The sequence below is a fragment of the Rhinopithecus roxellana genome, chromosome 21, assembly GCF_007565055.1.
Source record: "Rhinopithecus roxellana isolate Shanxi Qingling chromosome 21, ASM756505v1, whole genome shotgun sequence".
NCBI classification, from domain to species: domain Eukaryota; kingdom Metazoa; phylum Chordata; class Mammalia; order Primates; family Cercopithecidae; genus Rhinopithecus; species Rhinopithecus roxellana.
In genome coordinates, this window is record NC_044569.1 from 78,768,898 (window position 1) to 78,840,986 (window position 72,089).

At 39.7% G+C, this 72,089-nt stretch overlaps 1 protein-coding gene across 2 annotated transcripts; it reads left to right on the plus strand.

The window, feature by feature from the left end:
- The first annotated feature begins 20,471 nt into the window (after positions 1–20,471).
- MEP1B (meprin A subunit beta) lies at positions 20,472–53,861 on the plus strand. 2 transcript variants are annotated; one of them, XM_030926034.1, is made up of 15 exons: positions 20,472–20,581; positions 22,251–22,269; positions 23,080–23,124; positions 23,208–23,251; positions 25,836–25,914; positions 33,443–33,560; positions 34,720–34,898; positions 40,708–40,926; positions 41,571–41,723; positions 44,257–44,472; positions 46,887–47,330; positions 48,855–49,034; positions 50,428–50,554; positions 51,200–51,404; positions 53,690–53,861. In XM_030926034.1, exons 1-15 carry the CDS (start codon positions 20,519–20,521, stop codon positions 53,702–53,704), a joined length of 2,106 nt encoding a protein of 701 aa, XP_030781894.1. In that variant the 5' UTR covers positions 20,472–20,518; the 3' UTR covers positions 53,705–53,861. The 2 variants fall into 2 exon arrangements, with proteins under 2 accessions (XP_030781894.1, XP_030781895.1); XM_030926035.1 differs by having other exon boundaries at positions 20,473–20,581; positions 53,693–53,861.
- Positions 53,862–72,089: the final 18,228 nt, after the last annotated feature.

Below are 72,089 nucleotides of genomic sequence, written 5' to 3' on the forward strand. Positions count from 1 at the left end.
GATTAAGAGATTGAGAAGTATCTTCTTTACAGAGCAATCGGAAAAGTTACAGCGGATTTTCTCCGAGACACTACTTTCTCTGATGTTATATTCTCCAATACTTCGACCATGTTCTGTTATAACCATCTGATGTAATTAATTTTCCAACAGCCATCCCTTTTGGCTTTTTGGCAGTGGGATCTTTTTTTTTTGTGGTGGTGGTTGTTTTTGTTTTGTTTTTGAGACGGAGTCTCACTCTGTCACCCAGGCTAGAGTGCAGTGCTACGATCTCGGCTCACTGCAACCTTCGCCTCCAGGGTTCCAGCAATTCTCCTGCCTCAGCCCCCGGAGTAGCTGGGATTCCAGCTAATTTTTGTATTTTAGTGGAGATGGGGTTTCACCATGTTGGCCAGGCTAAGCTTGAACTCCTGACCTCAAGTGACCCGCCTGCCTTGGCCTCCCAAAGTGCTGGGATTACAGAAGTGAGTCTCGCCCCCAGCCTGGCAGTGGGATCTTAGAGAACAGGGCTGATAAAAACTTGTGCCCTCGGTGCCCAGGTCAGTGCTCGGCACTTGAAGACACACAGCACCATGTTTGATCAACAATTAAATTACAAAGAGATTTAAAACATTTTAGACATCCCAGCTATTTGTTTCAGGCTTTTCTCAGTTTTTCCCCATTGTTTTCCACAGAAACTTACCAGAAATTGAAGTATTATAATACCAACCATATCCTTCAGTTCTCCAAAATTCTGATTTTGGAACCAGAAATAAACATTAAGTCGCAGTTTATAATGAGACAAATCACATTCGGGATTAAGGGAAGGTTGATTTGAGGCCCAAATAAATCTTTAGTTGGGAAATGCCACTGTGTAATTGATAACTAGCCTAGATTTCTTTTACTTATTTTCTTAGAAGGTTGTGTTTTACAGGATCTCTAATCCTGAAAGGTCCTTTCCACCCCCCACCCCCACTCAGAAAGAAACATGTAATAGTGACTTAAGAATAGAAGTCATAGAAGTCATGTCTTGGGTAGACGTGAGGCTAATCCTGGAACTTTGATGACTATGCCCACCATTCACTAAATTATGCTCTTCCGGTCTAAGAAAAATTTCATCTGACTGGAGATTCCTCCGCTGACCACATCGTATAAAATAGCTCCCCTCCTCAGCCTTGCTGCCTCCTTTCTCCAGTTCTATTTCTTTCCCGCACTTACGTATCCCTGACATTGTGTTCCGTGGTAACTAATTGGTAATTGTCTTCTCTCCCACGGGAATGTAAGCTCCACAAGGGCAGGGTCTTTATCTGTTTCGTTTACTGCCTCATCCCCAGGACTGAGAACAACACCGGCAGAAAACAGTTACAGGAAATACGTTAAATGGATGATTATGAGCTTTCTAGAGCAATAAGTTGGTTTGTCCTTTTTATTAGGCATATTACCCTTTTCGAATCAGTTTTCAAAAACTGGTAAAGACAAGAACATGAGGGCTGAGTATGAGGCCTGCCTAGTTCATGGCACTAGCCCATTCCCCAAGTTAGCCCCTTTCTCTTTTTCGTAAATAGACGGGTCTTCAGCTGTGTCCCAACCCTTCCCTGCCCCACTCCTCCCCACTCTCCCCAGGCCTCCGTCTCATCTTCTCCTCTCCCCTGTCTCCACTGGCTCCTGCTTTGCTGCCAGCATGCCAAGGCTAGGTCTAAGCTTTGTTAGAACCTGCTGCTCCCTTCGTTACTACCCTGCCTTTCTCCTTTCTCTCACCACCCAAATCCAAAATCGTGAGGATAGTGCTGACAACTCTTTCTTTCCATCAATTCCTCCCTGAAACTTTTACAATCTGGCTCCTATTCCTAGATATTTCTGGAACCTCCTTCTTATGTAACTATCCTAAATGGTCTCTCTGCATCCTATCTGTATTAGTCCGTTCTTATGCTGCTATAAAGAACTGTCCGAGACTGCGCAATTTATAAAGGAAAGAAGTTGAGTTGACTCACAGTTCCAGAGGGCTGGGGAGGCCTCAGGAAGCTTACAATCATAGCAGAAAGGGAAGCAAACACGTCCTTTTTCACGTGGCAGCAGGAGAGAGAAACGAGTACCTAGTGAAAGGGGAAGCCCCTTATAAAACCATCGGATCTCGTGAGAACTCACTGACTATTATGAGAACAGGATTGGGGAAACTGCCCCCATGATTCAATTATCTCCACCTGGTCCCTCCCACAACACGTGGGGATTATGGGGACTACAATTCAAGATGAGATATGGGTGGGGGCACAGCCAAACCATATCACTATCTTAACCTTTTGGAACCCATTTGCTAAACAGGCAGCAGAGTAATCAACCTAAAAGGAACACCTGATCATGAGAGTTTCCTGCTTAAAAACTGCAGAGGCTTCCCAACTTTTTTAGGATCAAGTTCAAGCCTCTTTCGAATGGCATCCTCAGCTGACATGGCTGGCTCCTGACTGCTCTGCCCACTTCATCGCTCAACATTTCTCTGCTGGGAATTGATTGGGTTCTCTGTCTGAATCCATTGTTTCATTCACGCACGCAGCAACTCTTTCTTTGCTGTAATTCCTTTGCTGTGGGTGCCCTCTGTCTAAAATGTCTGAATTTCTTCTCTCATCTCCATCCAGCTTACTCCAGTTGATGTTTTAATACCCTGGTCTTTTAAATGTTTTGAAATAATGAAGTATCTATCTGTCCCAATGTCATCTGTTGACAACCCATCATTTCTCCACTGATTTGCAGTGTCTCCTCCAGCATGTGGTAGATTCTTACGTTTAGGTCTGGTTTGGGGCCTTATATTATTTAATCTATTAATACATCCATTCCTGTGTTGTTACTATTTTTATTATTATAAATTTCAAATGACTTTTAATATCTGATGTGAGGGAAGGCACGCCTCTCCACCTTTTTCCTACATAGTTACTAATATCCACCACCCCATCTGTCAATCTTTTTCTTTTTTTTTGAGACTTTTTTTTCCATTTTTTTCTTTTTTTTTTTCTGAGTCTGACTCTGATGCCCAGGCTGGAGTGCAGTGGCATGATCTCAGTTCACTGCAACCTCCGCTTCCCAGGTTCAAGTGATTCTTGAACCTCAGCCTCTCAAGTAGCTGCGATTACAGTCAGGCACCACCCTGCCAGGCTAATTTTTATATTTTTAGTAGAGACAAGGTTTCACCATATTGACCAAGCTGCTCTCGAACTCCCGGCCTCAAGTGATCCACCTGCCTTGGCCTCCCAGAGTGCTGGGATTACAGATGTGAGCCACCGTGCCTAGCCGTATCAGTCAATTTTTTGTCAAATTTTCTTGACTATTTTCAGATGCTTACTTTTCCAAGTGAGTGCTAGAATCTCTTTTTTCACATTTCTCCTTCTTCAAAACAAAAAAGGGATTTAGATGGAAACTACTATAATTATAAATAATTTTAGAAAGTATCATTTTATTCTTACAAAGTCAGAAAGAGGAAAACGGAAGAGCTAGCAATTGTTCAACTATAATTTGTGTAGTCCTTACCATTAATTTGTTCTGTGCGTTCATTTTTGATAAGGTAAAATTGTTGATAAAATGATGTATTATCAAGAAAAATAATCCGAGATATAAAAATTGGCTAAACAGAATGCCAATTTCAGTGGAGTTCTGTGCACTGTCCAGAGAATGTTATCTGATTTTATAGGAATGTGTACCTTTGATTGTCTCCTAATGACTAGGGCAGAATTGAACTTGCAGGAAACTGGTAGTCATGGCAAACAGTTCTTGTCAACAGAAATGCAAATGCTTTTGTCCAGTAGAGATATAATTGATTTCTGACCTGTAGAAAGATTATCCCAAATGCTGCATTTCATTTTCTTACATAATATTAATAAGTTTTACAACCATTAGCATATTTATTTCAGCATTCCTAATTGCCTCTGTGTATATATGACTGTTCAAATTTTCTCTTAAACTGGTTCTTACATCTTACTGGTTTCTTTCTTGATTAATTGAATACAATCTTTGACATACATACATTTTATATTTGCATGAGGGTCATAATATGAGCTTCTAAATATTATATTGTAGTTGTATTGTGCCTTAACAAAACTATGTGAGAAATGTGATTAAAGCAAATTCCTTTGCTTACACTCTTTAAAGGAATTCTTCTAGAAATGTAATATATGCTTATAAAGTAATTCAACTGTACAGAAGCCACCGTGCTTAGACTTAAATTTCAAAGAACATATTGCCCAACCCCTTATTTGAAAACAAGAACAATAGACATGCTAAACTTCTCAGATAATTTAATCATAAACAGATAAAGTTTATGACAATGTTGCATAAATAGGGAGAGGCCTTTGGGAGGCAAACTGAAAGATTTATGCTCAGTAGGACTATTTTATAGAAAAAGAGAATATTTATATAATCCTTGTTAGATTAAATACAGAAATTTTACAAGTTGGTCAAAAGCAGCTAACAGTAAAACAGGGGGCAGGGAACTAGATTCCCAGAACAAATCTTAGTCCTATTAAACTTCCTCAGGGCTGGGTGTGGTGGCTCACAACCCGCAATCCCAGCACTTTGGGAGGCCGAGGCGGGTGGATCACCTGTCAGAAGTTCAAGACCAGCCTGGCCAACATGGTGAAACCCTGTCTCTACTAAAAACACACAGACACAGACACAAAAAATAGCTGAGCGTGGTGGCAGGTGCCTGTAATCCCAGCTACTCGGGACGCTGAGGCAGGAGAATCACTTGAATCTGGGAGGTGGAGGTTGCAGTGAGCCGAGATCACACCACTGTACTCCATCCAGCCTAGGCAAAAAAGTGAGACTTGGTCTCAAACAAAACAACAAGCAAGCAAACAAAAAAACCTCCTTAGAAAATGGCTTATTAGTTTTATCAGGAATGCTAATTTCTTCCCACGAGAAGTTCTTTCCAAGTCTAGGCTTTGGGACAATGTTGTTTGCACAAATCTTACATTTTAGTGTAAGTGTGAGGAAGAACATTAATGTTTTGATTTTTCCCTGTCTTTGATGCCTTTAAATAAATGTATCAAATTTCAAATACTTTTCAAATTTTTTTCTTCTTTTCTTTTAATTTTTAGTTTTTGATATGTAGAGACGGGATCTCGCTATGTTCCTCAGACTGGTCTTGAACCCCTGGGCTCAAGCTGTCTTCCCACCTCGGCCTACCGAAGTGTTGGGATTACAGGAGTGAGCCACCAGGCCTGGCTTTTTTCACTAAACTGGGGCTTCTTTACTTTTCTTAGAGAGTGAAGTGCCCAGGAGAGGGCAGTGAGGTTGAAAATGAGGGCTTGGAGAGGGCAGTGGGAGGACTGGGAAGCCCACAGGAGGAAGGGGAAAGGGATGTCAATGCTGGAAATCTTCCCAAGTCCTAAACTCTGAGCCGAGAGGACAAGTCACAACTTACAGTTGGCATGGTTTTGCAACCTAGGAAGACTTAACCCCTTTCCCATCTTGTTTTGGAGCCTACCTCATACCTTGTCAAACAGATTAAAATGCAGACATTCCACATCACATAAATAGATTCTTCTTCCCATAAAATATTGGGCATATTTTTATAATTCTGCCTTTGAAAATATTTGGCTATGAGTAACTTTTAATCTTTTATTCCTTTCTTCATAACCATGTTTCCTTGAGGCTTCTTGCAAAGTGAGAAAATTTGATATGTCATTTTTTAATGCAAAAATATTTATGAATATTAAATTTAACGACAGATGAGTTTGACATATTATTTGGTAGAATGTTTAATTAGACATTTATTGATTCACATCTGTAGCTTTATTTTTAGTTAGGAGCAAATAATTTTTCCCCCTAGGTCTGTCTCAGGCATGTTTGTAGACAGCATTGTTCAAGCTCATTGGCCCTGGGCCCTGTTTCTATGGTTCCTAATGGATAAAACAGCTTGCTGACAGTCCTCTGACTTGATGGTTTGGGCTGCTTCCTGGAAATGCCATGAAAAAACTGCCTATCCCTTCATGAGAATTCAGGGCAATGTCTATGCAGGGACAGTGGGGACAATTGAAAGAGGCAGCTTCCATTCTAACATTTTTGAGCCATGGACTTGTTAGTCTAATGAAGCTCATGGATTCCTCCTCAGAATAATGTTTTAGATGTGCAAAATAAAATACACATAGGATTAAAAAGGAAATCAATTCTTACTGAGATACTGTTAGGAAAAAGAATAAATTCATGATATAGTAATACACACGTTTCTTTTTTTAAGTTATTAAATGACAAGATCTAGCTCTGGGCCTAAGAACTATAGTAATTTCAAAGTAGCAATGAGTATAAACAATATTTTGAGATATAGGACCTTAATGTGATCTGATATGAAAATATTTGATGTGTCTATTGATGACAAAGTCACAGGTACTTATACTGTGACTATGACTTGTTGCCTATTTTCTTTTTAGAATTTCTATGTATGTATCTATCTATGTATCTATCTATGTATCTATGTATCTATCTATGTACCTATCTATCTATCTATCTATCTATTTTTGAAGCCTACAGCACCCAGTATTCCCAGGCTGGCTCTCATCCAAATACTATCTGGGATTGACCCTTTTTAGCTTTGGAAATCAAACAAGATTGGGTGGATTCAGGTAAGGATGTAGATGGTAAGGGTGTAGATGTCTATTTTCACAATGGAGAGAAATGCTACATTTTAATTACAAGCTAATAAAATTAAGGTGTAGTTATTTTTTTTTTCTGATTCTCAGAACCTGTGATTTCTATCCATGGCTGTGGGCCCCAAATTAAGATCAACGGAGGTGAAGAATGTCCCCACTTTGGTGAATTATTACGGCGAGAGGATTAGAGATACCATACGACTCTCAAGCTTGAGAGATTTTGAAACAGAGTCTATAGATCTCTCAGCCCCCAAAGACACTGTCTTGAATTCTTCTGATGTAGTATCAGTGGAACAGAAAGTAAATGGCTTTGCTGATACAGAGTCCTAGAAAATTTCACAGGATTTCTAATCTCCTGTTCCAGGCCAAGATTATGACTCTCAAGTCTGCTTTCTATTCTCTCACCAAATGGCCCCCAGAAAGCCCTCCTGAGCCTCCCTACCTTGGAAGCTTTTAATTTCATTCTAAAATTTATGTACTTTAAAGTTCATACTTCACACCAACCCACCCACTAACCCACCTTCCCAACCATCCATCCATCCACCCACCCATCTACCCATCCACCCATCCACCTATCCATCTACCCATCTACTCATCCACTCATCCATCCATCCATCCACCCATCCATCCATCTACCCATCCACTCATCTATCCATCCATCCATCCATCCATCCATCCATCCATCCATCCATCCACCCAGCCACCCACCCAGCCACCCACCCACCCATCCATCCACCCATCTACCCATCCACTCATCCATCCATCCACCCACCCATCTACCCATTCACTCATCCACTCATCCATCCATCTATCCATCCATCCACCCATCCATCCATCCATCCATCCATCCATCCATCCATCCATCCATCCATCCATCCATCCATTTAGTAATGAGCCCATGCCATAAAGGTATGAATGTGTAACTTACCTCCCTTTTCAAATTCTCCCCTTGTTCATAACCTCATAATGAGAAATATCTACATTAGTGTAAAAGATTGTGTATGATAAAGTCATCCTCAGATGTTTCTAGCATAATTGAAGCAAATCAAGTCATTGCACTATGCAGTTTTTGGGCCAATTTGTGAAAACTGGTGGTTATTCTTGACTTCTGGTCCTCAGATCTCAAATGTCTAATACTGATAGTAAAATTGCCTATCCCACATGTAAGTGTGGTCATGATTTCCAAGACTGTTCATTATTTCTGTTTTTTTTTTCTTTCCTCTCTCAGATGAAGACAGACCAGCAGCTTATACTTCCTTTCTTTTTTGTCATAAAAAAATGATAACCTAATATTCCGTGTCTGTATGGTGATATTCTTTTGTGTTCTGGGCCCTGGCATACCCCTTCAGAACTCTCATCTGGTAGCTGACTCCATGGAAACACTTACCTGTGACTTAAGCTAAGACATTTGAACTGGGAAGCAAATGTTTTTCTTTCCCTTTTACTGTAACCAAAACCTGCAATGAGTCACATCTCACCCACTCCATGCTCATCTGGCCCTTCTGGCCACACGGAGCAAAGTCAACAACTAAGGCCCAGCACATGCAGCAGCTGTCAAAGCAGAAGTCCTCAGTCATTGAACAGCTGAGTATTATCATAGATCCTAGGGTTCCCATAGTCCATATGTAGGGGAAGCAGCTTCTTCTCACCACCATGGTGGGGATCTAAAAACCCAGCACACATGACACTCTCGCCTTGACCCACTTCCCCATCCAAGGGCAGAGTTTGCAGTTCAGAATGGTGCAGCTCCCTCTCTCCCTCTCAGCCCATCAGGCCCTTTGGTGACTCAGTAAACCTTGCCAAAACTAGGCTCTCTGTTCTCTTCTCTACTTAGACTGACCCAAGAATCCATCCTCCCTTTTAAATTGGCTTCCGAGGTCCAGATATAGACTATGAGCAAGTATTTCACTGCTTGACCTTTATACTTGGTGGATACCTTTCTTATAACTGATCAGATGAAGCCCTGACAGTCTATTTAAATGCTTGTGCCCCCTGTAAACTATTTAAGAGCAGGGATCATGCCAATTATTTCTATGTCCCCAGTATCTAGCACAATGCCAGGATGTGGTTTTCCATAAATATTTTGAATGAATGCATGAATATGTCAATTAAAGAACACTTTAGTTTTCTCTAATAATTCCCTTGTGCATGAACTTCCTTACATACATGTCTGTGGTCCATATTGTAGTTTTTGTTCTAATTTCCAGGCACTTACTTTACATACATAATTTTTAATATGCTAATCCTGTCCTTTATTACTTTCATTTTATACATAAGAAAGTTGAGGCTGGACACAGTGGCTCAGGCCTGTAATCCCAGCACTTTGGGAGGCTGAGGTGGGAGGAGTGCTTGAGCACAGGAGTTCAAGACCATCTTGGGCAATATAGGGAGACCCTATCTGTACAGAAAAAAAAAGTTGAGGCTCAAGGAGTTTAACTTTCTTATGCTCAGGTGGCTAATACAAGGCTGAAATTCTCAGCTAAGGGTTCAAACCCCAGTCTTTTTTAGTGCAGCTCTATCTTCCCATTACCATGAGGCAACAGTGTCAAGGTGTGTTCCATAGAATCCTGAGGGTCCTTGAGACTCTCTCAGAGTCCACAGGTCAAAACTATTTTTACAATATTACTGACTTTTTTTTGTCTTAAAAAAAAAAACACAAAAAAACTATGAGAACTGTACCTTGGTACAAAAGCAGTGATAATGGTAGTCATTGTATTTTTCACCACTGTGCACTTTCTTTCTTTTTTTTTTTTTTTTTTTTGAGGCGGAGTCTGGCTCTGTCGCCCGGACTGGAGTGCAGTGGCTGGATCTCAGCTCACTGCAAGCTCCGCCTCCCGGGTTTACGCCATTCTCCTGCCTCAGCCTCCCGAGTAGCTGGGACTACAGGCGCCCGCCACTTCGCCCGGCTAGTTTTTGTATTTTTAGTAGAGACGGGGTTTCATTGTGTTAGCCAGGATGGTCTCGATCTCCTGACCTCGTGATCCGCCCGTCTCGGCCTCCCAAAGTGCTGGGATTACAGGCTTGAGCCACCGCGCCTGGCCTTACTGTGCACTTTCATTAAAAACAATAAATAACAAAACAGTCTCACTTTAAAATGTCCAGATGATGCTATAAAAATTAATTTTGTTATATCTAGACCCTTGAGTACACATCTTTTTAAAATTCTGCGTGACAAAATGTGAGCACACATTTGGAAGAAAAGCATTTGTGTGACTGAGTTGTAGAAAAGATGCCTTTTTCATGGTACATCATATTTACTTGAAGAACAACTGACATGCAAACTATGGTTATTAGGCATTTGGCAGACATGTACTTGAAAGTGAATGGAGACCGGGCGCCGTGGCTCACGCCTGTAATCCTAGCACTTTGGGAGGCTGAGGTGGGTGGATCACAAGGTCGGGAGTTTGAGACCAGCCCGACCAACATGGTGAAACCCTGTCTCTACTAAAAATACAAAGATTAGCTGGGCATGGTGGTGCACACCTGAAATCCCAGCTACTCAGGAGGCTGAGGTAGGAGAATTGCTTGAACCTGGGAGGGGGAGGTTGTAGTGAGCCGAGATCACACCACCGCACTCCAGCCTGGGCAACAGAGGGAGACTCCTTCTCAAAGGAAAAAAAAAAAAAAAAAAAGAAAGTGAATGGAGTGAGCCTAAAACATCAAGGAAATCAATTGATGGCATTTAGTGGCAATGAAAAAAATTAAGCTTTCAAGAGAAAGTTGGAATTTTGGAAAGCTTGTATCTGCTACTATGAACTTGACAGTTTCCCAGACACATCTAAAGTTTTCTGATGAGATTGGTGGTGATATTAACAAAGTGATTTATTTGATAAAGTATCACTAAATGTGTCAACATTTGGAAGATCTGCATAACTCAGTGAACCTAGATTTTTCTAAAAGATGAATGATGTTATGAAATGAAAATCATGCTTAGGTAAAGGATCCATTCAAATGTAAGGTAGACCAATAGATTTGAATATAACAGCATATGAAATGGACATAAAAACAACAGAATATGAAGTGGTTTCATATTCTTTTTTGATGTGGTTTAAGAAACTACAGCTTGTTGAGTTTGGGTGTAGTACTTAAGTAGAACAGCCACAATTATCTAAAAGGCTATTTCAACTTTTTCAACTACGTTGCTCTTTGAAGTCAACTTGAGCACAGGAGACGTGCTCATCCATCCACCCATCTACCCATGGGTGTGTGACAAGTTTTTTTTTTTTTTTTCTTTTGTGCAGGATATTTTCTACTGCGAGGTACAGCAAATGCTTAAACAATGCCATGGACCCCCTCCCACTTCAGGAACACGTTGTAGTGGAGTCTCCAAGGCAACAGCATAGTCTTGAACTAAGTGTATGACCCTGTTTATTTTTTGGCCTCTTTCTGTTGTTGACTGCAGGTAGTGTCATTTACCTTCTTTGGAAAATGTTTGTTATTCTAGTAGTTTTCTCAGAAGGCACACACCGTAAAACAAAACAAAAAGTCAATGCAGTAGAGCAGAAGCAAGATGATGCTCAGTGTTGGGTGCACAGAAGAAGCCACCTGCTAGTGGTTAAACTGGATTAATTGAATCTTGGTGATCCTGTGTCAGGGGCCTATAACATGTACACTTGATACACTCAGCTTACGTGTTTTTGTTAAAATATTGAATGGTTTTTATTTCTTAGACTACATTTTTTTCTTGGATTTTATTTTTTAGAGACTTTATTTATTTTAGGTTCATGGCAAAGTTGGGTGGAGGGTACAGAAATGTCTCATATATCCTTCGCCCCACACATGCATGGCTTCCCCACATCAACATCCCCAACAAGCGTGGTACATTTGTTACAACTGATGAACCTACATTGACACATCGTTCTCACCCAGAATTCATAATTTACATTAGGGTTCACTCTTGGTGCTGTATGTTTTATTTTGACAAATGTACACTGACCTGTATCCACAATTGTAATGTACAGAATAGCTTCACTCTTTTAAAAGTCATTTATGCTCTGCCTATTCATCCCTTCCTGTTCTCTAATCCTGGGCAATCGCTGAACTTGTCACTGTTTTCTTAATTTAGCCCTTTCCAGAATGCCATATAGTTGGAATCACACAGTGTATAAATCTTTTCAGATTGGCTTCTTTCACTTAGTAATATACACTTAGTTTCCTCCATGGCTTTTCATAGCCTGCTAGCTCATTACTTTTTAGTGCAGAATAACATTCCATTGTCTGGAGGTAACACAGTTTATTTATCCACTCACCTACTGAAGTGCATATTGGTCACTTCCATGTTTTGGCAATTAGAAATAAAGCTGCTCTAAACATTCATGTGCAGATTTTTGTGTGGCCGTAAGTTTCCAACTCCTTTGGGTAAATACCAAAGAACACAAATGCTGGATCATATGGTAAGGATATATTTAAGAGGTGAAAGATTTATATGCTCTGACGAGAAACCAGAGCATAATAAGACTATGTTTAGTTTTGTAAAAAGCTGCCAAACCATCTTCCAAAGTGGCTGCACCATTTTGCTTTCCCATTAGCAATAAATGAGAGTGTTTGTTGTTCCACATCCTCACCAGCATTTAGTGTTGTCAGTGTTTTGGATTTTGGCCATTCTCATTAGGTTTGTTATGGTATCTCATTATTGTTTTGATTTTAATTTCCTGGATGACATATGACGCAGAGCATCTTTTTATATGCTCCTTCACCATCTGTGTATCTTCTTTGGTGAGGTATCTGTTAAGGTCTTTGGCTCATATTTGAATTGGTTGTTGTTTTCTTATTGTTAAGTTTCAAGAGTTTTTTTAATGTTGAACCAGCCTTGCATATCTGGGAAGAATCCCACTTGTTTGTGGTATATAGTTCTTTTTCTACATAGTTGGGTTTGATATTCTTCATCCTTTTGCTTTTAATCTTTTTGTGTCTTTATATTTAAGGTGGGTTTCTTGGCCAGATGCAATATCTCATACCTCTAATCCCAGCACTTCGCAAGACTGAGGGTGGGGACTGCGTGAACCCAGGAGTTGGAGACCAGCCTAGGTAACATAGTGAGACCCAGTCTCTACAAAAAAAATTAAAAAAAATTAACTAGGTGTGGTGGCACATGCCTGTTATCCCAGCTACTTGGGAAGCTGAGGCAGGAGGATTGTTTGAGCCTGAAAGTTTGAGGCTGCAGTGAGCCGTGATAGTGCCACTGCACTTCAGACTGGGTGACAGAACAAGACCCTGTCTCAAAAAAAAAAAAAAGTGATTTCCTATAGACAAGGTATACGTGGATCTTGTTTTTTGATCTATTGTTACAAATTGTGTTTTTTAATTGGTGCATTTAGGCCATTGATGTTTTAAGTGATTATTTGTATATATGGATTAATATATACCATGTTTGTTGCTGTTTCCTGTTTGTTGCCCTTTTCTATGTTCCTATTTTTGTCTTTCACTCTTTTCTGCCTTTTGTGGTTTTTGTTGAGCATTTTATATTATTGGATGTTCTCTCATTTCTTAGCATATCAGTTATACTGCCTTTTAAACTTTTTTCAGTGGTGTCCTACAGTGTGTAATATACATTTACAACTAATCCAAGTCTGCTTTTAAATAAGACTATACAACTTCATGGGCAGTTGTGAGCACCTTATAATAACAAAATAATCCCAATTCCTCCTTCTGATCCTTATATCATTGCCATTATTCATTTCACTTATATATAAACAGACATGGGCATATATAATCAAATACATTGCTATACTATTTTTGAGCAAACTGTTGTCTGTTAGATCAATTAAGAATATGTATAATAAAAGGTTTTCTCTTACTTTCATTTATCCCTTCTCCCATGCTGTTCCTTTCTTTATGTAGATCTAAGTTTCTGATCTATATCATTTTCTTCCTCTCTGAATAACTTCTTTTAACATTTCTTGCAAGGCAGGTTTAGTGGCAAAAAATTTCACCAAGTTTTGTTTGTTCAAGAAAGACTTTATTTCTCCTTCACTTTTGAATGATAATTTCCTGAGGTAAAGAATTCTTGGGTAATATTTTTTCCCTCTCTGAACACTTTAAACATTTCTTCACTCTCTTTCTGCTTGCATAATTTCTGAGAATTCTAATGTAATTCTTATCTTTGTTTCTATATAGGTAAGATGTTCTTTTTCCTCTGTCTTCTTTCAGGATCTTTTTTTCATTATCTTTGATTTTCTGTTGTTTGAAAATGGTAAGTTTGGGTGTAGATTTTTGGCATTTATTCTGCTTGGTATTCTCTGAGCTTCCTGGATCTGTGTTACGGTGTTGGACACTAACTTGGGAGAAATTGAGTCATTGATTCACATATTTCTTCTGTTCATTTCTCTTTTTCTTCTTCTCTGGTATTCTCATTATGTGTACGTTACATCTTTTGTAGTTGGCCCACAGTTCTTGGATATTCTGTTTTGGATTTTTTCCCTCAGTCTTTTTTTTCTCTCTATTTTTCAGCTTTGGAGGTTTCTATTGAGAGTCCTCTAGTTGTGAGATTCCTTTCAGCTGTATCCAGTCTACTAATAAATCTATCAAAGGCATTCTTCATTTCTGTTACAGTGTTTTTTATTTCTTGCATTTCTTTTTGGTTATTTCTTAGAATTTCCATCTCTCTGCTTATATTACCCATGTCCCCTTGCATGCTGTCTACTTTATTTGTTAGAGCCCTTAGCATATTAATCATCGTTGTTTTAAATTTCTGGTCTGATAATTCCAACATATCTGCCATATCTGAGTCTTGTTCCATTGCTTGCTCTGTCTTTTCAAACTGTGTTTGTGCTTTTTAGTATGCCTTGCATTTTTTTCTTGATAGCTGGACAGTGTACCAGGTAAAAGGAATTGCTGTAACTAGATCTTTATTGATGTGTTGGTATGGTGTGGGGGGAGGGGAAGCATTCTATACTCTTATGATTAGATCTCAGTGTTTCAGTAAGCCTGTGCCTCTGGACTCCACGTGTGCTTCTCAGACCTCCCCACCTCACCCCCATAGGTGGGGCAGGATAGCTAGAGTGGACTGGAGTTGGGTAGTTCCTCCACATGGAAGGGTAGAGTCAGATGGAATTGGGTGTTTTCCTTCCCTCGGGTGAGTTAGGCGCTGGTAAAACCCCAGCAGGTTAGGCTGTGGTTAATTAGTTTCTCCTTGTTAAGAAGAACATAGTGCTTTTATGGTTTTCAGTATAGTTTCTTTCAGCTGCTCTTGATGTAATCATGAGGGAGTTTTTCTCTGATGTTCACTGTGAAGGCTTGATGAGGCTTCTGGAGGTAAAACTTGGAAAAGCATGCCCCCCACCCCTTCCCCATGACAGATCCCCCTGGAGTTTTTATCACTCAGATTTGTCCACATTGACCCTCCAGGAACTTGTCAGTTACAGTTCAGGTTTCCTTAACCCAGTGATAGTTCCTTACGGCAGATTCTGCCCTGTTGTGATTCTTTGTATTCACCTGTTGGTCTTTCCCACTTTAGCACCAGCAGTTTCTCCTCTAACCTAACTTCTTTTATAAATCTAAGAAGAATTGGTGATTTTTCAGTTTGTTCGTATTTTCACTTCTTGTTAGGGCAGAGTGGTGACTTCTCACAAGCCAGACTGGAAACTGGAAATCCCATGAATGGCTTTTAAAACCATGTTAGTGTTGGGTACACACAATCCCATCCTTGGGAAACACAAGAAAAGAAGCAAAAACAGTAACTGTGATGGTTAATTTTATGTGTCAACTAGGTTAGGTTATGCTACCCAGATGTTTGGTCAAACACCAGTCTAAATATAATTGCAAAGGCATTTTTTTTTCTAATGATGAAATTAACATATACATTACTCCATCCAGATATGGGTGGGGATCATCCAATCAGTTCAAAGCCTTAAGAGAGAAAAGAGTTTCCTTTTCTTCCTCTAGGTCTTTAGAGGAAGAAGAAGCACACTGCCATGGTACTCCAGCTGCAACATCAATTCCTGCCTGGGTCTTTAGCCTGCTGGCCTACCCTGCAGATTTTGGACTTGCCAGCCTCCACAATCATTTGAGCCAATCCAATCTATCTATATACACACCCTATTGGTTCTGTTCCTTTGGTAAACCTTGACTAATATAGTAACATACTATAATTTTGAAAAATGGGGTAAAAGATGGTAATTTGGGGGAGGGACTTGGAAGATCTGTGTGAAATATGTGATTTAGTCTGTCCAATACCAGGCAATACAGATGTCTTGGGAAGATGTCTTATGAACCCCTCCACCCCTTAGTTGGCCGAACTCCAATTGAATTTGTGCTCTCATAGCTTCCCAGGGACTTTTATAATTACTCTATCTTCATTTTTTTCTTTTTCCTAAATCCATTTAATTTAATTGAAATTCAAATATATATATAACTTTCTAATATGTTAGGGAAATGCTTGTAAGATTTCATAAAGAGCTAATATTGGGAAGTATGACATAACTTACAAAAACTTTTTAAGAATCACATTCCTAAGAGAAGTATGCTTTCCTGATGGTGCGAGGGGATCTCAGAGCAGTATATAAATCCTATCATCTCAGCATTGGGTTTCCTGTTGATGATATTGCCTGGGGAGAAATGAACACTAGAGGTGGACCAGTGACCAAAGGCAGAGACAGGTTTCTGGGATCAGATTCCTAATGCCATGATGAAGCTTGTAAAGGCTTCCTACAGGCAGAATACAAGTGATGGAAGCTGGAGGTATGTTAGACCAGCCAAGTGTAGCTTCTGCAGTAGAGCTTCATTGACAACCTCAGAAAAGAACAAACTGTAAAAGATATCTATTTATTGTTGGGAAAATACATTTCTTGGAAATTGGATTTCAGCCATGCCTCAGTGACTTCCATGAGATTCCTAGTGAGGCTCTGCCCATGTCCTGTAATTAGGGTTCAAAACAGACTCCAACATCCTGAGAATGATCGCTTCCTGTTCTTCCTGCTTCCACTTTTCCCAACTTCAAATATGAACGGCCTTTATCAACACAGAGAATTCACTCAGGTGTTTCAGTTACAAATCTTAGCTCACAAGCTCACAGAAACAACTGTGCTTAATAAATGTCTTTCTTTTCCTTTTTTCTTTTCTTTTCTTTTCTTTTCTTTTTTTTTTGTGACAGAGTTTCACTCTTTTTACCCATTCTGGAATACAATGGCATGATCTCAGCTCACTGCAACTTCCGCCTCCTCGGTTCAAGCAAGCCTCGTGCCTCAGCCTCCTGAGTAGCTGGGATTACAGGTGCCAACCACCACTCCCAGCTAATTTTTGTATTTTTAGTAGAGATGGGGTTTCATCATGTTGGCCAGGCTGGTCTTGAACTCCTGACCTCAGGTGATCTGCCCCACCTTGGCCTCCCAAAGTGCTGGGATTACAGACTTGAGCCATTGTACCCAGCCTGTCTTTATTTTTCTATAATCATACTTTTTTCTTTCGATTTTAAAATTTTTATTGATATGTAATATTTGGGGGTACATTTTATTGATATGTATATTTTGGGGGTACATATGATGATCTGATACCGGTATACAATGTATAATCATCAAATTAGGGTGATTAGGGTATCCATCAACCCAAACATTTATCTTTTCTTTGTGTTGGGAACATTTCAAGTAATCTTTTCTTGCTATTTAAAAATATATAATAAATTGTTAGCTATAATTTACCTACTTTACTATCAAATACTAAAATATTTCTTTTATCTAACTGTATTTTGTACCCCTTAACCAATTTCTTTTTGTCTTCTCCTCCTCCCTTTCCTTCCTTTCCTAGCCTCTGGTAACTACCAATCTACTTTCTATCTCCATGAGATAAATATTTTTTTTAGCTCCCAGATATGAGCAAGAACATTTGATATTTGTCTTTCTGTGCCTGGATTATTTCACTTATAATGACCTCCAGTTCCATTCATGTTGCTGAAAATGACAGATTTCTTTTTTATGGCTAATATTCCATTGTGTATATAGACCACATTTTCTTTATCCATTTGTATGTTGACAAATACTTAGGTCGATTCTATATCTTGGGTATTACAAATAGTGCTGCAATAAACATGGGAGTGCAGATATCTCTTCAATTTACTGATTTCCCTTCTTTTGGATATATCCTCAGCAATGGGATTGCTGGATCATACGGGAGTCCTATTTTTAGTTGTTTGAGGAACCTCTATACTGTTTGCCATAATAGCTCTACTGCTTTACATTTTCACAGTGTACAAGTCTTCCTGTTTCTCCACTACCTTTCCAGAATTTGTTATCTTTTATTCTTTTTGATAATAGCCATTCTAACTCAGGTAAGATGATATCTCATTGTGGTTTTGATTTGCATTTCCCTGATGATTAGTGGTGTTGAGCATTTCTTCATATACCTATTGGCAATTTGTATGTCTTTTTTGAGAAATGTCTGTTCAGGTCTTTTGGCCATTTAAAAATCAGATGATTTGTGTTTTTGGTATTGAGTTGTTGTAGTACTTTATATATCCTAGTTATTAATCCCTTGTCAAAAGGATAGTTTGCAAACATTTTCTCCCATTCCGTGAGTTGTTTCCTCACTTTGCTGAGTGTTTCCTTTGCTGTGCAGAAGCTTTTTAGCTTAATATAATCCCATTTGTCAGTTTTTGCTTTGGTTGCCTGTGTCTTTGAGGTCTTATCCCCCAAAAATCTTTCTACAATGTTTACTTTGAGTAGTTTTATAGTTTCATTTAAATCTTTGTTTGTTTGTTTGTTTGGAAACAGAGTCTCACTCTGCCACCCAGGCTGGAATGCAGTGGTGCGATCTCGGCTCATTACAACCTCTTCCTCCTGGATTCAAGCAATTCTCCAGGCTCAGCCTCCAGAGCAGCTGGTATTGAAGGTGTATGCCACCATGCCTGGCTTATTTTTGTATTTTTAGTAGAGATAGGGTTTCACCATGTTGGCCAGGCTGATCTCGAACTCCTGACCTTGTGATCCGCTCGCCTAGCCCTCCCAAAGTGCTGGGATTACAGGCGTGAGCCACCATGCCCGACCACATTTAAATCTTTAATCCATTTTGGGTTGATTTTTGTATATGATGAAAGACAGATCTAGTTTTATTCTTCCATATATGGATATCCAGTTTCTCAACACCATTTATTAAAGAGACTGTCCTTTCCCCAATGTAAGTTCTTGGCATCTGGTTTCTCTGGGTTCTTTACTCTGTTCCATTGGTCTGTTATAATAATTGATGTTTTAGGCTCCCATTCACATAGGTGTCAAAAATTTAATTGCAGCCAATTCAGGACTCACATTTTACCTTTAGGCTTGTGCCTAACCTTCATTAATAGTCCTAATACATTGGGAAGGTCCCTTATGATCCCTGATGTCATCTATCCTCACAGGCATCCTCTAAAATATCAGTCCCTCTGTCTGGTCCTTATTTGTGATTCTGTGCAGTCTGCTATGGTGACATCCTGATTCCTATCCACATGGCCCTTCAGGCATGACAGCTTTTTCTGATACTTCTGTGCTTCCCTTGGCCTCAGGAGTTATTCTCCTCTTCCCAAGATGTGCCTTCTTCTGTAGAGTCCCTTTGCTTCCTTGTAGCTCTAGCCAAGAAGTAGGCCCATTTGATTTTGGATCCTACAATATATCTGGGGGATCTCAGGGATCAAGTGAAGAACTGACTATAACTACAGTTTAAAATTTTCCCTTTTAATTCTCATCCTACCTCATAGGGTGGGAAGGGCTGGCTTGTACTCAAGAGCAACCTCTCAAACCTTTTGTCTATGCTACATGTCTCTTGATAGTCTTCTTATTAGCACAAAATGGGGTGAAGGCTAAGCTAGAGAGGGGAAGGGGAAACTAGAAAAATATTATTACTATTATTATTATTATTATTATTTTTTGAGGTGGAGTATCATTCTATCACCCAGGTTGGAGTGCAGTGGTATGATCTCAGCTCACTGCAACCTCCGCCTCCCAGGTTCAAGTGATTCTCCTGCCTCAGCCTCCTAAGTAGCTGGGATTACAGACATGCACCACCACACCTGGCTAATTTTTGTATTTTTAGTAGAGATGGGGTTTCACTGTGTTGGCCAGGTTGGTCTCGAACTCCTGACCTCAGGTGATCCACCCACCTTGACCTCCCAAAGTGCTGGGATTACATGCGTGAGCCACCATGGCCAAAATGAGTATTTGAAAAATATTATCCTGCATCATAAGTAAGTTGAATAACTGCATCATAAGTAAGTTGAAGCCATGGGAACTGAGAGAGCAGGTTGTTTCTAAAGAGAAATTATCCCAAGAAAAGAAGCAAAAAGTGAGAAAGAATTAAGAGATGAATGGGAACATTATTTTATTAGAAAATCAGTGCCCATTCCTACCTTTATGACCCATGTCCCACCAGTGTTTGCTTGATGGGAATTTTTAGGGATGAGGTACATTGCTGTCTTACTACTTTATATCTGAATAATGGGTGTGCCTGATTTCTAGCACATTAATGGATTTTATAACTCAATAAATTATAGGCAGTCAATAAATTTTTATTAAATGAGTGAATGATAAAAAGCAGTGGACATAACTGGAAGTATTAAAGCAGCATGGGGCTATATGAGCAGGAGGAGTTTCATAAGATCAAGATTAAAAATTAATTCGATATATATACTTTTTGCTCAAGTGGTGTTTACGAGTATTGGGGACCAGTACACATATATTAGAGAATGTATTCATTAAGACGTCTCAGCCAGCCACTAAACTGTTGACACAGAAAAAAAAAAAAAAAAAAAAAACCTACAAAACAACTTCGCAGAGCGGTGTTAAAAATACTGGACTTTCATCCCTTGACTGGAGGTATTACTATAGCGTCAAGCTGACCTGCAATATGGATCATTGAGATCAAAGGCTATAAATTATAATGTTTGCCTTTAAAAAAGCAAATTCAACCCTGAATGTCATAGTTAGCTACTTTCAACTGGAAGCTACAACATGGATTTATGGACTCTGTCTTGGTTTCTGTTCTTGGATGCTCTTCTCGTGATTTCTGGCTTGGTAAGTAAACAATATATAGAAAACAATTTAAAAATTTTGGGACAGTTGATATTGATTGTCAAAAAAACAACTGTTTGTTAATTTTTTGTTCTTTATACATCTTGAAATGTTGATCTCAAATGAGTGTTTCTTCTTGGAGAGTAGAGGTGGGCAGGGTGTAGGGAGTGACAAATAGCCACAGCAGAGTAGAGACGTTGACATAAAGTTATGTTTTCCTTTTAGTTTCATCATTGTGTAACAAGTTTTCTTTTGATGAGATTATAAATTTGAATTTTGAAAATCATTCCATTTTTACTGCTGAATGAAATGCAGATTGCTGGACAGTTAACTTGAGATATGAATGAGTGTCACAGGCACCGTCAGTGCTTACAAAGTTTTGTAACATGGTATTTATCTTCTACTTCTTCATCAATTCAGACTAATCCTTCTACAATTTGGACTAATCTTTTCTATCAGGTAGTTTGTATCACAAACCAACACAAGGTTTTAAATGAAGTTTCAAATGGCTGGTGGAAAACCTTCAGTTGTTATTTTAAAATAACAATTATTATATTGGGATGATATTCAATGAATAGGAACTAGAGCATTGCAAACAAAAGATACTGATGAATACATGTTAAACTGTAATTAGGAATAAATCCTTGATAATTTTATTCTGTAGGTGCCCTGGCATTCCTCTGTGAGTGTATGCCTGTGTGTGGTTATAGTGTGAAACATGCATTAATGTCAAAAATGATGGTAATCTTCCATCCAGTTCATTCCCACGTTTTGTTAAACACTCCAAATGATTCTAATATTTAGATACGTAAGCTGTATTTGAATAAAATTGTACTTTACACTGTTGCGACAATGTATTACAGCTCACAATGTGCTTTCTTTCACATTATATACTGTAACCCTCACAATACCTGGGCAAAGCAGGTACTGACCATATTTTATAGATAGTTTGAGTACTTGGAAGGTGAACTGAATTACCCTTAGTAGAACCAGTAACATAACCCAGGACAGTCCTATGAGCTTTTTTATTTAATTACACTAAGACATTTCTCAGATTTACTTAGTTTTTTTTTCCTTTGGACATGCAGTCTGAGTTTCATTGACCATTTGTGGAGAATCTATTTTCAGAAAAAAAATTAATCACAAAATGTACCCTTTTTTTTCCTTAAATATTTGTATTGTCTTGAAGGCAGAATTATTCTGGGAGAAACATGAACGTAAAATAACTTGATTAATGAGTCGTGAATAAAATTTCTTTTTAAAGAATTGTTATAAATTACAGTATTATTTCAACATTGAGAATAAATTATTAGCTTTTTCAAACATTGCTCCATGCATGCTTTAGAAAATCATGTGTAAAGTGAGCACTTATTTGAAAGCTAGAGTCTTATGTTCTGCCTTTTTCCCCCCATTTTTTGAAGTTGATTTCTTGTTTCCTTCACCTTCAAATTGATTTGAGAGGCAGTTTCATTTTCTATACGCAATGAGAAGTCCCTTTGGTCAAAAAGTCATCTTAGACTTCAATTTAGCCATCCTAAATACATGTCAGGAAATAATCCATAATATTAGTGACAAAACAAACAAACAACAAATGGTTAGATATAAACTGAATCCAAGAAGACCATTCATGGGCATTATAATAATATATTTTGTTTATGTGTTTATTTCCCAGTCAACTCCAGAAAACTTTGGTGAGTCTATTTTGAGTTTTGCTCTAGGCTATAGAGAACCTAGGACGTATTTAATGCTAAATATCATACATAATTACATATGCATAATTGATGCATAATTGCATTGAACTTTGATCTAACACTGGATTCTTTTGATTTATGGAGCGACATTTTATTGTCCATGTTCCAAGGTTCATATGCCCAGCAGAGAAATAGATGGTGGTATAGGAAAGGCCAAGCACAGTGATTGACACACAGACATCCCATAAATGCTTGCTGTTATGTTTTTGTTATTTTGTGTCAAATCAGATGGACCTAGTAATAACAGTCTACTCAGTATTCACTTGCATACTCAGAGATTTGGCCATATTATATACACCTTTGCAACTTAAAATAGTAATTCAAGTTTAACTTAAGAATTTTGCTTGAAGGTTCCAAGGTATACTACTAGCAAGTGATATACATGTATGAGTAGACTGGGCTAGTTTGACCAAATTTAATCATTTGTTTCCTATTTAATCTAGTCTTCTAGTCTTTCAAATTAAGCTTAATAACATATGGAGCGACCAATTTCTTATTCCTGAAGTCATTTGACATTCAAGGGAAAGTCGATAGGACAGAATACATACATAAAAGCTCTTTGGAGCCCAACCTGGCTCATAGGAGATTCTTAATCAATCAATCAATCAATCAATCAATGTATGTTGAGTCTGAATCTAGTAGTAATCACTTGAGGCCAAAAGAAACTCACTTAGTTCTGATTATATAAATGACAAAGGTTTTCTCCTTTTATAAACATAATGTTCAATTTTGTTGTTGTTTTAATCAAAGACGTAGATGGCGGAATGGACCAGGACATATTCGATATCAATGAAGGTTTGTGGATTTTTTTTACATAATCTCTTAAGTAGAGAGTTTGAATCCAATTTGCTAACATGAATTTTTATCTTTACTCTTAGGTTTGGGACTGGATCTTTTTGAGGGTGACATCAGACTTGATAGGGTGAGTTGAAACAGTATAAGGAAGAATCTTCCATTGACCACTGCAAGCCAAGTTCAGAGTAACTAAGAAAGATTAGACAGCACGAATTTTGTTAAGCCCAACTATCTCTAAGGGTGCAGAATCATGGCAACACATTTATTCAATGAATATGTTATACTCAAAGAAATGCATATAATTGTGTCTTCATCTCTCATTACTCAGATTTCTGTGTGGTTCAAGCCACCATAACTCATTACATATGTCTTAGTCTTACTGATTTGATTGATTTTCATCATTGGAGTAATATGACATTTTCATTTTAAAATAGGACCTCACAGATTCAATCTAGTGGAAGCAAAATTAAACTGAATTTGTAAACATCTTCAATGAATCAGGCTTTTTACCACAAAAAAATAGATTTTGTGACTTCTACCCTGGCCTTAGCTAAAAATTGCCAAGTTAAGACCCTCCCAAACCTATTCATAAAGAGTGCTGATTTCATCTAAGTTATCATGCCACACAGATAAACACAGGTACCTTGCATGTAGATTAGGGGGACTAAAAAGTTCATTATCATAAAAGCACTATTTTTTTCAGTGTTCTCTCACAGAATGGAAATAAGCACTATTTTTCAAAAGACAAGATATAGTTTATTGTCCACTAGATTGAAAAATATTAAGAAACTTACTACTTACTATCCCTTTTGGTGATGATAGAGAGAAACCAGGATGCTTGTTTAGGAATGTGTTTATAACATGTTATTATACTGGAGAGTATATAAACTTGAAAAAAAGAAAGAAGATTTGATTTGATAAAAGCTATCATAATTTAAAATATGTATACCATATGACCTAGAAATTATCCAGTAGATCTTTTCGTGTAGAATTCTGCTCTTCCTTCCAACACAGTCCTGAGTCACTCCCTTACTTCCTATGTCATAAGCATCAACATCCCTCACAGTCCTCCCACCCTCAGGAAACAGAGCTGCAGTGTCCCAGGCTTAGTCCTGCGCCTACTCTTCTATCTGTACTCTCTCTTGATCTCACCTTGGTCCAGGGATTTAAATGTCATCTCCATGCCAATTAATCCAAAGGCATATCTCTGGTCCTCTCCTTTCCCTGAGCTCCAGACTGGTCTATCCAAGCGCTAATTTGCCAGCTCCACTTGAATGTCTACAAGACATCTCAGACCTAAGGTGTCCTCTGATCATGTGAACCCTGACCTTCCCCGCAAACTGTTCCTCCCCACTCTCCTCTCTTCATAAAGTCATCCTCACAACCTGACTACTCAACTGAACACATAAAAACTTCAAGAGTCACCTTTGCTTCTCTTCTCTCCTTCACTCTCCATCCAGCCCATCAGCAAGTTCTGTCATTTCTAGCTCTAACACACACTGCAAGTTGTCTACTTTTCTCCATCACTCTAATTCAGGCCCCATCATCTCTTGCCTGGCTTTTTCCATTAGCCTCCTAATTTATCTTTCTATTTCAGATATTTTTCCCCTGTAATCTTTTCTACCCTGTTACTTGTCCTTATCTCTCACAGCAAAGTCATTTTTCAAACAGGCAGTGACTTCATTTCACCTCCTAGCTTGAAACTCTTCCATAGTTACCTATGGGTTTAGAATCATCTCCGGATTTAGCCCTAGCCTTCCAAGCCTAGCATGTCTTAGCTCCTGCTTCTCTCCTCCCCTCTCCCTTCCCCTCTCCTCTCTTTTCCTCTCCTCTTATCTCATCCATGTTTTCCCTTAACTCATTAGGCTACTGGTCTCAACACATATTCAAAACATACCAGGCATATTCCCACCTCAGAAGCAGAATAACTAATGTTCCCTCTGCCTGAAACCAACTTCCCAGGACCCCTTTCAACGCTGGTTCTTCTTGCTATCCTATTTCCTCTTAATGTCATCCCTTCAGAGTGGCCTGTCCTGATCACTCCATCTCATGTACTCCCTCATCCCTCTGCCCTTGTTCACATCGCTCTTTCTAATTTCCTCCCTATTGCATTCATCCTGCTTAAACATATATTTTTTTCATACTGTTTCTCTCCTCCACTAGATATAAGCTCCATGAAGCCAGGGACCTTTATTACCAAGGAATCTCTATTCTCTAGGACAATATTCAATTTGTTGACTGGGTAAATACATTAGTAAAATATTATTCATTTTCCATTTACACAGTTTAAAATCCTTTAAACATTTTTGAAAACTTTGGCCCAGCTCATGTGTGACTTTTTCTGATATTGTGATATCCAGATTATCAAGGTCTTGCTATCACTGTTTTCTTGCATATTTTTAATCTTTAAGTGTGGGAAAGTAAGCTATAAATCTACCAATATTTGTAGTTCAGTTTTCCAACAGTTATTTTTTGCATTATTTCTTCTTCAACTATATTAACAAAATTAATGATAGAAATTAGTAATTTCTTCCTAGAAACTTTGTTATATTATGATAAAAGTAGGGCTACACACACACACACACACACACACACAGTTTGTGCGAACTGGGAGAGCTTTAAAATTCATTTATTTCTAGATTAACTACTGATTGTTTCCTAAGTGTTTGCCTTATTAGTTTAACTAGCCCTTTTGCATTTATTTTTGACAGGCACAAATTAGAAATTCCATCATTGGAGAAAACTATAGATGGCCTCATACCATTCCATATGTTCTAGAAGATAGCTTGGGTTAGTATGCGCTTTGGAGTATTCACAACTAATGTATGTTTCTGATAAAATATGATTACAATGTTTCAAAGGGTGGGCTTATGTGGTCTTTAAGGTTTTGTTTGATTTGCTCCTTTGTGTGGCTATGTACATTTACTTTGAAAAAAATAAGCAAAATGAACAATGAATGTAACCTAAATGATTCTGTCTGAAATATTTAGTGTCTTGACCAATACAGCAATGCATTCAACCAACAGTTATGGAGAGCCTACTCTGTTATGCTAGGGACATAACGATTAGGGAGCCAGTCTTTTTTTTGTGGGGGAGGGGCTCTGCATCATATATTCATTGAACCAGTGCAAAAACATCTTTTGGGGAGCAGGCCAGGCCAGGGTCCCAGGAGGATACTGGGGGTGCGGTGGGGGTGAAACATGGAAGAAGAGGGCCTTGCTTCCTCTTCCCATGGCAGGTATGCCCCCTTCTCCTGGAGTCTGGATCCCTGGTGAGTGGGGCCACTGACTGACTGTCCGTCTGCTTGTCCCTCTCTATCCCTGCAAGTTCGGGGAAGAAGAGTCCTTGGCAGCCCGGGGCTGGGAGCCCAGGTCCTCTGGTGCCCCCACTGACTCGGGCTCCGTGGCCTTGGGGTCCTCGGCCTTATCCCTGTTTCTACTGGCCTCCTGGAGCTGGTGTCACTGCGTCACCTCGGCTTTCAGATTCTCCAAGTCTTTTTGACTGAGAGGAATGAAGAGGATGCCACTGATGCCTTTGAACTGCTCCAAGATGCTGGCCATGCCGGGGGCTGTGAAGTTGAGGGGCGGGATGTTGTTGCTGGAGCCATTGCGGTAGATCTCATTCATGGCGCTCCGCAGGACCACGGCTGGCTGGGTCAGGCATTTAAGGTACTCGGAGCTCTTCTTGGTCTTCTCCTGGTCCTCGACCAGCTGGGTATTAACGGAGGGTGTGCAGCTCTTCCTTCTGGTGCTGCAGGGCCCACTGGAACTCAGCTTTGCTCTCATAGACCTAGGCGATGAGGTGGTGGCCAAGGCCACCTTGAGGGCCTTGGGTCCGTGGTACTTGGTGCTGACGGCCAGCGCGTTGTCCAGGAAGCGTGGCGACAGGTCGTACTCCATTACCCTGTGCAGCACCCGCCCGATGTCCAGCACGCCACCTCGGGGTGTCTTCCCAAGGCACCAGCAGCGTGAGGTAGCCGGCGCCCCGCAGCAGGCTCAGGGCCGGAGACAGCTGCCTGCTGGTGAAGCAGCGCAGGGCCAGGTGCATGTTTTCCTGGATGGTGTTGGGGTGCTCGATGCCCGTCACCCGCACGCTCATCAGCACTGCCTCCTGCTGGCTTCTCAGGGCCTCTGCGTACTCGCCCATGATGCAGTGGAGGCGGGTGAGGAGGCGCAGGCAGGCGCAGATCTCCACGTGCACGGCTCCCTACACTTGGCTAAACAGGTGCAGGGCCTGATTGATGGGCTCACAGGGAGCCAGTCTTTATTTTAAAGCAGTGGTTTCCCCTGTGATCAATTATACATGTGACAAAACGCATAAAATAAACAACTAAACAGAACTTGAAGAACTGGCATTGTTTTATCAACATTTTATTTTGCCAGGTCAGGAACTTCAACAACAACTTAACATGATAAAAGCTTTTATCATCCTCTTTTCATACAATAAATAATGTTATTAGTTTAGTATTAAAATGTTAAAAATTCAGAAGAATCAAATCCAAACCTAAGGGCAGCTTTTCTATAGAAGAAACTTAAATGTGTTGGAAAACTCTAAACATGGTCTTCATTTTATCTATGGACTAGTGACAACGATGTCACTGACCAGCATTAGTGTAGAAATCGCTGTTTGGGAAAAGTTTGAGTAAAAACCCTGCTATCGTTTTTAAATTTTCTTTTTCTTTTTTTTTTTTTTTTTGAGACAGAGTCTTGCTCTGGAATGCAGTGGCACGATCTCAGGCTGGAGCGCAGTGGCATAATCTTGGCTCACTGTAACTTCTACCTCCCAGGTTTCAGCAATTCTCCTGCTTCAGCTTCCCGAGTAGCTGGGATTACAGGCATGTGCTAGCACACCTGGCTAATTTTTGTATTTTTAGTAGGGACGGGCTTTCACCATGTCAGCCAGGCTGGTCTCGAATTCCTGGCCTCAAGTGATTTGCCTGCCTCGGCTTCCCAAAGTGCTGGGATTAGAGGTATGAGCCACTGCACCCAGCCTATTACAGTTTTTTAAAATTTCAACTTTTATTTTAGATTCGGGGATAAGTGTGCAGGTTATTACATGGGTGTGTTGCATGATGCTGAGGTTAGGGGTACAAATGAACCCATGACCCAGGAGTTGCGAATAGCACCCAATGGGTGGCTTCTCCAACCCCTTCTCCCTTCCTTTCCCCTCTTGTAGTCCCCAGTGTCTTTTGTTCTCATCTTTACATTCATGTGTATGTAATATTTAGCTCCCACTTATGGGAAAACATATGGTATTTGAAAACCCTGCTATTTTCCTTAAAGATCATGCATTTCAGTGGAGATTCACATAAAAGTGAATTATGATAGAATGGAATAAACATGATGAGTGATATGTTCAAAGAGCTATGGGAGCACATTGGAGGGGCATTAAACTCAACCTGGATAGAAAAGCATATGCATTATAAGCAGAGGACACTATATAGCAGGACTGCCACAAAGGTTGTGTAACTTGTACACTATACAACTGACATGACCTCCTGGAGCTGGTGCCGCCATGCCACCTCAGCTTTCAGATTCTGCAAGACTTTTTGACTGAGAGGAATGAATGAAGAATGCCATTAATGATGTAGAGCTGCTTCAAGAGGCTGCTCTCAGGTGGCTGGGCCAGGAAACAAGTGGAGCCGATACCAGGTTTACGTTCTTGCTGTTCACCAGGAGGCATTTGTTTCTTTGTGTGAAAGTGCTGTTCACCCATCTGGCCGGCCAGCAACTGCAGCACCTGCTCAGATGTAGTGCCTCTTTCTAATCTGCACACAGGCACCATGCAGGCTAGTGTGGCCTCTGATAACAAGGGAAGGATGCTTTAGTCAGATGCACCACGATCTGCTAAGGCTTGAAGAAGGGAGAAAACCCTGAGCTGGAATTTAGATTGAGAGTGGGGAGATAGGAAGTTGAACAGGTAGGCAGAACCCAGGTGGGAAAGGACTTGGGTCTTTCCCGTGTTAAAGAACTTGTTGTGTATACTAATAACATGGAGCCACCAAAAGTATTATTGTGGCAGTGATTGTTAAAATTGCAGTTTAAAATAATCACTTGGGTTGAAGTATAGAAGATGTGTCGTTAGTGGGGTAAAAAGAAGGTAGGGAGACCAGTTAGAAGACCAGTGAGGAAATTCAGAGAAAGAATTAAGAGATTCCTAACCAAGACTTTCTCAATGGGGATAGACAAGAGTGGATAAATCTAAAAGCTATTTGGGAGGCATTTGTTAGACTTATTGATTAACTGTAAGAGGTCAAAAAGAAGGTGGGTATAGGTAATGAGATTCTAGTGCTCAGGATTGAGTCCTGGGTAGCTGAGTGGATGGTAATGTCTTTAACAAGAATGGAGAATTTAACCTTGAGGAGCATGAGACAGAGAAGTGTGGTGGAAATTAGTTTTTGGCATGCAGAATTTGAAATGTATCAGAGTCACTGTGGTGGAGATACCAAATAAAGTGTTGGTATATGACCCGGTCATTCAAGATCGAGAAATATTTGGGAGTTATGAGGATGTAAGATATGGTTGAAGCCATGAGTATGGATGAGCATTTCACACAGTGCCTTGCATTGAACAGGTGCTCCATAGATAACTGGATTTTATTGATTTATCCTGGAAGGTTGTGTTGAATAAGTAAGAAGATGGTCGAGAATGAAACTCAGTGCCATTTTTTTTGGAACTGGTATAGAAAGAAGATCTGGTGGAAGTTATTGAGAAGGGGGAATTGGCCAGAAACATAGATGAAAAACTAACAGTAGGGTAGGAAAAGCCAGGGCAGGAGTAGTTAGCAGGGTTGGAAGCCATAAAGAGCACAGGGAGCATGAGGAGAGAAAGAGGTTGATTGACTTTTGGAATCAGGAACCTGAAAGATTTTGAATATATATGTTTTTTGGTTTAGTCTTTTTGATTAAAAAATTTTTAAGTTCTTTTAATTCTCCTTCCTTCCTTCCTTCCTTCCTTCCTTCCTTCCTTCCTTCCTTCCTTCCTTCCTTCCTTCCTTCCTTCCTTCTTTCCTTCCTTCCCTCCCTTCCTCCCTCCCTCCTTCCTCTGTGTCTCTCTCTCTCTTTTTTGAGATGAGTTCTTACTCCATCACCCAGGCTTCAACCTCTGCCTCCCAGGCATAAGTGATCCTTCCACCTCAGCCTTCCAAGTATCTGGGACCACAGATGCATGCCACCATGCCTGGCTAATTTTTTGTATTTTTGGTAGAGATGGGGTTTCACCTGTTGCCCAGGCTGGTCTTGAATTCCTGAACTCAAGCAACCCACCTGCCTCGGCCTCCCAAAGTGTTGGGATTACAGGCATGAGCCACCACGTCCAGCTATATTTCTTTTTTTTTTTTTCTAATTATTCTCCTAAGTATGTTCCATGAAAGATTAGGGAGCTTTAATTTTATGTATCTCTTAGGCTATTTTTTTTTTTTGCCATGTATTTAACCAAAGCCATCTAACCTTATAAGCTTTATTTATTTTTTAAACAGCATTATAAACAACATAATGAATGCCTTGAGGACAAGAGCTATTTTTCATCTTGCAAATTGGAGGATTACCATAGTCTCTGGCATGTTATATGTAATAATATTTTTGAAATAAATTGATAAGCATATGTATATATATATAAATGAAAAATGTTAGGTAAAAATTCAGCCTAGATCCTACCATCCAAACTGTGCACATTTTTACATAGTTATAACTATGACGTCTTACATTTTTTATTCTAATTTTTTCACTTAATGTTATTGCATATTTTCGTATTATATAGTCTTTATAATAGAATCAAACTTCAAATTTTTATAGACTAATTTTTTAATTATGTGATTTTGATTATTTCTTATTTAGAAAATACCTTTGTTTAATATTGTAGAATTCAACTTATTTTCTATGTTCAAATTAAGAAAAGTATCCTTATGTTTCAGAAATGTATACCATCTTCAAATGACTCAGACTAAGAAAATTACTAAGCAAGGCCACTCTTACAGGTAGCAAAAGTAAATACCTATGAAGGGTTGATTTCTGGAAGCCCCTATTACTCAGATTCTAGTAGGTCAACCTGTGAAATTCTACCAGTAGGACTGTAGTCTTTGAGCTTGAACTTCAGATGTTACCTGGCTGGTAGATGCAACTTCCCTGAAAGAAGTAACACTCAAAGCAGCCATTTATACTTTCCAGGGCCTAAGTTATAATTCCTTGCCTTAGCACCAAGGGAGAAAAGGCAGTGGGGGAGGCTGAGGGTAAAGAGTTGGAGATAGAAATGAAGGGGAAGGTGCTAGAAACCTGAAGGGGCTGCTAAGGGGAAACAATCCTGAACAGCTGCTTACTGAACTCCTAGGACTGCCAGCAACTTGCCTCATTTTCCGAAGCCTGGGGATTTCTATGATATGGTTCCAAGTGGAGCTTTCTGCATCTATAACACAAGGTTAACTAAGGCTCTTGGTAAATAAAGGCATATGGAAAATAAAGATCTTATCTTGGTAAAGGGCTTCAGTGTTTATAAAGCTTTCACATGTTACTTTATTAATTCAAGAAACTGTCCTCATTAAGTTTTCATAAATGGCCTAAACTAGTATGCTCTTTTAAGTTCTGTTTAAAACAGTGATATGGTGGTCAGTATTATCATACCCTATTTGAAGGAAATATTACATTTGAAATAATGACCCAAATATGATACTTATAGGACAGAACATTTTGAATGTTACAGCCATACGTAGATACACACACACACACACACACACACACATGCACACACACTTTGCATACTATTTCAGGGCGTTCATAGACCTTCTCATCTGAATGTCCTCAGATTAAAAGCCCAGCTGTGAGGCTTTAAATACATATTATAGCTTCTCAGATTAAGTATGTGGTGACAATTTATTTTGATTGTCTGTGATCCAATGTCCAATGGATCCAATTTGTAATCTTCTATTCATTAAAATGATAAAAACAATACTCAACGATGAAAAAAGATTTTGATGATATAATATTTAGTGAAAAAATAGTTGGTAAAATGCTATGTAGATGACTTTATTTTTTATAGAAATATTAACATATATATGTTATATGTGTATTCAAAGGCAAAATGTATGGTAAGGGTGATTGATTATTCCTGGATGATAGGATTTTAAATTTCTTTTTATTCATATCAACGTTTTAACTTATTTATAATGATAGTGTATTACTTATGTGGTATTGTAAAAGTCTGAACTTAGTGCCTTTTACAACTTATGGATTTTAGGGTCTTCCCTATGTGAATCCTGTTCTTGATCTTCTTAGACCTGCCTCAACAGAGGCATATCAAGTAATCTTCCTTGAACGTCTATGCAATGGTTACTCAAGAAGGGAGAAAGGAAATGAACATTTGACAAATGCTAATTTTACTTGGAACTTCACGTTTACTTTCTCTTATTATCCTCACAATATCCTGCAAAGTTGATTTTATTTCCTCACTTAACTGATAATAACATCAAAGCTCCAAAGGTTGATTGAATTGGCAAAAGTTTTATGTCAAAATTAAGTGGTGAGGATAGAGAAGAACTTAGGTGTGTCTGGCTCCAAAGTCCAAGCACTTTCCCCTCTGCCATACTGTCTCCCACCTCCTGGCAGGCTCCGTTTTTTCACTTCACTAGGACCTGGCCCATATGATGCCTCTCCATGTGCATCTGATACAGCCCTTCCTCCTGGTCACTCACAAGTTTCTTTTCCTGTATGTTGTTTCTTCCATGCCTCTGCCTTCTTTGAGCTCCATATCCATATCACTCGTATATCCAAAGCATTGGCTCTTACCCCTATTTTGGGCCATGAATTCACTTGCAGACCTCATGAAAGCTCTCTCTAGGAAATGCACTTTGCATATGTAGATATGCACACACACACACACACACACACATACACGCTTTGCATACTATTTCAGGGTGTTCACAGACTCTCCCATCTCAAGATCCTCAGATTAAAAGCCCAGCTGTGCGGCTTTAAATACATATTATGTCTTCTCAGATGAAGTATGTAATGGTGATTATTTATTTTGATTGCCTGTGATCCAATGGATATGTTCTCTGAGGTACAGAAATGCATTTTTATTGTTTAGTAATGCACCATTAGTGAGTGCTAGAGAAATATGAGGCCAAATAAGAGATCTGAAGAATAAGCAGATACTGTATATGATATTCAATGGGTACTGAATTCTAATTTTTGTAAAAATAAAAGACTCAACATTCATGAAGGGACTAACTCATGATAAGCAATATATTACAATGGCCTGCTTCCATGGTAGATTTTTCAATGGTGATTGTTTTAATAAGCATATTTTCGTTTGTTTTCTTCCTTCAGAAATGAATGCTAAGGGAGTTATCCTCAATGCATTTGAACGTTATCGCCTAAAAACCTGTATTGACTTTAAGCCTTGGGCTGGAGAAGCAAACTATATATCAGTGATCAAGGGCAGTGGGTAAGTTGAAGACTTAGTCTTCTAGGGCATCTAAGGAGAACTCTAGTGCCTGGGACGTTACATTACAGCAATCGTCCTAGGCTCTGATCTTTAGGAAGGGGTGGGGACTTTCTTGCTAGTTGCTGGAGAGAAAAAAACAACTGGATCTAGTTTTCGTAGGCATAGAAATTATATTCCCATACATGTAACCACCTTTAGACACAGTGGATGGGATTGCATGCCATCAGACCCACAACCTGTGAATTTCAGGCCGTTTGTAATTTACATACTGTTTATCCCTTTCAAGTAAAAAATGTGTATTTATGCGTGTCCATGTCTGTATTTAAGCTTATTTTAACCCAACCACTCTTATTTCTTGAGTTAAGAAGGTGACAGTATTATTTGTCTTGAGCTCAGCAATTCTGAGTGATTGCTGTCCCTGTAAAGTCCTTGTTTAATGGGCACAGGCATACCAAGGAGGATCTCAAAGACTTTGAAATTCACAGGAAAAACCAGGTCTGGACCACCTTGGGGATGATTTGCTCCTATGTAATATCTGGCGTTAGGGCAAGTTCTTTAAAGATCACCTGGTCTATAAGGTTTTTTAATATTATACAATACCTGGTATATTAGGCTGTTCTTGCATTGCTGTACAGAAATACCAGAGACTCAGTAATTTATACAGAAAAGAGGTTTAACTGGCTCACATTTCTGCAGGCTTTATAGGAAGCATGGTGCTGACATCTGCTCAGCTTCTGGGGAGGCCTCTGCAAACTTACAATCATAGTGGAAGGTGAAGGTGGAGCAGGCATGTCACATGGCAAAAGCAGGAGCCAGAGAAAGAGTGGGGAGGGGGAGGTGCTACACACTTTTAAATGACCAGATCTCATGAAAATTCACTATTGCAAAGACAGCACCGAGCATGAGGGGTTCGTCCCATGACTCAAATACCTCCCACGAGGTCCCACTTCCAGCATTGGGAATTACTTTTCAACATGAGATTTGAGTGGGGACAATTGTCCAAACTATATCACCTGGGTTATGAGAGAAATGCACAGTGTTCAGATGTAACAGCAAAGGATTTAGGTGGGTAATGAGGTGGACTAGGCAGTGGGGATTCTGCCCTGAGACCTCAGATTGTAACATCCTCTTCCCCCTTTCTTGTAAACTCTCCTATAAGCTGCTGGTCTTCAGTGGGAAATAGGAGGGTTGGGAAGCAAGAACTTTCCATTGGGGAAAACTGTGACCGAATAGCAACGGTTCAACACGAGTTCCTCCACGCTCTGGGATTCTGGCATGAGCAGTCGCGTTCTGACCGGGATGACTATGTCAGGATAATGTGGGACAGAATTCTGTCAGGTACATTTCTCTTGTTTTCCTTTGTTTTTAGTCAAGGACTGAATTTCTAAGCATGCGTCCTCTCTTGTCATCTGTGGCAACTGTTAATAATTTTAAAACTTTGATGTTTTGATGTCTTAATTCATTCAGCTCGAACTCATTCTGAGTTATTGGAGCACTGGTATTCCAGAACCCATATGAGCTAGATAAGCTCTTAGAAACTGGGTTTGTGGTTTTAAAGCATATTCAGTCCCACAATATGTTCCTGAGTATTATATGGAATGGAGTCTGTGCCCAAATTAGTTTTGCAAATCCCCAAGTCTTAGTCCATCTTGCGCTGCTATAACAAAACACCACAGACTGGGTAATTTATAAAGAACTGAAATTTATTCCTCATTGTTCTGGTAGCTGGAAAGTCCAAAATCAAGGGGTGGGCATTTGATGAGGGCCTTCTTGCTGTGTTGCATACCATGGCAGAGGGCAGAAGGGCAAGAGAGAGTCAGAAAAAACAGGGCTAAATCTGTCCTTTTACAAGGAATCTACCCCTGCAGTAGCAAACCTACTCCTGCAGCAATGGGATTAATCCATTTATGAGACAGAGCCCTCATGCCCTAATTACCTCTCATTAGGCCTCACCTCCCAACACTGCTGCAGTGGGGATTAGGTTTCCAATACATGCTTTTGGGGGGACATATTCAAGCCATAGCACCTAGGTTAAAAGAAATTAGACATATTTATCCCGCTATACTGCTCTGAGTCTTTATTAGCTTGACAGGAATTGTAAATCTCTAAGAAAAGTGATTTACAAAATGATTTGATCATGGTCTTCTTTTTTTCTTTTTGCAGAGTAGCTTGTAGAGTATTTGGATTTATTGTTTCATGGAACAATTTTCAGTAATAGTTGAGTAGCATGAACTGTTTGTGATTCTATGTTCAAAGTCACAAAGTCTTAATGACCATGTCTGAGTAGAGCTCATGTTTTCCACATTCCACAGTGACACTCAGCTTCCTCATCTGTCCTGCCTGTGTGGGGCGAGACAGAGGAAAGGGCACTGCTATTATGTCTGAGGCACTGTGAGGAGTGCCCTACACAAGGTCCCCTGACACCACACTTCTTGAAATCACAGATCTTGCTCTTCATCCCCCGCCTCTGCTTATCTCAAATGGCGTCAGGCGTAGCAGCAAACTAAAAGATTTCTAGAGAAACAGCAGTGTTTAGCTTTAATCCACAACCATACTCTTTAGGATTCCCAAAGTCTTATTTTTGATCAAAACTTCTGCCCACGTTTGATAACACATCTTTATGTTTTCGAGATTAGAACCACCTCAATGTGTCCACAGAATCATTCCATTTCAAGTTGGAATCAGTTGCCCATTGGTGTAATGCTAAACGGCCTGATGTCTTCTCTAAATAGATTCATTTTTGTTTTTTATTATTATTTTAAACTGACAAATCATAATTGTATATACTTATGGGGTACAGTGATATTTGGACATGTGTACACAATGTGGAATGACTAAAACAAGCTGTTTAACATAGCCGTCACCTCACTTATCATTTCTGTGGTGAGACATTTGAGATTTATTCTCTCAGCAATTTTGAAATATACACTACATTATTATTAACTATAGTCATCATGCTTTATTTATTTATTTATTTTGAGACAGAATCTCGCTCTGTTGCCCAGGCTGGAGTACAGTGGTGTGATCTTGGCTCACTGCAACTTTCGCCTCCTGGGTTCAAGTGATTCTCCTGCCTCAGCCTCCCGAGTAGCTGGGATTACAGGCGTCTGCCACCATGGCTGGCTACTTTTTGTATTTTTAGTAGAGATGGGGTTTCAACATGTTGGCCAGGCTGGTTCATCATGCTTTAAATACATCTACACATATTCCAGTAACCATGAATTATGGTTAGTCAATAACCGCATGTCAACGCTTTCTAATGACTCCTTTGTAGGATAACTAGAAAGTTATCATTCCCTAAAGGGAATATCACCACCGACCCCACAGAAATACAAACTACCATCAGAGAATACTATAAACACCTCTACGCAAATCAACTAGAAAATCTGGAAGAAATGGATAATTTCCTGGACACTTACACTCTTCCAAGACTAAACCAGGAAGAAGTTGAATCCCTGAATAGACCAATAGCAGGCTCTGAAATTGAGGCAATAATTAATAGCCTACCAACCAGAAAAAGTCCAGGACCAGATGGATTCACAGCTGAATTCTACCAGAGGTACAAGGAGGAGCTGGTACCATTCCTTCTGAAACTATTCCAGTCAATAGAAAAAGAGGGAATCCTCCCTAACTCATTTTATGAGGCCAACATCATCCTGATACCAAAGCCTGGCAGAGACACAACAAAAAAAGAGAATTTTAGACCAATATCCCTGATGAACATCAAAGCAAAAATCCTCAATAAAATACTGGCAAACCGGATTCAGCAGCACATCAAAAAGCTTATCCACCATGATCAAGTGGGCTTCATCCCTGGGATGCAAGGCTGGTTCAACATTCGAAAATCAATAAACGTAATCCAGCATATAAACAGAACCAAAGACAAGAACCACATGATTATCTCAATAGATGCAGAAAAGGCTTTTGACAAAATTCAACAGCCTTCATGCTAAAAACGCTCAATAAATTCCGTATTGATGGAACGTACCTCAAAATAATAAGAGCTATTTATGACAAACCCACAGCTAATATCATACTGAATGGGCAAAAACTGGAAAAATTCCCTTTGAAAACTGGCACAAGACAGGGATGCCCTCTCTCACCACTCCTATTCAACATAGTGTTGGAAGTTCTGGCTAGGGCAATCAGGCAAGAGAAAGAAATCAACGGTATTCAGTTAGGAAAAGAAGAAGTCAAATTGTCCCTGTTTGCAGATGACATGATTGTATATTTAGAAAACCCCATCGTCTCAGCCCAAAATCTCCTTAAGCTGATAAGCAACTTCAGCAAAGTCTCAGGATACAAAATTAATGTGCAAAAATCACAAGCATTCTTATACACCGGTAACAGACAAACAGAGAGCCAAATCATGAATGAACTTCCATTCACAATTGCTTCAAAGAGAATAAAATACCTAGGAATCCAACTTACAAGGGATGTAAAGGACCTCTTCAAGGAGAACTACAAACCACTGCTCAGTGAAATCAAAGAGGACACAAACAAATGGAAGAACATACCATGCTCATGGATAGGAAGAATCAATATTGTGAAAATGGCCATACTGCCCAAGGTTATTTATAGATTCAATGCCATCCCCATCAAACTACCAATGAGTTTCTTCACAGAATTGGAAAAAACTGCTTTAAAGTTCATATGGAACCAAAAAAGAGCCCGCATTGCCAAGACAATCCTAAGTCAAAAGGACAAAGCTGGAGGCGTCACGCTACCTGACTTCAAACTATACTACAAGGCTACAGTAACCAAAACAGCATGGTACTGGTACCAAAACAGAGCTATAGACCAATGGAACAGAACAGAGTCCTCAGAAATAATACCACACATCTACAGCCATCTGATCTTTGACAAACCTGAGAGAAATAAGAAATGGGGAAAGGATTCCCTATTTAATAAATGGTGCTGGGAAAATTGGCTAGCCATAAGTAGAAAGCTGCAACTGGATCCCTTCCTTACTCCTTATATGAAGATTAATTCAAGATGGATTAGAGACTTAAATGTTAGACCTAATACCATAAAAACCCTAGAAGAAAACCTAGGTAGTACCATTCAGGACATACGCATGGGCAAGGACTTCATGTCTAAAACACCAAAAGCAATGGCAGCAAAAGCAAAAATTGACAAATGGGATCTAATTAAACTAAAGAGCTTCTGCACAGCAAAAGAAACTACCATCAGAGTGAACAGGCAACCTACAGAATGGGAGAAAATTTTTGCAATCTACTCATCTGACAAAGGGCTAATATCCAGAATCTACAAAGAACTCAAACAAATATACGAGAAAAAAACAAACAACCCCATCAAAAAGTGGGGAAAGGATATGAACAGACATTTCTCAAAAGAAGACATTCATACAGCCAACAGACACATGAAAAAATGCTCATCATCACTCGCCATCAGAGAAATGCAAATCAAAACCACAATGAGATACCATCTCACACCAGTTAGAATGGCAATCATTAAAAAGTCAGGAAACAACAGGTGTTGGAGAGGATGTGGAGAAATAGGAACACTTTTACACTGTTGGTGGGATTGTAAACTAGTTCAACCATTATGGAAAACAGTATGGCAATTCCTCAAGGATCTAGAACTAGATGTACCATATGACCCAGCCATCCCACTACTGGGTATATACCCAAAGGATTATAAATCATGCTGCTATAAAGACACAGGCACACGTATGTTTATTGCGGCACTATTCACAATAGCAAAGACTTGGAATCAACCCAGATGTCCATCTGTGACAGACTGGATTAAGAAAATGTGGCACATATACACCATGGAATACTATGCAGCCATAAAAAAGGATGAGTTTGCGTCCTTTGTAGGGACATGGATGCAGCTGGAAACCATCATTCTTAGCAAACTATCACAAGAAGAGAAAACCAAACACCGCATGTTCTCACTCATAGGTGGGAACTGAACAATGAGATCACTTGGACTCGGGAAGGGGAACATCACACACCAGGGCCTATCATGGGGAGGGGGGAGGGGGGAGGGATTGCATTGGGAGTTATACCTGATATAAATGATGAATTGATGGGTGCTGACGAGTTGATGGGTGCAGCACACCAACATGGCACAAGTATACATATGTAACAAACCTACATGCCTACATGTTATGCACATGTACCCTAGAACTTAAAGTATAATAAAAAAAAAAATTAAAAAAAAAAAGAAAGTTGTCATTCCCAGGTTTCATCTCACCATCCCTTCAAAGTCTTCTTACTTCCATCTCCATCTACCGTGGATGTCCTCAGCCTGCCATCACTGCTGGCCAATGCCCTGAGTAGTTCAACAACACTTTTTGTTGTTGTTGTTTGAGACAGGGTCTTACTCTATTGCCCAGGCTGGAGTGCAGTGATGTGATCACAGCTCACTGCAGCCTCGACTTCCCAGGCTCAGGCAATCCTCCCACCTCAGCCTCCTGAGTAGCTGGGAATACAAGCATGCACCACCATGCCTGGCTAATTTTAAAAATATTTATTTTATTTTATTTTATTTTATTTGAGATGGAGTCTCATTCTGTCACCTAGGCTGGAGTGCAGTGGTACAATCTCGGCTCACTGCAACCTCCGCCTCCTGGGTTCAAGCAATTCTCCTGCCTCTACCTCCCAAGTAACTGGGATTACAGGCATGCACCAACACACCAGGCTAATTTTTGTATTTTTAGTAGAGACGGGGTTTCACCATGTTGGTCAGGCTGGTCTCGAACTCCTGACCTCATGATCAGCCTGCCTTGGCCTCCTAAAGTGCTGGGATTACAGGCGTGAGCCACCATGCCTGGGCTTAAAATATTTATTAGCGATGAGGTCTCGCTTTGTTGTCCAGGCTGGTTAGCAACACTTTTTAGAATCCTCCCTTCCACGAGCAGTTTTTTACAGCCTTAGACTAAATGCCAGTGTCCTAACTATGGGCTGCAATAGAACCTTAGATATGTTCAGTGTCACTGCTGGTATTACAGTTCTAAGTTTGAATGTTATATTGTAAGATGGGAATAATGAAACTGTTGTTAGTTGTAGCAAAAATTGTTTGAGTTTATTATATTCTCCATTTCTAAGTGAGCAGTATTTGGAGTAAGATAAGCTGAATTTTGTGAACATCAAGTAAAGATTTTTTATTTATCCTTTAGGCAGAGAGCACAATTTTAACACCTATAGTGACAGCGTATCAGATTCCCTGAACGTTCCCTATGATTACACTTCAGTAATGCACTACAGTAAAACTGCATTCCAAAATGGAACAGAGCCGACCATTGTCACAAGAATCTCAGACTTCGAAGATGTGATCGGCCAACGAATGGATTTCAGTGACTCTGATCTCCTAAAGTTGAATCGACTGTATAACTGCTGTATGTGACAGGTTCTTTGAAATGACTTGTATTTCCCTCTGTTATGTAGAAAAAAATGTGGGTCTGTGCCATTTTGTCGAGCATTGGTGGGGTTTCTGAGATTATGGAGACTTGATATTCAGGAAGTGAACAGAATAGTACTCAGATCTTAATCTACAACTTGGAAGCAGTATTTTTCTTTTCACAACGTCTGGTGTTGAGATCTAAAAACAAATTGGGTCCTGTAGGAATATGCCTCAGGCAGGTTTTTAAAGCTGTTAGTAATTCAAACGTGGGTAAGATTGATACTCACACTTCCTTTTAGCTAGAATGGTATGTCTAGTTGTAATATGAATGGGATCAAATAATCTGGATTGTGGCTTAATGATTGGAATACCTAGGGGAGTGTAGACTCAGATTTCTACAAATTAGATAATTTTTTTAAAAAAGATGGGGCAGGGAGCTTATTCAGATGTGCAGAATTAATTACCTTCTTTGTAGGGGTTCTGCAAATAAAGAGGGATCTTTAAGCCACCATCACCCAGAATCAGCCAGGTGTTCCCTGTAATACCAACCTGACATTTCTAATACTGTGGTAAGTTCAGTTTTTGTCACTTAGATTATCATGTTGTATGAGTGTCAGTAATTGTTTTTTGCTTTTGTAGCCTCTTCCTTGAGTTTTATGGACTCGTGCAGTTTTGAACTGGAAAATGTGTGTGGCATGATCCAAAGTTCAGGAGATAATGCTGACTGGCAACGGGTTTCACAGGTTCCCCAGGGGCCAGAGAATGATCACTCCAACATGGGCCAGTGCCAAGGTAACAGGAGTGAGATACTCCTAGGTTGTGTACTCAATGGCTACAGCCACGTTCTTCTCTTTGAAAGACCGGGAATTTATCTCTAATTTCTATCAGAATAATTAATGATTATTCATTAGGTGACTACTGAGAAGTAGGTCTTGCACCTGATAAAGACATTGTTAATTGCTTTTCCTTCTGCGTTTATTTTTCTTTCTACAAGTCAGAGCTGGGCTCTGTGATGCCTCTACCAGTGCGTTTCCATAGGAGAGCATACCAGACTGGGCCTCCTGCAAGGCCTCTTATCTCAGGGGCAGTACTATTGTTTTCTAGAAGTTTGCAGAATACAAGAGACTCTTTCCAATGGACAGCACTAGGCTGTGAACTATTGTTTCAGAACTGTAGCTGGATGTGATTATATGCTCCTGTCACAAAAATATCTAAAAAGCACCGTTTATTTAATTTTCTTCAGATGCATATCCCTTTCCATTTTCATTTTGTTTTGCCTTAAGTAGCTATTTGGCTACAAGGAACACATTTTTACTTATTTGCTTATTCTGGCAACAAATATGTAAAACTAGACTTCAGAACTTAGGGCCAGTGCTTAATAATAATAGCTCAGATGATCTAGGCAGGAATTGGAGGCCTCCAATGGCAAAAAGGTCCTTTTCCTTTTATTTTTCTTTTTAAATGCATATTTGGATAGTGGATAGTGGTCCTACTCAGACCACAGGAAAGTAGATAGGGAGGGAGGGAGGAAAGGAAGAAGAATCCAGACCAGGTAGCTCTCAGTTTTTTCTGTTTTTGAAAGCTAATTTCTGTAGTAAGGGAAAGGTTCCCTAACGTTGTGTCTTTCTTTTCTTTTTTTTTTTTTTTTTAGAGACGGAGTCTCGCTCTGTCGCCCAGGCTGGAGTGCAGTGGCCGGATCTCAGCTCACTGCAAGCTCTGCCTCCCGGGTTTATGCCATTCTCCTGCCTCAGCCTCCCGTGTAGCTGGGACTACAGGCGCCCGCCACCTCGCCCGGCTAGTTTTTGTATTTTTTTTTAGTAGAGACGGGGTTTCACCATGTTAGCCAGGATGGTCTCGATCTCCTGACCTTGTGATCCGCCCGTCTCGGCCTCCCAAAGTGCTGGGATTACAGGCTTGAGCCACCGCGCCCGGCCCGTTGTGTCTTTCATAAATTGCCTGCTCCTAGAACCATATTTAAATGCCCAACACAATTCCCTGCATATAGTGAAAACTAAGCAAATACTTGAAATAAGGTAAAGAAAATTGGGCCGTGTGCAGTGGCTCATGCCTGTAATCTCAGGCTTTTGGGAGGCCAAGGTGGGCGGATCACCTGAGGTTGGGAGTTTGTGACCAGCTGGGCCAACATGGTAAAACTCCGTCTCTACTAAATATGCAAAAATTAGCTGGGTGTGGTGGCGCATGCCTGTAGTCCCAGCTAGTTGCAGGACTGAGGCAGGAGAATCACTTGAACCTGGGAGGCAGAGGTTGTAGTGAGCTGAGATAGTACCACTGCATTCTAGCCTGGACAACGGAGTAAGACATTGCCTCAAAAAAAAAAAAAGGAAACAAAATATATATACATTCAAACCAGAATTACTAGCTCTGCCTTCTTTAGAGATGGCTTGGAAGATTAAGTATTGCAGATAATGAAAGCAGAGAACTGGGAGGTGCCTCTGAAATTGTCAGGTTCAGTTATTCTCAATTTTTTCATTACAAATATCATTTAAAAAATATTAAAATGTGAATCTCCCCAGATGGTTGCTGTAGTCACAGTATCTTCTGAGAGTTGAATTTCTTTCTTTCTTTTCTTTTTTTCTTCCTTCTTTTTTTGTGACAGTTTGAAGCCAAAGAAGTTAGAAAGTGTTTTTTTAAAAAAGGGGGCAGCCAAGGCCCTGGTTTCCTGGTTGGGCTCTTGCTCCTGTCCGCATTGTGTGTTCACCTCTCCAGAAAGACCTAGAAGTTCACGTTGAATTAGCCTTGGGATACACAGATGCTACAACTCTCTACCCACCCAAGTTTCAAACCCTCCTTTTGACTTAATTTCCATTTTCCTTTTTCATACTCTCAGAGGGGGAACCACCCTCTGTAGCATCTTTTTCCAGTGGTATCTCTTCCCACTTGGAGCTGGACCAGGGTTGCGGACAGTTGAAAGGTGTCCTGTGTAGACTTTTAGCCCTGCTGTTTGGTCTTGACCTGCAGCCTTACAGTGGATTTTTTAAAAATTAGCATTTGATACTTAAACTTGCTGTATCTTTATAGCTCATAACAAATGAAGATAAGCAAGGATTAGTGTAAGTAAACGTACAAGGATTATTGTAAGTAAACGTCTTATAAATAATAGAGAGTTTTGAGTTTTATACTGTTATGTCAATCTGCTAGCTTTTGCAAGTGCCAGATATGTAGCTTAGGCTTCTGTCGTTTCTCCCTGGCAATTTATATATGGATGTTACTTATGCCTCGTGTGAAGAATCTAGCACCACTATTAACAAACACACATTTCCATACCCAGTATCTGTTTTCTCTCAATTCTGCTTTTCTTTAACAGGTTCTGGTTTCTTCATGCATTTCGATAGCAGCTCTGTAAATGTGGGGGCCACAGCAGTGCTGGAAAGTAGAACGCTGTACCCTAAAAGAGGATTTCAGTGCTTGCAATTTTACTTATATAACAGTGGCAGTGAAAGTGATCAACTGAACATCTACATCAGGGAGTATTCTGCAGACAATGTGGATGGCAATTTAACCCTTGTGGAAGAAATAAAAGGTACAATGTCAACATTCTTATTGTTTGGATTCAAAGTGAGGCAATCTTAGGTCTTTTCTTTAGTTAATGCAACAATTTACAATAGGGCAGGGGCTACTGAGTCACTACCTTTCAACTAAGAACTAGATTCTTCTTGTTTTAAGTGGTGGCAAGGAAGCTAGAATGAAGATTCTTTCTGCGTGCTCTGTTATGTAACACTCGCTTAAGAAACTGTAGACCAGTCTCTGGCACTATGGAGGTCAGTTCTTGGCAAATAATAAAAATACAAAGCCGGGAGCAGTGGCTCACAGCTGTAATTCCAGCACTTTGGGAGGCCAAGGTGGTCGGATCACCTGAGGTCATGAGTTCGAGACCAGACTGGTCAACATATAGTGAAACCTTGTCTCTACTGAAAAAATACATAAATTAGCTGGGAGTGGTGGCACACGGTAGTCCCAGCTACTTGGGAAGCTGAGGCAGGAGAATTGCTTGAACCCGGGAGGCGGAGGTGGCAGTGAGCCGAGATCACGCCACTGCACTCCAGCCTGTGCGACAGAGCAAGACTCTATCTCTGAAAAAATAAATAAAATAAAATAAAATACCTAAAAATACAAAGTGAACTAGCTTAGGCAAAATAGGACGGGCTCCTGGCTGAGGGGTAGTTACAGCCTGTGGGACAGATGAGGGAGACACCGGCTTGAGGGGGAATTTTTAGTAGCTCTGTCTCTGAACATTGCTGGGCACCTCTTGTTTTACCTCAGAATGGCTTCTTTATAGGACTGGTCCTTTGGCTGTTTCACTTCCCAGCTTACATTTGACCAAATTTGCTATCAGTCTGGAAAAAGGACTCTTCCTCTAATATAAAGCTTAGAAAATAAATCCCGGTGAAGAACTGGGATGCTTATGACTTCAGTTAAACACAGCCTCTGGAGCAATTCCTGAGTGGGAAGTGAGTACTCACCCTTCTTACCAACAATATGTCGGAGAGGAGAGCCATGTTGAGCACCTATGCAAGTAGATGGTTAAGGGGGTGACTGAGAAAGGGAGGGGCTGTGGGCTGGCAGATATATTACTGTCTATTCCACTTAATCATCTCATGGCTTGAATGAATTGAGTAATTCAATTTGTTCCACAATTGGATCCATATTATGCAATAGAGTATGCCATTTTCCTCCTGTTTTTAACAACGAGAAACAATCTGAAATACAGGTGACATTTTTCTTTGTGAACACCTATAAGCAATGAGGTTTTTAATCTCACTAAGAATATACACATATTATACATATATTATTCATGTAACAAAATAAAATATAAAGTATAATTATATATAATATGTATTATATATTAAATATATAAAAGTCTTATATATAAGCCGTATGTTACTATAAATGTTATATATTATGTATTAATATATAAATTAATACAAATATTGATATAATGTATTTATAATATATATAATTATCCAGGATTGGAAGGGGGATCCTTTCTATTAGCAATCTGTGGGTGTGTCATTGATATACAATAACACAAAAAGGCACTTAAGAAGCTTCCTTATTTTCTGTCATTTGGGTATGTCTAACTTATTTTCAAGTAGCTGTGTTTCACATTAAGCACCAACATATTTTTGTTTTAAGATTTTGTGTTAACCACTAGTTTGACACGAATTTCTCAGCTGCTGTCCATCTGGGGGTTTCTGCAGATTATTTAGTATACTGCTTCTTATTTGAGTATGTGATATAAGAAAATCAGACAAAATGGCATATCATGTGCTGCTAGCGAGGGTTATGGGCTAACAGTTGGGGAGGGAGTGCAGGTTGGAAAGAAAGAAGGTGGTACCAAGTATCAGATAAATACTTACAATGCTGAGTCACTGGGAAGTGATCTAAAGAGTAGATTGCAGGATGTGGGCTTTCCAGGGTTTGGTGGATTTTGTTTAATATTACCAAAAGGTTGATTGAAGATTTTGTGTGTGAGGGAAGTATTCCAATCAAATCATAAATATATTAAAGAAGGCTTTGCCTGAGTGTTACAGGAATCTTGGGTAGAAGTGTTATGAGTGTTGGGCTTGCTGCCTGTTTAACAATGGAGAATGTCAGGTAACTCATAGGTAGGGCATGAAGTACTCGTGAGCTAGATGTTGTTATTTACTCTCCCATCTCTAGGAAAGGGTGATTTATTTGAGAAACAGCTAGACAAATATTCAGCTATTCCAGAGAACAGAGTGACCCCATAGAAGCACCTTTAAGTAAATAATTCTAGGCTGGAGCTTTGGCAAAACCATACTTCTGACCCATAGAAATAAATCGGTTTTGGATGATCCTTTGTCTAAGAAGGCTAGAAATCTAATGTTGACTAAGAAGGCTAGAAATCTAATGTTGACATGTACATAATTTAAACTTCTTTGTCTTTGAAATAATAATAATAACTCTTTGCAGAAATACCCATTGGGAGCTGGCAACTTTATCATGTAACATTGAAAGTGACCAAGAAGTTTAGAGTGGTGTTTGAAGGACGCAAAGGCTCTGGCACATCACTGGGTGGTCTGTCTATTGATGACATCAATCTTTCGGAAACACGGTGCCCTCATCATATCTGGCATATAAGGAATTTCACACAGTTCATTGGCAGCCCAAATGGAACTTTGTATAGCCCTCCATTTTACTCTTCTAAAGGTTATGCCTTTCAGATTTCCTTAAATCTAACCCATGTGACTAATGCAGGGCTATATTTCCACTTGATCTCTGGAGCCAATGATGATCAATTACAGTGGCCATGTCCTTGGCAACAAGCCACAATGACACTTTTGGATCAAAATCCTGACATTCGACAGCGTATGTCCAATCAGCGGAGTATAACTACAGACCCATTTATGACCACTGGTTTGTAACTCATTTTCTTTATTGCTAATAAACAATCATTGCTCTAGGAGGGATGGATCATTTTGGGAATGAGAGATTGCACAGTTAGTTACTCAGGGAATTTTGAGTCCCAAATCTTAAGAACAGATATTTAGGAGAAAGGTTTCAAGAATTGTGGACAGAGTCTTTCAGATAGGAGCTCATCAGAAATGTCAGCAAGGACTCCAACAAATAAAGAAGAATCTGACTGTATTCCTGGGAATTGATGGCCCTCCTCAGATTTTCACTTCTGTGCAAGAAGTGTTGGTTTTAGAGTCTGACATGCCTGAGTTCAAGTCCAAGGTTTGCTTCTCATTAGCTATGTGACCTTGAGCAAATAATCTCGTAGGTCCCCAGTGTCCTCAACTGTAAAGCCAGGGCTGTAGTAACCATTCCACAGATTCGCTCTGAGAATTAGTACAGGTCAAGTGTGGAAGCTGTGGAAAGGCCTGCGGTGGAGAGGCCCTCAGATGTTGGGTTTTTCTAACTCATGCTACCTTGTTCACGTCACTGGGAATGTCAAAAATAATTCAGCATTGGAAATGGGGGTAGTTTTTGACCAGAAGGAAGGTATTGAGCAGGTGCATTCAAGTGTTGGTGGGAAGGGTGTGAGAATGCATTATAATTTCTTAGTAAAAAGTTTTAGAGGATTTGCTAATCGTGACATCATTCCCCATCTTTCCCATCTCAAAAAGAAGTAGCCCACTGAAAGCAATGATCACACTTCTAATTTTAATAACTCTTTGCTTCTGAGACCCTCATAAAGGAAAACAATGAAATTATGGCAAGCTGAATATTTTTGCCAAATGTGAATTCTATATATGAAAAACATGGACCAAATTGGCATAGAAAAAATCCAACTTAATCTCATAGGATAATATTCACCAATGGAATTGTAGGGACTTGACATTCAGAATTTCTTCACTTTTTCCCAAAGTGTTGCTTCCTGAATGACATTAAAAGCAGCTCAGGGCTGGGTAGGTCATTATCTTTTCCCTGAAGCAGTACTTATTCTTGTCTTCTACTTCTGAAGCCCTTTGCTCTGTTAGGTGGATAATTCAGTTAATAAGATACATCATTCTATGCTGATATTAAAAACTCTCTCAGCAATATATTGCTTTAACTGGACAAACTGTAACTTTGTAAAAGGACTCTCTTAGTAGCCTTAGGCTACTAAGAAATTATTCTAATAGATAGGAGGGTTTCTATACCAGTCAATAAGTAGAGATATGATATTCCCAGGAATATCTGGTACCTAGGAAACTTCTGGTACCTCTCCACACTTATTCTACAGTGTGGTCCTCCCTGCCAGGTAATTTCATTTCCTCTAGGACAGTATAAATGAACAAGCCCCAGTGATTTGCCAGGGAATACATCACAGGCCAATAGCATCATTTAATTATTTTGAGCTCCAGCCTAATTGTGTTTCACATTGCCTGTTCTTTCCTACCACCAAAAGCTACGATGATGATAAACACACTCCATTAATATAAATTGCTTTTTCAGATAATGGAACCTATTTATGGGACAGGCCTTCCAAAGTGGGAGCAGTGGCTTTTTTCCCTAATGGAACTCAGTTTAGAAGAGGTGGGGGCTATGGAACCAGTGCCTTTATAACCCATGAGAGGCTGAAAAGCAGAGATTTCATAAAAGGAGATGATGTTTATATCCTACTGACAGTGGAAGGTATGTTAATAAAAAGTTTTATATAAGCTAGTTTTTTGTTGTGGCCACTGATTATTTTCTGTTTATTTCTGCATTCCAATTTTAGGTGTATTATGTAGAGATGTGGGGGGAAATGGGCATGAGTGGGGTGTGGGGGGAATATGGATTATTAACAATATGAAAATAATTTAATTTGAAACAGTAAGGATTCCAGAATAAAGAATTTAATGACTACCACATGAAGCTATAGTGGAAATCTTTAGGTTGGGAAATTTCTTTAGAAATAAATTAAAATAGAACAATTATACTCTAGGATTCCTGAAATAAAAACATCACATCAGCACATGAAATGACTGGAAATGTCTGTGTCTTATCTGTTTCAAATGTACATACATGCACACATATATACACACACACACATATATATAGGCAGAAATGACATTAATCTCTTGTTAGATTAATGTTAAATTTCTTACTCTTGCAGCCAATAAATACATTTTGCAGCAATTCTGGTGGTTTCCATTTTTTATGTGGTAGGATTTTAACTCATTTTCTATTAAAGACCCACTTGGGTCTCAGTAAATCAGATTGTTGTTTGTGATGAAAGGTGGTGCAATTAAAACCCACAAAAATTTGACTCCAGTGTCCATTAGAGTAAATCTAGATGATACCTTTTGGAGAAATTATTCAGAAATAACTTTTGTTAAGAGAGAAAACACTTTATGTAGCAGAGAAAAAAAATCAGATATGCATCAGTTCTCTTTGACCATAGCGATTTCCACCAGAAGCAATAACAAATAGTGCAAAGAGCAGAACACTAGTTGTCAGGGCACTTGGTGTCTTTCTCCAAGTCTCCACCCACTTGCTCTACCAAGCCAGAGACCTGCGACCTTGGGCAATGCCCTCAATTACTTTACATTTCTGAGTTTTGGTTTCCTTATCTGTCTCTTGAAAGTTGGCATCAGGGGCTTGTACCCGTCTGGGCTCCCACAATCCAGGCCAGCATGTGGTTGAGTTGGAGTCCCAGCAGGTTGGCCTAGTTTCCCTTTGCCTAGTTCTTATCTCGCTGCCTATATCAATGTTGTTAGACTGTGCTTCAAGGTTACCTGAATTTCTCACAAGCCTAAAATCTGATCATTGTCTATTTTGAAACTTAAGATTGGGCTTGGCATGATGGCTCACACCTACAATCCCAGGACTCTGAGGCTGAAGTGGAAAGACTGTCTGAGCCCGGGAGCAAAGACCAGCCTGGGCAACATTACAAGATCCCATCTCTAAAAAAAAAAAAAAAAAAAAGAAAGAAAGAAAGAAAGAAAAAAGGAAAAAAGAGACATTAAAAGAAAAAGAAACTTAAAGATCAAATGATTGTTAAACAAAAGCTGATTTCCATCCACACTCTTCCCCATCTTCCTAGACATATCTCACCTCAACTCTACGCAAATCCAGGCAACACCAATCCCTAGTGTCCAAGACCTCTGCTCAAAAACCACCTGTGAAAATGATGGTGTCTGCACTGTTCGAGATGGCAAAGCTGAGTGCAGGTAAGGATCATTTGGAAGAGATCTCTCCATTCTTTGGTTAGAAATTTTATTCCCATAATGTAGTATTAAATACTTGATAGTTCTTATGAATGAAATCGGTTGATTCTCATCTCACAGTCATTCATAGAATTTTTTGTGTTGTTGTCCTCCTTTTGGGGCTTTGGAAAACCACAAGAACTATCTTTGTGATAGCCAACACAATTTCTTAGGAAAAAAAATTACACTATATTCTAATTGTCTGAAAAAGTCCTCACAACAGTCCAGTTATTTTAAGTGTAGCTGCCTCCATTTCCTAGATGAAGATACTGACGTTCTGAGGAGCCCTTGGCCAAGATGTGAAGCTGGAGGGTGGTGGGCATGGGATGCTGAGAACTAAACTTTCTCTATTACCTGTGCTAACAGCCTTTCCTAACTTGCAGATGCTGTTTTAGTATCAGATTAGGAGGAATTCCATTTTTTCTTTCCATTGCTTACACCTGTGCTCTAGGTGCTTGTCTCCCTCCAGTCCAGAGTGGGTAAAATAGTTCCATATAGCAGTGACCTATTGGTGATCAAATAGACTAAAGGTGATCCACATCTTTAACTGTGAAGATTTCTGGAGTTACATATCAACTCATAACTCTGAGTCACACTCTCAATGTGCAGGTGCCGGTCAGGGGAAGACTGGTGGTACATGGGAGAAAGGTGTGAAAAGAGAGGCTCTACCCGAGACACCATCGTCATTGCCGTTTCATCTACTGCCGCTGTGTTCGCCTTGATGCTCATCATCACTCTTGTCAGTGTCTATTGCACCAGGAAGAAATATCGTGAAAAGATGAGCTCAAACGGACCAAATTTGACTCTGCAAAATGTAAGTTGAGGTTGATGTTTGATTATTCACAACCTATTGGTGAAATCTTATGGAGAGGAACTAGGACATTTTTGATATACTTTGGTTCTTGCCTTCTTCTCTTTGTTTCCTATGCTGGGGCAACTGATTTCAGACTATAAAAGTTCCTATTACTTTCACTGTAAATCAACAATTCTTAAATTGGGATTTATGGAGGTTCATTATCCTCCTGGAATTGTATACAACATTGTGTACAGTTGTGTGTAGGGGTTTTTTCCTGGAGTGTGGGGTGGTCTGTGACCTGAAAGGCACAATTGATTTTGCCTGCAAGTTCAAACCTTCCTGGTAAAGTGGAGAGGTGGCCTGCAAGTGTTTTTGTTCTAAAGGCTTTAGAGTGGTGCTGAGCTGAGGCCCGTAGGAAGGGGATGCAGGCATGTTTGGGGAAGCTTTTTCATTAAAGAAGGTTCCAGTTCATTCTGGCTTCACATGGAATAACTAATTCTAAGGCAGATTTTCAAGTAAAGGATTTAGTCTTGCCTCAAAAAATCTCTAAAATGTGAATAGACTCCTGAAACGACCCTGTTTCCAGTGGGTCCCTTGGGAAGCTGACTCTGAGATGGATATTTGTACACAGGAGGTTGATTGGGGAGGGCTCCTGGAACACATATAATAGGCTGAGGGAGCTGGCCTGGGCAGAGGGTGAGGTTAGACTGTGATGTGGCTGCAGCTGAGGCCTCAGCCCATCCTCCAGGGAGCTCTGGAGTGGGGATGATGCCTTCTTAGGCACGTCCTGAATCAAGGGAGGGGGGCCAGGCCTTTGTACTCCCATCGCTGGAATGGGGCTGCCCCCAAAGAGGGGGCATAAAATTGGACAAGGCAACGGCCTTTGGGGGAGGGCATTTCTTGCATGACAGCCTTCATTCAAAGGACAGGACCAAGCAGCAGTGCCCTAGCATCCACTACATACTCCAGCAGTAGAGTACAGTTTTACATGCGGATTCATATTCTTCCTTGCAAAGGAGCACAGAGAAAGTGGCATGAAATCTGAACATTACTGAAAAGTGAAGCCCTAAAATTCTTCCAGTTCTAGTTCATTCCAATTGGAATCTCTGAAAATTGCTACTGAAGCCAGTCAGAAAACATGCCCAATTAGAATATCTCCAAAAATAAAAATACCGCAATTGGCTAAAGCAAGAGTACATTTTCTTAAGAAAAATGATTATTCAAGACATACTATATTTAAAGTTATGAGTTTTTAAAGAGGACAGACGGGTATCAAGATATTATTATTTATATCAAGATATAAAATAATAAAAACATGTTTGACCAAGTCAGTCAAAACCTGGACAATGATAATGAACTGAAAGGAAATCGTTGTATTATCGTAGGCTGTTGTCCTATTTCCTCAACATCAGGAAGATGTTTAATGCTAATAATACAGCAATAGATCAATTACCTCACAAAACTATTACAAAAGTGCTTAAAATATAAACAGATTGTTTTGTTTTAAGACAACTTTCAGCTTATTTTATAACTCAAAATAAAAGGGAAAAATCAGCGAATACTTGGCCTGGTATGTCAACCTGATGGCAGCTGTGCCTGCAAGTTCGGTCTCCTGGGCCATTGGGATGAGCCAGGATTTGGTGCATGGAAGGTGGAACAGTGGCAGGGCAGGAGGGGACAAGTTAACTGGGTGGATGGGATTGCCAGGATATTTCCTTGACAATGGGAAGTGTAACAGCTGTTATAAGGGCTCTAACTTAGCAAGTAAAAACTGGAAGGAGTTAGAGAAAAATGACAAAACCAAAGAGAAGAGACAGAAGGAAACTAAGTCAATAAAGTGGGGAAACCATGAGAGTATCAGGGACATGGTAAGGATAGTAAGTGGAAACACACACACGCACACACACACACTCCATAATACTACAACAGAACTATTATGTGTGTGGGTCATTTAAACACATTCCCAAGGACAAGGCAGTTGACTTACATTATCTTAGGCTAGGCATTTCTACAGTTAATTCACTGATAACAGATCTCACAGATGTCCTTTAGATCTTAAATCAGAATGACCTTTTTTCTGAGGCAAATGTATGTGTTCACCGTAATGTTTTAGCATCTGAATAATGTGGGCTCAAAAAGCCAGGGCTCTAAATGGAGATCAGGAGCAGGAGCCAGCTAGGAGGGAGGCCAGGAGACAACTGATGGGGACTTCATTTAAAGACTAGATCGTTCTATTGTGATTCATTTAAATAACAGTTTTTAAATTTAGAAATTAAATCATCAATTGTTCTTTCCCCTTTTAGCAGCATGCTTTTTGAAGATTAACTCAACAATACGGCCAGCAAATGAAATTAAAAAAGATTCTTCATCATGGATTCGCCTAAGGGATATTACAACCACCTCGTTCTTCTAAAAATGGATCTTTTTCTGTAAATATCTGGAAATACTATAAATCACTATTTTGGTCAAAGTCAATTTGGTGAAATACTGTTTGTGTTTCCTTCTTTTAAATGAGAGAAAAGCAATTCAGGCTCTTCTGAAAGTATAATATTGTCTAGAAAAAAGGGAGAGCAACAGTTAGAGATTGCTTTTCAAATTACTGATCCTTCCATATGGGGGCCACGTGTGGTGTCCTCACAAGTGATTCCTTAGAAACCCACTAGAAACACCCAGTGGGAATGATCCTCCATGCGGAATTGCAGCAGTTTTAGTGCCATCATTTCCCAGCATTGGGAAGGGTAATGGGATAGCTCCCCACTCTCTGTCAATATACATTCTTCTCCACAACTGGCTACTCTCTTGTTTTCTTATATAGTCCCTTTGGTACATGAGCTTGGTTTAGAATTTGATTGAGCAAATGACTATAATCAGCAAGAAAACATTTCACTCTTTGCGTGGCAAGTCTCAAAGTTTTTGGGTCTCAGGAGTCTTTACATTTTAAAAATTACTGAGGATCTCAAATAGATTACTCAGGAATCTTCACATTTTAAAAATTACTGAGGATCTCAATAGATTACTGAGGATCTCAAATAGATTATTCGGGAATCTTCACATTTTAATCTATTTGAGGATCTCAAATAGATTACCGAGGATCTATTTTGCTTACAAGCAGCTCATTGATTTAAATAAGTGTTTATTAGAAATTCAAACCAGAAAAAATTTAACGTATTTATTAATCACAAAAAATAAGCCCCTTATATACTAACATAAATATTTTTATGAAAAATAGCTTTATTTTTCAAAACAGGAGAATATTTAGCAAAGAGAGGGGCATTGGTTTACATTTTCTGGGAAAATCTCTAATGCCTAGCTCAATAGAAGACAGCTGAGTTTTCACAGATGCTTCTGCATTTATTCTATTGTGATATATTAATTTGTTTGAAGGATGTGAAGAAAATCTAACCTCACACAAATATGTTCTTGGAAAAGGGAGGCATATTTGAATAGCTTTCTTAGGTAAATATGAATATTCTTTTGAAATAATTTTGTTAAAAGTTGACAATGGTAACTTCTTAAAGGTTAGTTGCAATCAAAATCCGAAACCATATCAATGAACTTTTGTATTCTGTCCTGTAAAATCCATTAGTCTATCTTGTATTTTGAGTCTTTCAGCTATGTCTGATTTTGCAATACTGTGCATTGATAATTTAGAAAATATTGGTTCACTGAGTTATGCAGCTCTTACAACATTTGACACATTTCATTATACAGTATGAAAACAACATTAGTTAATTGCACTACTGATCTCATTTTAAAGTCTTTCATGCTTCTAACCCCAGCATTTTGGGAGGCCGAGGCAGGTGGATCACTTTAGTCCAGGAATTCGAGACCAGCCTGGACAACACAAGGAGACTCTGTCTGTCTATATATAAAAAAATTATCTGGGCATGTTGGCACGTGCTTGTGGTCCCAGCTACTTGGGAGGCTGAGGTGTGAGGATTGCTTGGACCCATGAGGTCAAAGTTGCAGTGAGCTGTGACTGCACCACTGTACTCCAGCCTGGTGGACACAGCAAGACTCTGTGTCGAAATAAATAAGTAAATACATGACTAAAACCCCCCAAATTAAATATATATATATATATATATATTTTAAAGTATTTAAGTCTTGGGAAATTGTTATGCTCATGGTGGCAGAAACAAATTTTCCAAAATTTTAACTTTTGTTTGAAATATTAAATTTTATCATGGGCAATAAATCCCATCTTTCTTGTAGCATCAGGCTCACTTTACTCAATTTTTTAAATTCAAATTTTATTTAGAGATAATTGTAGTCACACGCAGTAATAAAAAATAATTCAGAGAGATCCATCTACCCTTCACTCAGTTTCCCCTAATGGTAACATCTTGCAGAACTATATACACTACAATAGCATAATCAGGATATTGACATTGATACAATCAAGACACAGAACATTTCCATCACCACAGGAATCCCTAAAGTTGCCTTTATAGAGCCACATCCATTTCCCTCTTCTCCCACCTCCTGTTTATCCTCTGGCAACCGTTAATTATGTTCTCTATATCATTTTGTTATTTTTAAAACATTCCATTAATAGAACCATTCAGTGTGGCACATTTTGGGATTTGCTTCCCTCTTCCCTCTCAACTTAATTCTTTGCAGATTCATCCAGGTTATCATGCCCATCAGCAGTTTGTTTCTTTTCACTGGTGTTGTCCATGATATGGATGGACTGAAGTTTGTTGAATAATTCATTGTTGAAGGACATCTGGGTTGTTACCAGCTTTTTGACTATTACAAATAAAGCTGTTATAAATGTTTGTGTGCAAGGTTTTGAGTCTTCATTTCTCTGGGATATTGCATGGTTAGTTTTTAAATAAACTACCACAATGATTTGCAGAGCACTATACCATTTTGCATTCCCACCAGCAATAGATGCATGATCCAGTTTCTCTGCATTTTCTCCAGTTCTTGGTGTTGTCATAATTTTTTAAAAATAGAGTTTATTTTATTTATTTATTTATTTTGAGACGGAGTTTCGCTCTGTCGCCCAGGCTGGAGTTCAGTGGCCAGATCTCAGCTCACTGCAAGCTCCGCCTCCCGGGTTTATGCCATTCTCCTGCCTCAGCCTCCGGAGTAGCTGGGACTACAGGCGCCCGCCACCTCGCCCGGCTAGTTTTTTGTATTTTTTAGTAGACACGGGGTTTCACCGTGTTAGCCAGGATGGTCTCGATCTCCTGACCTTGTGATCCGCCCGTCTCGGCCTCCCAAAGTGCTGGGATTACAGGCTTGAGCCACCGCGCCCGGCCAAAAATAGAGTTTATTTTTTAGAGCAGTTTTAGATGCACAATGAAACTGAACAAAAGTACATATACCTCTGTTCCCACAGATACACAGCCTCCCCAACTATCAACATCCTGCACCAGAGTGGTACATTTGCTACAAATGATGAACCTTCATTGACACATCAATTTCACTGAAAAGTCCATCATTTGCATTAGGCTCATTCTTGGAGTTGTACAATCTATAGGTTGGACAAGTGTATAATAACGTGTATCCACCATGGTAGTATCATACAAAATAGTTTCACTTCCCTAAAAATCCTCTATACTGTGCCCATTCATCCTTCCCTCCCCACCAACCACTGGTAACCACTGAGTCTTACTGTCTCCATAGTTTTGCCTTTTCTAAAATATAGAGTTGGGATGATATGGTGCGTAGCCTTTTTAGATGCACCTTTTTCACTTAGCATCAGTATTTTTTATTTTAGCCATTCGGATAAATATGCGGTGATATTGCGTGATTTTCATTTGCAGTTCCTAATAGCTAATAATATTGAACCTATTTTCATGTGTTTATTTCCCATCTGCATATTCTCTTGAGTGAAATATCTCTTCATGTCTTTTGCTCATGCTCTAATCATCTAATCAGATTTTTTATTCTTTTTTTTTTTTTTTTTTTGAGACAGTCTCACTCTGTCGCCCAGGTTAGAGTGCAGTGGTGCGATCTTGGCTCACTGCAACTACTGCCTCCCGGGTGCAAGTGATTCTCAACCTCAGCCTCTTCAGTAGCTGGGATTACAGGTGTGAGCCACCACTCCTGGCCCCAAGCTTTTTTGTTCTTACATTATTGTATTTTGAGAGTTCTTTACATATTCTATATACTATTCCTTTGTCAGATATGTCATTTAGAAATACATTTTCCCACTCTGTAGCTTGTCTTTTTATTCTCTTAACAAGGTGTTTAGCAGAGCAAAAGTTTAAAATTTTGATGAAATCCAATTTATCAATTGTTCCTTTTAATGGATTGAACTTTCGGTGTAAAGCCTAAGAGCCCTCTGCCTAGCCCTACATCCTGAGGATTTTCTCCTATATCTTAAAAAAAGTTTTATAATTTTATGTTTTACATTTAAGTCAGTAATATAGTTTGAGTTAATTTTTGTATAAGGTGTGAGGTTTAGGTTAAGACTCATTTTTTGGGGGGAGTGGGTGTATGGATGTCCAATTGCTACAGCACTATTTGTTGAAAAGCTATCTTTCCTCTATTGATTTGTTTTTGCATTTTTTGCTTAACATATTTGTGTGGGTCTATTTCTAGATTCTCTATTCTATCTCATTAATCTATGTATCTACTCTTCTACCAATACCATATACTTTTGATTACTATACAGTCTTGATTATATAGTCTTTCTCTGCCAACGCCATACAGTCTTGATTACCACACATATACTATAGCTGTGTTGTAAGTTGTAAAATTGGGTAGACTGATTCCTCCCACTTTATTATTTTTTTCAAAATTGTTTTAGTTATGTTAGTTCCTTTGCCTTTCTATATAAATTTTAGGATAATCTTGTCTATATCTGAAAAGAACTCTTGCTGAGATTTTGACAAGAATTGAGTTAAATCTGAATATCAATTTTGGGAGAATCGACACCTTTTTACTAAGTTGAGTCTTCCAATCCATGAGCACAGTTTCTCTCTCCCTTTCTTATGTTCCTTTTTGAGTTCTTTCTTCAGCATTGTCTAGGTTTCAGCATACAAGTCCTGTGCATGCTCTGCTAGATTTACATCTGTGTGTATCTCATTTTAGGAGAAACTTTTTATTTATTTATTTATTTAGAGACACAGTCTCACTCTGTGACCCAGGCTGGAGTGCAGTGGTGTGATCTCAGCTCACTGCAACCTCTGCCTCCCAGGTTCAAGTGATTCTCCTGCCTCAGCCTCCTGGGTAGCTGGGATTACAGGTGCCTGCTGCCGCATCCGGCTAATAATTTTGTATTTTTGTAGAGATGAGGGTTTCACCATGTTAGCCCGGCTGGTCTCAAACTTCTGACCTCAGGTGATCCACCGCCTCTGCCTTCCAAAGTGCTGGGATTACAGGTGTAAGCCACCACGCCCAGTAAGGAAACTATTATTGTAAATGCTATCATATTTTAAATTTTGGTGCCCATGTGTTTATTGCTAGTATACAGTAATGTAATTGATTTCTGTATATTGAACTTGTGTCCTGAGCTCACTTAATTCTAGGAGAGTTGTTTTTTTTTTTTTTGTAGATTCTTTGAGTTTTTTTTACTTAGACAATCATGCTATTCACAAATACGGACGGTTTTGTTTTATTTTTTCTAAATCTGTATGCCTTTTATTTCCTTTTCTTGCCTGTTGGACTGACTAGAACTTCCAGAACTACTCTGCACAGAGTGATGGAAGTAGACATTCTTGCCTAGTTTTCAGTCTTGGAAAAGCATTCAGCCTTTCATTATTAGGTATAATGTTACCTGTAGGATTTGTATAGATTCTCTTTATCAAGCTGAGAAAGTTCTCTATTTCAGTTTTTCTGGAAATTTTTATCATAAATGAGTGTAGAATTGTTTTAAATGCTTTTTCTATATCAATCTATATAATCATGAGATTTTTCTTCTTTAACTGGTTAATACTGTGGATTACATTGATTGATTCTGAATATTGAACCAACCTTACTCCCTGGAACAAGCCACACTTGGTGATGGTGTATGATTCTTTTTATGTATCGCTAAATTGTATTTGCTTAAATTTCATTAAATATTTTTGCCTCTAAATTCATAAGGGATATCGGTCTGTTGGGTTTTCTTTTTGAGACCGAGTCTCACTCTTGTCGCCCAGGCTGGAGTGCAGTGGCATGATCTTGGCTCACTGCAACCTCCGCCTCCCAGGTTCAAGCAATTCTTGTGCCTCAGCCTCCCAAGTAGCTGGGATTACAGGCGCCCACCACCACACCCAGCTAATTTTTGTATTTTTAGTAGAGATGGGGTTTCACCATGTTGGCCAGCCTGGTCTCGCACTCCTGGTCTCAAGGGATCCACTTGCCTCTGTCTCCCAAAGTGCTGGGATTACAGGCATGAGCCACAAGCACCCAGTCAGATTTTCTTTTTTGGTATTGTCTTTATCTGGTTTTGATATCTGGATACTACTAGCTTCTTAAAATGAACTGGAAAATGTTGCCTCCTCTTCTATTTTGTTGGGGGAGAGAGAAGAGATTGTGTAGAATTGGTGTTAATTCTTTGAATATTTAGTAGAATTTTCAGTAAAACCATTTGGGCCTGGAATTTCTTTTGGGGGAGTTTTAAAATTATGAATTCAATCTTTTTTTAAAATAGTTACAGGGCTAGTCAAATTATCTATTTCATATTTCATGAAGGTTATAGTGGCTGTTTTTCAAAAAATTTGATCAACTTCTTCAAAGCTGTCCAAGTTATGTGTGTATTGTTATTTGTAGTATTTTGGGTATACCTCTTGGAGTGGAATTGCTGGGCCATATGGTAATTTTGTGTTAACTTTCTAAAGAGCCATCAAATCATTTTCCATAGCAGCTGAACCATTTTACATTCACACCATCAACGTGTGAGAGTTCCAAATTCACCATATTCTTTCCAATATTATTTTCTCTTTTTAAAACTTGTAACCATCCTAGTGGGTGTGAAGTGGTATCTTGTCATGGGCTCACCATTACTTTTGCACCAGGAGTTCAAATGTCAACACAGTGAAAGAGGCCAATAATATCTTAGTAATAATAGGAAAATATTTTGAATCTCAATGACCCATGGAAGGATCTGAGGTTGCCAGGGTCTGTGAACCACCCTTTCAGAATAACTGCCCTAGTTGAACGCTATGCAGGCAGTAATGGTAGACCTTTCTTTACCTGGCTAGTGACATTTCAGATGATTTTTCATGGCTTCTTGCCTTTCATAAGGGGTAAATATGGGGGTAGTGGTTAAGACCATGAGCTTTTGCATCAGATAGACCTGAATTTCAATTCTGGGCCAGTAATTGCTGTTATGCAATTTTGGGAGGCTTCCTAATTCTATGAACCACAATTTCCTCAGCTATAAAGTGGGAACAGTAATCACTGCACCATGGAATTCCCATGAGGTTAAATAAAATAATAAGTACAGATTTTTTGGTATGCACCAGGCATTCAACAAATGGTAGATATAAAAAGTAGGTAGTTTTAAAAGTGTGATATACTTTATTACCTCAACAGGAACAATTTTGAGGGTGAAAAAGGTGATGTTAAAAATGACTGTGGGCTGGGTGCGGTGGCTCAAACCTGTAATCCCAGCACTTTGGGAGGCCAAAGCAGGCCGATTACCTGAGGTCAGGAGTTTGAGACCAGCCTGGCCACCATGGCGAAACCCCGTCTCTACTAAAAATACAAAAATTAGCCGGACGTGGTGGTGCATGCCTGTAGTCCCAGCTACTCGGGAGGCTGAGGCGGGAGAATTGCTCGAACCTGAGAAATGGAGGCTTCAGTGAGCCAAGATCACACCACTGCACTATGGCCTGGGTTTCAGAGCAAGACTTCATCTCAAAAAGAAAAAAAAAAAAAAAAAGACTGTGGACAGCAGACTTTGACTGTTCCTGGCAAACCTGGAAGTGTGGTCACCCCCCAAAAAGGAAGGTGTAGCAAGTCACTTTAGTGACAGAAGAATAATTGTGGCCCACATGCTGGTGGTGAAGGTGGAGACTCTGGAGCCAGATGGCTTGGGTTTGAATCCCAGCCACACACTAACTAGTTGTGTGCATTTAGACAAATTACTCAATGTCGCTATGCCTTAATTCCCTCATCTCTATAATAAGTAATAAAAATACACATCTTATAATGTTGTTGCAAGAATTAAATTACATAACACATGTAAAGTGTTTAGAACAGTGCTTGGCACATCATAAGCTCTGCGTAAGTAAAAACGGCTAGTGCTAGAAGAGGAAATATGAGGGGATGATAGAAAGCAGGGGGCGGTAGAAAAGCAGGAGGAAGAACATTAGAGAAAAACAGATTATTTTCAGTGAACTGGAGAAAGGAAGGAGGAGGATAAAGAGGGGGAACGGATTGAAAGTGGTTTTTCAATAGGTGATATGGTTTGGATCTGTGTCCCCACCCAAATCTCTTCTTGAATTGTAACCCTCACTTGTGGAGGGAGGGACCTGTAATCCCCATGTGTTGAGGGTGGGAGTTGATGGATTATGGGGGTGGTTTCCCCCATGCTGTTCTCCTGATAGTGAGTGAGTTCTCACGAGATCTGATGGTTTTATGAGGGGCTCTCCTGCTTGCTTTCTCCTCTCTCTCCTGCTGCCATGTAAGACATGCCTGCTTCCCCTTCTATCATGATTGTAAGTTTCCTGAGGCCTTCCAAGCCATGCAGAACTGTTAGTCAATTAAACTTCTTTCCTTTATAAATTATCCAGTCTCTGGTATTTCTTTATAGCAGAGTGAAAATAAACTAATATGAGTCTGATTAGCAAAAGCAATAGCATATGTGCCTTTCCTTGCAGTATGTGTTTACGATGGTTTACAATAAAAATCCTGATTAAGAAAAGTCAGCCCTTTGAAGGTTGATCTCATCATTGTTTTCTGTGTAGAGTCATGGCCATTTGAGCCACAAGTTCTATGGTTCCCTTGGGTGGTTAACACTACCAAGTTATGGGTAAATTGTTACTGCTCCATAATAAAAATATTCTCAAATTGAGATCGAGATACATTTTTGAGAATTTTATATTTTACTCTAGGGTCAACAGAAGAAAAAAACCTTCAATTTCTTATATGGGAATATAATCATATTACTCATATGTAGTATAAGAATATATCATAAGGACAAACCAATGAGCAGGTATCTATACATTTCAGTCAAATGACTTTTTAAATATCATGTAGTTATATTTGGTCCAAATTTTAGTGACCTGTTAGTTTCAGACTTTAAGTTTTTTGATAGTATATGGATTTTTGTTTTATAGTTGTTTTTAAAGATTATGACTAGGGCATATAACAGTTTACTTAGTCGTGCATAATTGGTAACAAACGTTTCCTCTTTTTCAATTATAGGAGAACTCCCATCCCACATCCAGTTATCTTTAAAGTAAGAGGGGAAATGGAACCATGTTAGCCTGTCATGGCCTAGTACTTACAATGAGTACCAGGAGTACCAGGTAGTACCAGGAGACTTTCATTTGATTACTTTTTCTATGGTTCCCTGTGATTATTTAAGATAAGTGTTCTAAGGTAATAATTAACTGCTTCCCAAGTGGGAGTTCAAGAATTTTCAGTATCGTTTCAAAGCAGAGAATAGGTCCCTCCATGGAAGGTCTCAGTGCCGTAGACAGGGGATTGGCTTTGCTAATCTCCAGATTTGGTTCCCTGCTAGCCTTTGATAGTTCCATACCCCTTATGACAGCAAGCTGTCAAGATAGACTTGTGAGGCCTATCATTGCAAGTTTGTGATGCCTATCATTGCACGTTTTTAATGCCATTGGGTTCTACCAGTTTTGACTGACAAGGGACAATGGATATTTGTGGAAAATGGACTGCTTTGTGGCTGTAACATAATTAGTTTCAATTCATGTGGACTACTAGCTTTAAAATGATGAGATTCTTGAAGAGTTTTTAATTTGGGATGTTTCACATTATTTTAAATTTTGTACAGAGACTTTATGCCTGCATTTAATAGTGTGTTATTTCAGATTTAAAGTTCCACATTTTGCATAGAATTTTGCCACATCACATTTCATAGGCAAAATTATCCTCTAGTAGTTGAATACTCAGGGAAGCACATACAGTCATTTTCTCTTTTGGGCCTGTTGGTACCCAGGGAAATTGATGAGTTAATCTATTTTCTTAAATACCAGGGAGAGATTGAACATTATTTAATCTGTGGGCTCAAAATGGCCTTAAAGTTCCTGCATTTCTACTGATATCACTAGTTAGGCCCTGGAAAAAATAGGACTCCATTCAGATTCAGATCATCTTCCGTATCAGTAATCGTATTTAAATAAGCGTGTAGACTGCAGGAAAGACAATTATCCTTTGGTATCTACGGTCTTAACATAAAACCAAATTTCACCACTGAAGTCAAGTCTGACTGCTGGAGTCATTACACTAGAAGCTTCTATAACATTAACCCCAGTGTGAGTTGTATTTTACATTAGAAACGAAGGGCTTGCCATCTTTACAGTTGCCAATTATAAGAAATTTCTTCAGTGTTCTCAGATGCCTGTGAAAAGCTGTTTTGGAAAGATATAATTAATCACTGGCCATTTAAACAGCCATGAGATTTCATTTCAGACTAGCTTGGGAGGTGGAAACAGACTCTTCAAGGTGGATATGCATGAGTTTTGGGATTTTAGAGATTATCACTCCCTGCTCTGAGGGAATAATGCGGTTTTGGAGGAAGGGACACTGTACTCAGGTCTAGCCTCTGTGTCAGGTGTTTTGTACATGATCTTATTTAATCCTACAAACAGTCTTTTGTGATAGGGGACGTTGTTAATCCTTTTTTGGCGGAGGAGAAATACTGGGTTTAGAATTCCGTCAGTCTGGCCATCAAGTCATGTCTCTTCTGTGAGGCCACTGTGCAGTCCCCAGGCAGCACACGCCACCCCAGGAGGGTCCCATCATGCCTCAGGAGGGGGAGAGGGCGCAACCTGTCTCCTCTTTAAGTGCAACTTACACAGAACCTACATGGAGATCTTTAAGGTGGTAAATTACCAAGCAGAGCCCAAACAAATCAATGCTCTACCTCCAAAACGAATGGAAAGGAAATTAGACTAATAAGTGTGAGAATGGAGGTAAAAATCTGATTTGCAATTTGACTGAGACTACAAAGCCATTCCTCAGACTCAGCAGCCTGCTGCACTAGGGAACTTGACCTGCCAATAAAAGGACTGGTCCTCTCACCTAAGGCCTTTTCTCATCTCTGCTTTTAACTGCTTTTTATTTCCCTAAGACTTAAGGCTAATTTCCAGGTTTCAAAATTCAGTAAACCATTCTGTCCAGGAGCTGATGGCTATAGCAGTTTCCAGAAGGAGAGTTTGAGGTCCTCTTCCTGCTACAGTTCCACCCACATATGCGTATGTACCTGAACAGATGTCTTAGGGGCCACGGACAGGAGAAGGAGAAAGAGAGAAGTACAACATTTCCCTTTTTAATTTAAGTGATTACATTTTTAACATATTTTTCCAATAACTACAATTAGAACATCTACTCTGTGAGGGGAATTTGTTTTAAAGGTTCTGATTTCTATATCCTTTATATAACTGCCTCAAGTGTCCATAACTTAGATTCTGTGCTGGGTTAGCTATCTAGGCTTTTACATTTTCCTTTTCCAAGTATTTTCAAATATTACTATTTTAGGGTTTTCTTGTGTTCTTACTCTAATGGTCATAATAAAAAGATTTAATATTTTGTTATTTTTCTGATCATTGTATAACAAAGAAAAACAAAAAACATCCCAGGTCCTCAAGAACTTACCTTCTCTGGATGAAGAGTTCTAGGGTAAAGGTTTCCCCTTCCTGGCAGATGACTAAGTTGTTATAAACCTTAACGACAGTGATTTGGTACACCTTAAAACAGCTAGGATTGCGAAACATTTCATTTTAGATGGATCCTTGGAAAAGGATTGTGTGTAATAAGTACATGGAATTGTCAGTATAATGCACCAGCTGATTAGGCAGCACTTGTACAGTCAGTAACAAACACTGGCTTATCTGTAAACCTTAGCCACGACAGCACCCTCCTCATGAGGAAATTCTCCGTTTCCAGTTTGGCAGTATTTCATGAATCAATTCTCGTAGTCCTCTGACAGCTTATAAACCAATATTAGAGTAAATATTAGAAAGGCAGTTGGTTGGGCACCAAGGCTTATGCTTGTAATTCCAGCACTTTGGGAGGCCAAGGCGGGAGGATTATTTGAGGCCAAGAGTTTGAGACCAGCCTGGGCAACATAAAGAGACCCTATCTTAAAAATAAAAAAAATAGCTGGGCATGGTGGCATGTGCCTGTGACTGCAGCCACTCAGGAGGCTGAGGTGGGAGGTTCCCTTGATCCCAAGAGTTAGAGGCTGTGGTGAGCTATGATCACATCACTACACTCCAGCCTGAGCAAGCAAGACACTGTCTCTAAAAACAGAAAGAAAGAAAAAAAAAAAGATAGTATTGGCTGGGCATGGTGGCTCATGCCTGTAATCCTAGATTTTGGGAGGCTGAGACTGGTGGATCACTTGAGGCCAAGAGTTCACGACCAGCCTGGCCAACATGGTGAAACCCCCATCTTTAAAAAAAAAGAAGAAGAAGATAGTTAACATCAAAAAAGAACAGAATACACTTCTCTCCTTGGAAGCTTCAACAGTCCCAAGAAACATCCATTTTCTACTCTGAATCTCCCTCCCATTTGTGTCTTCTTTTGGCAGGTGCTGCCTCTGTGTTATTCTTTCTTCCAGTTTTAGCTTTTTGGATCATTTATAACGGCAGTGTAGTATACGAAGGAATAATGAAGGAAGGGGAAGCTAAGGAATGATGGCCCTGAATGACCAAATGGGAATGTATACTTGAGATAATGCTCCAGGAGCCCCTGGATTAGTGACATTCATAAGCTATGTGATTGCCAACCTACAAAGCAGCCCACAAAAAAGAAGGAATTCCAATTAAATAGGGTCCACCGAAACAGACCACTTTCTCCAGGTGTCACAGTAGGTTTTTATGTCTTCCGGCTAATAAGTGCTGGAGCTGGGATTTGACTAGGGAGTGAGGAGTAGGGGGACTAAGGGAGACTCACAACTCAAGAGTCCCTGTATTTAGTTGCAGAGTGTATATGAAATGAGAGAGAAATTGTAGCTGCCTTTAAAGACAGTGCAGTGACTGTTGGTTAGTGATAGATATCCCAACGGAATCCAGAGAAGGGTGAAAAAAATCTAGGAACAGCTTCAGGACTCCTTGGGTTATAAGGGAAAAATTTACAAGTTGGCTTAAGCAGATGGGGACTTACTGGCTTGCAAGTTTGAAACTTGGGAAGGCTGGGACTCAAGCTGGTCCCAGGAATAACAGGAATCAGAAACTTGCATGCCACCAGGACTTCCTCTTGTCCTCTGCTCTCCTGCCTCCATCTCTGTCTGTGTGTTGACTTTGTTCTATCCAACCAGTTTTCTCTCTGTGGCAGGGGATGCAGCTGCAGGCGGTGCCAGACTGAGGTCCTAACAGCTCTGCCACAGACAGGACATGATTCTTTCTGTCTCCAGCTCCATTTTGGAGCATTGTGGTGAAAGATTTTGCTTGCCCTGACTTAGTTATTTGCCAATTTCTTGTGGCCAGGGGTGAGGTGTCACGATTGACTCAATTTGGCTCAAGTACTCAGCCCTGTGGTCAAGGAGGGGGATGGAACCATGGCCTTGGGAACTCAAGATTGAGAGGCCACTGTATTTTGTGTCAGCTACAAGTAACTAATGTTGGAATGATTTAAAAAACAATAATTTTGGCTTGCAATCCCAGCACTTTGGGAGGTTGAGGTGGGTGGATCACCTGAGGTCAGGAGTTCGAGACCAGCCTGGCCAACATGGCGAAACTCCATCTCTGTTAAAAATACACAAAAAATTAGGCAGGCGTGCTGGTGGGTGTCTGTAATCCCAGCTACTCAGGAGGTTAAGGCAGGATAATTGCTTGAACCCAGGAGTCGGAGGTTGCAGTGAACCAAGAATGCACCATTGTACTCCAGCCTGGGCAATAAGAGCAAAACTTCATCTCAAAATAATAATATTAATAATAATTTTTAAAAGGATAAATAGTGTTTTTAAAGCAGTTATGCTAGAAGGCAGATTCCATCCCTTAACCAGCTGCCCATGGAACTAGACTCATTGATTATCCACTTTTCTATTTGAAAAACCCACAGGCATTAAGATCGGAGCTGGGAGAATGACTTTCTCCAAGGTACTCTTCTGCTAGACATGATTAGCCCTGACTATCAGAATCCCATCCGTTTGCTTCCCCCACAAACCCTCACTCAAAGCTACATTATTCTTGAAGACTTCAGGGAAAGAGAAAGCAATTAATGGCCCCCAAAAGTTAGTGATTTCTGAGATGTGCCCCAAATATTTAACTCCTTAGAGATGTTTTCCTAATTCATTAAAGGAAATGAAAGATTGCTACTCTACTTAGCATTTGAATTTCTTATGCTTAATCACAAATAGCTCCTTTCAAGTGATTCTTTAAAAAGATAAAGGGTCTTGCTATGTTGCCCAGGCTGGAGTGCAGTGGCTGCTCACAGGCACAATCATAGTGCACTGTGGCCTTGAACTCCTGGGCTCAGGTAATCCTCCTGCCTAAACCTCTGGAGAAGCTGGGACTACAGGTGTATGCCACCATGCCTGGCCCATGTGATCTTAAAAACAGCACATGTTAAGACTTGTAGAAATAAAAAAATTACTTAACTTAGCATGAGAGGTAGACTTAGCAGACAGAAAGAATATACCCAAATGGAAAAAAAAACCCTAATTATTCAAAAATTCTAATGATAGTTGAGAAGAAAACAATAATTACAAATAGGCTGGGCGCGGTTGCTCAAGTCTGTAATCCCAGCACTTTGGGAGGCCGAGATGGGCGGATCACAAGGTCAGGAGATCGAGACCATCCTGGCTAACACGGTGAAACCCCGGCTCTACTAAAAAACATACAAAAAATTCGCCGGGCGTGGTGGCAGGCACCTGTAGTCCCAGCTATTCGGGAGGCTAAGGCAGGAGAATGGCGTAAACCCAGGAGGCGGAGCTTGCAGTGAGCTGGGATCCGGTCACTGCACTCCAGCCTGGGTGACAGAGCGAGACTCCGTCTCAAAAAAAAAAAAAAAAAAAAAAAGACAAATAAAGGAAATAAATAAATATTTTACTTTTTGTAGATTTTATGAATCTATCATTGGAAAATTCAAAGGGATCTATCAAAAATTATCAGAGGTAATAAGTTCTCCTAAATGCACATATGAAATAAGTCTGTAAGATTTATTATTTGTACCTGTGAATGCCATAATGCTAAAATATATGATGCTAAGAAATGATTCCTTTTTTTGTTTGTATAAATATTGAATTACTAAGCATTAACTCAGGACACAAAACATTTAAGGAAATCATAAAATCCTAACATGAAAGAGAAAGGAGGACAAGAATAAATGGACAGATATATGCTATTGCCAGTCGAGAATTTTAAGTAAAGAAGACAGTAATTCTTAACTAAATATAACACATAGGTTTTTGCATCATTGATGCATTACCAGTTGAAGTTATAGCAGAACAGAAAATAGAACTTGACAATTTGGTGGTATCCTGGAGGACTAAAGGACTCTATATGAAATAGTAAATATGTATATGTTTATGTAAAATTGCTCTATCAAATTTGAAACATTTTAGAAAGTAATAAAAACCAAGACAGTATACCATTGGGTTAAAAGAGGATAAACTAACCAGAGGAGTCTATTCTATTGTACATCTATTAGCAAATGAATGTGAGGCAAAATAGAAGCAATATGAAAACTGGAGAGGGAGGCTATGGTGCTCAGCTTGCCTCCGCCTCCCTGCCTCCGGGTCTGAGCTGCTTTCATGTGTTGGGTGCTAAGTGAACTTAGGGCCTTCCAGGTTTCTCTCTTCTCTACACACACTTTGAAAGGCACAGATTGGGTGTGTTGTTGGATCTTGCGTCTGGCTGGAGAATGGTATTATCTCAGGATTTTGGAGCAGGCTTCGGTTTGCAGGCCCAGTTGCATGCTCCAGCTCTGCTTCGTTACAGGGTTGCACTTGGGGTATTGGGCACCAACTTGGTCCTATCAAACCAGTACTTTCTTATTTGCTATTTCTTGTAGCAAAGTTTTTGGGAGTCTCAAGCAGAAGGGAAGGCTTGAATGGGTATGGCTGACAGAGTTGCTTGCTTGCTTTTTTTTTTTTTTTTTTTTTTTTTGGTGATCTATTCTCAACTTTTATTAGAACGGTTCAATGTTGCTTTATCATTAGCTCCTCCAAAATAACACTAGAAAAGCATCCTTTTACAGAGTGTTATAAACCTTAAGATGTGTTTTATAATAGATTAGAATAATCATTTGATGATAGGGCAATGGGCTAGAGACGCTTTCTTAACTACGTGAAAGGAAAATAAAATCCCGGGACCCGAAACTCACTAAGCCAAAGTGGAAAGTTAAGCTTGGGAACTGGGTCATGCAAAAACTGCCGTCTGCTTGTTCCTAAACAGATAGCTGTAATTTCACACACTTACGTAAAATGCAGATCTACTGAGCATGAAACAAATGCACAATTGACTGTCCCCACTCCTCTCTTTTCACATGTAAAATGTGGATTCAGTGAGCCTTAATCAAAGCCTTACAAGAATGGGACCACTTGCCTCATTACTTACCCCCCCCTTTTTTCTTTTCTCTTTCCTCTCCTGTGTGCTCTTTTTCCTTTAAATATTGAAGCCCTCAAAACCCTTATTGGAAATAGCACAAGTTACAGATCCTACTGTGACTTGTGTTTCTTTTTCCCAGGCACATTCTCAGCCTTGGCAAAATAAACCTCAAAATTGATTGAGATCTGTGTCAGACAACCTTTTGGACTACAACTGCAATAGAATAAAAACTCACTATATGTTATTCTCAAGTCATTGCTTAATAAAGATGATTGGGGTAAGTGGATATCAGGAGAGAGAAAAATTAATTAGATGTATGCTTATTCTATATACCACAACGAATCTGAAACCGTTCAGATGGCTAAACGTTTAAAAATATGTGAAAAGCTGGAAGAAAACAGAATAACATATGAACATATGTTTCCTAGCCTAGGCAGTAAAATTGAGGTTTTCGAGTATTAAGTCATATTTTTCTGTCCTTTGCCTCCATCTGCTCTGTGAGAACTTCCACCACTCACAAGGGGTCCATCGTAGTTTTTGGAATTTCAGGGGTTTTCTCACATAGGCTCAAAAACATGTTCTCTCGGCTACATGTGGCATCCACCATTACCCTCTGTGGCTCAGCTCCCACCAGTGTTTCTCTGCTCTTATGGGTGGTATGGTGAATGGAGCAGAATATGCCACCCCAAAATGTGCCACTTTGGTATAAAGATTATTTTGAGCTAAAGGCAGTTGAGAAGAATCAGACACAAGAAAAGCTCCGTGCCCTGCCCCCCCTCATTAGTCTAAAAGCAGGACATAAATTTACAAATGTGTCCCTCCTTCTCTTTCTACCAGGAAGGGCAAAGGTTGGTCACTGGAGATACATTTAGACACTTATCAGCCTGGGGAGGGCACCAGAGGAATCTACGTACAAACTTTACTAATTAGTCTCTATTTACCATGAGTTTTCTGTATCGTTGGCTTCTCACAACTGCTGCACTTACTTATAGGCTTAATTAACATCCTTTCCTGTCGCCTTGTCACTTTTCTAAAAATGTACTAATTCTTTGTTGAAGATGCTTTATAAGCTGGAGATCTAAGCCACCTCTTTGAGGGTTACTCTGTCCTTGAGTTTTCTCTCATGTACATTTGAAATATACATGTTCATAAACTTCTGCTTGGTTTTCTCTTGTTAATCTGTCTTTTGATCCAGGAGTCCCAGCTGAGAACTCAGAAGGGTAAAGAAAAAAATTTTCTCCACTATAATTGTGTTTCCCCAAATTCAAATACTGAAGTCTTAGCTTCTAGTACCTCAGAATGTGATCTTACTTGGAAATAGAGTACTTGTAGATGTAATTAATTAAGATGAGGTCATACTAGAGGTTGGCTGCATACTAGGGTGGGCCGCAATCTGAGTGGTGTCTTATAGAAGGGGGCATTGGGACACAGACATGCATGCAAGGGGAACACCGTGTGAAGATGAGGGAGAGATCAGGGTAATGCTTCTACAAGCCAAGGGACACCAAAGACTGCAGCAAACACCGTAGGTGAGAGGCATGAACTAGATTCTCTCTCACAGCCCCCTCAGAAGGAATCATCACTTAATCTTGACACCTTAATCTTGGTCTTCTGGCCCCCAGAACTGAGAGATAGTAAATTCCTGTTGTGTGAGTCACCCAGTTTGTGGCATTTTGTTACAGCAGCCCTAGGAAACTAAGACACCTGCCAAGACCTTTCCGAAATGCAACTGCCACAAGGGCAGAGACCAAGTCAAGTGTGTCTTATTTGTCACTGTGTCACAGAGTTCAGCCCAGAGTCTGACATACTGTGCTCAGTCAGCCTGGATAGCTAACAACAGCCCAATCCTCACCCAGGGCCAGTGCCCACAGATCTGGCAGTGCAGCTGTGTCGCGGTGGATAATCTGTGATTGTGCTGGGGACACGGCTGTCGTGAGGGTGTTTTTCAGTGGAGGGTCACTACTGCTTGTGCTGCCACTGTTGGTGGCCAGGGCTGCAGCCTAGGTGAAGCTGGGTGCTGCTGGATGCAGCTGGTATGTTGGAGCTGTCCTATGTTCCCTGAAACGATGCT

What these genes read in the sequence shown, in the direction of transcription:
- MEP1B (XM_030926034.1), top strand. Translation starts at nt 20,519, where the DNA reads ATGGATTTATGGACTCTGTCTTGGTTTCTGTTCTTGGATGCTCTTCTC. An exon ending in AGACCCATTTATGACCACTG is followed by an intron (nt 47,331 to 48,854) that starts GTTTGTAACTCA and finishes TTGCTTTTTCAG; the next exon opens with ATAATGGAACCTATTTATGG. An exon ending in GATGGCAAAGCTGAGTGCAG is followed by an intron (nt 50,555 to 51,199) that starts GTAAGGATCATT and finishes CTCAATGTGCAG; the next exon opens with GTGCCGGTCAGGGGAAGACT.